Source organism: Puma concolor, chromosome C1, assembly GCF_028749965.1.
Source record: "Puma concolor isolate L17-30 chromosome C1, mPumCon1.1.hap2, whole genome shotgun sequence".
NCBI lineage: Eukaryota > Metazoa > Chordata > Mammalia > Carnivora > Felidae > Puma > Puma concolor.
In genome coordinates, this window is record NC_141674.1 from 29,880,144 (window position 1) to 29,949,643 (window position 69,500).

At 47.3% G+C, this 69,500-nt stretch overlaps 1 long non-coding RNA gene across 1 annotated transcript; it reads right to left on the reverse strand.

The window, feature by feature from the left end:
• Positions 1-34,300: 34,300 nt before the first annotated feature.
• On the reverse strand, positions 34,301-37,179 carry LOC147577932 (uncharacterized). Its single transcript, XR_015254161.1, has 2 exons — positions 37,019-37,179; positions 34,301-34,916 (listed from the first exon to the last, which is right to left on the reverse strand). It is a non-coding gene; the product is annotated as an uncharacterized LOC147577932 (long non-coding RNA).
• Between the last annotated feature and the right edge of the window lie 32,321 nt (positions 37,180-69,500).

Sequence of the window (69,500 nt, forward strand, 5' to 3'; positions counted from 1 at the left end):
ATACGTGTCATGTCTTGTACCTGTATTTCAAACCGAGAGCCTCAGAACAGGAACCGGGGAGAGGAGAGGCGACAGAGGGAGAGCCGCCCCCTTTCATAAAAGAAAAGCTGGGCGTGAGGGGCACTGGCAGGTATGACTGCCATAAAAGCCAAAGTCATCATACGCAGAATTAATAGAGGTATGGTGCCTAGGACAAGAGAAGAATTATCCTGATGAATTCCAAAGAGACTCCAAAGGATGTAGTAGGAGGAATATCTCAAGGAAGTAAGATCAAGACATGAAGAGGAGCTGGTTTTGGATCTCCAAGGGGTTGGCCAAGAAAGGCAAGGGCACAGGGGTTCTGTGGGGTTTGGAGAGGCAAAATGGGGCCAATGGTTAGAAGTTCATAGTAAGGAAGAAATACTGAAAGTGAAGCCTGTCCTGATATGGGCGATGTGGCCTCAGGTGGAAGTGAGTTCCCCCATCCTTGGAGGCATGTAAGCAGAGGCAGGACCCCCCATTTGGGAGGGGCGCTGTAGAGCCTTGCTACCTCCTCAGCCTCCTTTCCTATCATTCTCCTCCCCACTCACTGAGCTCCTGCCCCACCGGCCTCTTTGCTGTTTCCCGGCCACACCAAGCACATCCCCACCTCAGGGACTCTGCACTTGGCTTTCCCCCTTGCCTGGAAGGTTCTTCCCCGAGATACTGGCACATCTTTCTCCCTCACTTCAATCAGACGTCTGCCTAACTGTCATCTCCAGAGTGACACATTGCCCGACCACCCCATTTAAAGTTAAATCTGTCTGTTTATTATATGTATCTCACCCCAGCAATGTAAACTCCTTGCAGGCAGGATCTTGGTCTCACTCACTCGCTGCATCTCCAATGCCTAGAAGGGTCTGGCACATAGTAGATGTGTATTAAATATTTCCCAAATAAAATGGGGCGCCTGGGTGGCTCAGTCGGTTAAGCGTCCGACTTCGGCTCAGGTCATGATCTCACGGTCCGTGGGTTCGAGCCCCGCGTCGGGCTCTGTGCTGACAGCTCAGAGCCTGGAGCCTGCTTCAGATTCTGTGTCTCCCTCTCTCTCTGACCGTCCCCCATTCACGCTCTGTCTGTCTCTGTCTCAAAAATAAATAAACATTAAAAAAAAATTTTAAAAAAATAAATATTTTCCAAATAAAGACACGAATTATCTCATTTATTCTCTGCAACCCCCCTTGCTCAATTTAATTCCCACAAAAGCTTCTCATGGAAGGATAGAGCAGAGAAAGTTCCATCACCGATGATATGTTCACTGGAAAACACATGGAGACACGGGAGGGAAAGACACTTCCCCCTGAGTGGGGCCCTGCCCTGCCAGGCACTGGGCCTGGGGCTTCCTACACATTGCTTCTCTGTAGTGATGTCATGCGGTGGGATTATTCCTCCCAAATTTCAAAGCTCAAAGGTCCCTGTACCACTAGTATTTATCGATTGCAAGCAACAGAAACATTCTTGCTAATGGAGGCACATGGCGGGGGATTCCATGGCAGGAAGGAGAAATGTGATGGATCGAGGGACACAATGAAGAACCAAGCTTCTGAGAAGAGGGGCAGAAGGGACTCCCCTTTGGTCAGGGGATGTGAGGAGGACTTGACGGACAAGTTCACCAGCAGCTTCCGTGACGGGAGATGGAAAAGTGGAGGTGCTGTTACCCAGCCCAACAAATGCAGGATGGGTGCTGGACAGGTGAAAACAAGGTCAGGCCCTCACAGATCGTGGGTCCAATCCCCTGGTTTTGCAGAAGGCTCAGAAGGGCAAGCATGGTCACCCGGGAACAGACACAGACCTCCTGGCTCCGGGTGTGGTATGAACGTCAAGTCTCATCAGGCTTTGGTATCCAGATCCTTCCTCTTCAAACAAACCCTCAAGGTCCAACTCTTGTTCACGTCATACGTGGAGGTCTTAGCATCGCGGTGGACTTTCTGAACAGCCTTCGGATTCCAGGCCCTAAAAAACACCCACACAAAGGCTTTCCTGAACTCTTTTACTGCAACTCCGATGGCCATCGGACCTCAAGTGAGTACTAGCATTGCTGACTCCAGGAAGTGACTGTCATAACTAATTTATTTTCATGTCTATTAGGGAGCCCTCCCGGGGTGGTATAATCCACAGATACAAGCCCGCTTCACCTCTACTAGAAGGGTTTAAAAAATGAAATTAGACATGTTTTTGAGGCAAAATCTCCCACAGTTAACTCCCTGGTACGGCACGAATTCTCTTAGCATTCGTGACCAAAGGAGACTTCTCCAAACCATTCCCTGTCATCCCCTCTGAGCTGTCAACTTTGATTACTCCTTTCCTGGTCCTGTGCCTTGTCTTATACTAAAGGAATAATAAGTACCTCCTTCCCCCTTTCTGAATCTAGGACTCCAGCACTTTTTGTCTCCCGCTTTACGCAAAACTTTGCAGAAAAAGCACAAAGGCTGTAACAGCAACTTCAGTCAATCACCTGGGAAGGAAGGAGATGGAGACTATTTCCAGGCAGTGACCCAGAAACAGGGCTGTTTGTCCCAGGCTTGGTGAGGCCTACTATGTGCCAGGCCTTCCCCAGGCCCTTTGCAGGCAGGTTTTATCCCTACCCCCTCTCTCCCCTGCACACCACCGCCTGCCCCCCCTCCCCCCCCCCCGACGCCCGCCAGAACTGGATGGGATTTCATTCTCTCCCCCCTCCCTTTCGCCCCTCACTAAATGTTTGCATTCCTTGGGGCTCTCTCCTTGTTCCTCTCCTCTTCCCACTCTGCAGAGAGAACGCTCCATGAGTGATCTCATCCACTCCCACACTTAAAACTTCCATCCCCACACTGATGCATGAAGCCGAAAGTAGGGGAAAAAAAAAAAAAAAGGAAGAAAAGTAAAATTGTCAAGCTGGAAGCCCTTAGACACCTCAAAGCTTGGCAGGTTGAAGGTGTGGCAGAATAATGGATTGAAAATTTAATTTACATTTTGTTTTCCCTGATGTAGGAGAATCAGAGAATGGTGTGTATTTTAGTCTCTGTAATGTTTTCCTCACCAATTCTAAGAAAATCCCCAGGATGTCTTGCCTCGGGGACGGTGGCGTAGGCCAGGCTGAAAGTGAAAGTAGCCCGAAGCTTGGTACTTGACTTTGAAAACATAAACTCAGCGAGATTCTTCTGGATCCGGGTTTCTCACCCTCAGCGCTGTTGACACTCGGGAATGGAATTCTTCGCTTCGAGGCTCTCCTGTGCATTCACGATCTTTAGTAGCATCCTTGGCCTGTGGATGCCAGCTAGCACTACCCACCTCTCACCCCAACAAGGAGGCTCGACCAAATGTCTCCCGACATTGTCCCCAGGAGGCAACATTGACTAGAATCACTCTTCTAGATTATGCACCCAAAAAGATAGAGGAGGGGCCCTATGGAAATTGCCACAAACTTGGAGACTGGGTAAGCTTCCCCTAGACCGGGAAGGGGGATGTTTCAAGGTTCCAGGAGCCACAGGGAACACTTGTCTCCTCCTTCCTGCTGCAGGACAGGTCACATCCAGTAAAAAACCACAGGTCTATTTTCCCAGCATTCCACTAGGGAGCACAGCCCCCGAGTCTTCCAAGGGAGCCTTGGAGTCTCCAGAGGCATCGGGGGTGTTGTCTCCTCAGTCCCTCCCCGCTTTCCCCGGGGTTAACTGCTTATATGCTTCCCCACACTAACCTGCCTGGGTTCACAGGCCAGTGAACTTGTCCTTCTGCGCTCGAAACTGCTCTTGGCTGCCTCTTGCTGTCAGGAGGCCCCACTGGAGCCACACACCCTAAGATCTTGTCTGTGGGAAGTTTGGCAATTCACATTAGGTACTTTGTGGTTTTTTTTTTTAAGTTTATTTCTTTAATTTTGAGAGAAAGAAAGAGAGTGTGCAGGAGAGGGGCAGAGAGAGAGAGAGAGAGAGAGAGAGAGAGAGAATCCCAAGCAGGCTCTGCACCGTCAGTGTGGAGACTGACACGGGGCTCAAACTCATGAACTGTGAGATCATGACCTGAGACGAAATCAAGAGTCAAGATGCTCAACTGACTGAGCCACCCAGGCGCCCCACATTAGGGTAGTTTTTGACAAACTGCCTAAAGTATCCCCCGAATCCTCTAAATGTCTTTAATCCTCCAAGTCTGAATCTTCTGGAAATGACTGACATGTCTGCTGGATCTCTGCTCCCTCCTTGTCAGAAAGAAGTCCTCTACTGAGTGTAAGAGAATGACTACTGTTCAATGAGTGATATTTCAATCCCTCCTCCTCAACATGATCTGGCACTTTATGGAATCTCCTGCTCCATTGAGGTCCTTGTGAACAAGTGACTTGATTTAAGCACACCAGCACTTTTCTAAAAAAAAAAATTAAAAAAAAAATTTTTTTTTAACGTTTTTTATTCTTTTTGGGACAGAGAGAGACAGAGCATGAACGGGGGAGGGGCAGAGAGAGAGGGAGACACAGAATCGGAAACAGGCTCCAGACTCCGAGCCATCAGCCCAGAGCCTGATGCGGGGCTCGAACTCACGGAGCGCGAGATCGTGACCTGGCTGAAGTCGGACGCTTAACCGACTGTGCCACCCAGGCACCCCACACCAGCACTTTTCAACAGCTGCTGGCAGGTGGCTTTCCAGAGGCGTCCTTTCCACCTGGTAAATCTTACTGGACAAATAGAGGGTACTTTATCCTTTTCTACTAGGAGTGTCTGGTAATTCCAGTTGTTACAAATAACCTGAATGTCCCTGGATTCCTGCTAATCTATCTAAGGCATCCCAAACTCAGGGCATGTTGCCTCCATCGCTCCTGGTTTGTTCAGCGTCCTGCAATGGACATACATTCTTATGTCCCCAAATTTCTATGTACAACCATAGACGAACTCACAGGTGCACTCTGGGGCTTGCAAATAATGCTCTGAACTAACAGTTCCTTAATATGGTCCCTTAAACCACTTTTTGTTTGTGGAGGGATCCTTCTAGAATGCTTTCAGAAGGGTCCTGTAACTCCCTTCTGAGGGTTCCTTCCTTCACAGGCCACAGCCCAGAGAAAATACCTTCTTCCTGGCTTGAGGTGTCCACATTGGCTTCTCTGTCCATTCCTCAAGTAGTGAGATCACCAAAGTCAAAATGGGTTCAACCCTTAGGACACTTTGGCTAAAGCAGGTCAGAGATTGCCTCTGTCTCCCAGTCTCTACAGTGGTAAATATCAGCAAAAAGGTCACATTGTCCACTGAGTGATGACCTACCCATCATCTGCCCATTGCTAAATATGGTGGGTGGGGGATGTGTGGGGAAGCTGTCCATTACCAACAAAGGTAGGCTGACACCAGAATGAGGGGACACTGGTCCTACCGGGTGGCCCTCTCTGTCCAGAGGTGCTGAGACATGCTTCACTACAGCTGTGTCACAGTACCTCAACCCCCACCGCCCCCTTGCGAAACCCCAGGCTCCCACAGATACCCTCTGCACATGGGCCTCCAAGATCACATCCCAACCAAATTTGTAAAGGAATATGGCCAAGTAATGGCCACAGAATGACTGAAAATATAAATGATCTCTATGTTTGACATAGTTCTTTCTTCATTTGCCTGAACCCCTTGTCCTGAGGCTCCACTGGCCTTGATAGAAAGGTCTGGAATTGCAGCATGATAGCTTCAGTGGGAAGGCCTGGGTCATGAGCAGATTTGAGCCCATGATTTCTTGGGCCTGATGTGCCCTGGCCTCCATCGCACAATTTGCCCTGATCCTGCCCAGCTCCTGCCCTGGGGAGCTGCCTGGATGGGTACCAGGGGTCCCACTCACCCCTCCTGCCAGTGGACGTACGATGCAAGTGGCAGTGCCATTCTCAGGGTGGCCCATGCCAGGCCCCCAGGGGCTCACCGAGCTGCACTGTCCTCCCAGGTCACTGGGAGTGGGGGCCCTTTGTTGAGTCTCTGCCTTATAGATGGGTTCGTCTCCGCTGGTTCTTCTGGACTTACGTAGATCACCCTGAACCTGGTTCTGCAAAACCTTTTATGATAAGAAGGACCTTGGCCCAGGGACCTTGCTGGCTATGGGTCAAACCTCAAAGCAGAACCCTTAAAAGTCTTTGTGGGGCACATGAAACCTGTTTTTCCTCTGGTTTGTGAGTTAGGACTCGTGCAGAGCAAACCCATCAGGAACTTAATTTTCTCAGCCTTAGACAGGCCTTGTTCTTTTGCCAGACCTGTAGGCCAGGTCTTCTACCCTGTTCCTACACCCTGCATCCTCCCCAGCACCCCACACAGAGGTTCTGGATGCCCAGGGCAGATACCACACGGATGGAATGGTTGGTAATATAATCCTGTGGGTTCAGAAACAGTCGACTATCTATACCGATCAATTGGTGTCCACCTGGAGAACAGTTTAAAGACCTCTCTTAATGTCTGTTTTTAATGTCCTAAATCAGCATCCACTTTTTTGGGGCAGTGTTTGTGCCGGTTGCTGTGCACAGCATTTTCACAAATCCCATCCCTGATGACCCAGATAAAGGCATCGGGGGCTGACAGAGTAGGAGGCCAGGAGCCAGAATCGCAACGCAAAAAGGACTTACCGGCTGGAGAGAAGAGACAGGATGGAAGGTACTGGGCACTTGTTGGGGGCCCTGGACTTGTAGCAGTGCAGTGAACGGAGCCGACACAAAAGGCCTTCCCACTGCCCACAGCTACATGGAAATGCTAAGTAACATACAAGGTAAAGATGACAAGTGTGTGGTCAGGATTAGAAGAAAATAACTGAAAGTCCCAGGAGTCAGATAAAAGGGACCTCAGGGCCAAAGCAGTGAGCAGAAATAGGTACTATGGTGGCCCACAGGTCTTGCTTGGACCCAGGGACTTGGGGGCTGGGCTTTTAATACTTGTAGGGCAGCACTGTGGCCTCCAGCCCATGCGAGGTGAAAACATAAAACTCTCATAAAGAGTCAAGAAAACCTTTTTCCATCAACCCCAGGAAGCATCAGGCAAATTGCTGGGGCCATGGATGGAAACAAATTTTAAGTCGTCTGCAAGAATTCAAAATCCCAGGTGACTCTCATGTGTAGGCCTGAATTTATATTCCTTAGATGGTGCAGGAGCCCCAAGCTGCCTGCCTCTCTCTCCCTCCCTCTCTCTCTCTCTCTCTCCCTCTCTCCCTTGCACACACACACAGGGACACTGATCTAAAGGAGATTCCACAACCACAACCCAGGAAACAATCTGTCAACAGGCGAACTAATAAATTATAGTGTCTTCACACAATGGTAAAGTATTATGTAGCATGTAGGATGAACAACGTATAATTCTATGCATCAACATGGATAATTTTTTAAACATAATTTGAATAAAAAGAACAAACTGCAGGATTATACTTGTTTATTTTTCCATATGAATTTTATAATCACCTTGTCTGTCTAGTGCCCCATTCCCCCTGTCTCCCCCCAAAAAAGCTGTTGGAATTCTTATTAGGATTGTGCGAAGCTTAAGTATTAGCTTAGAAAAAAATTAACTTAGGAGCGATGAAATAGTTATGAGGTCAAATTTCCCCATCCAAGCATGCATACAGACTTGTAATTTGTCCAAGATTCTTTCTGTAGCCTTCAGAGATGGTTTTTTTCCCAGGACTTTGCTTTTTTCATATATGCCTTGGACATTTAAAAAATATTATTACTAGGTATTTTATCTTTTTGTGGATATTGTAAATAAGTGCATCCCTCCCATTTTATTCTCTAACTGGTTATTTATATATATAAAAGTTAATGATTTCTATATATTTACCTTATACACTGCTACTTTATTGAATTTTCTTATTGTTTGCAGTAATTCCAAAATGTGTCTTTCTAGGTTTTCCAGATATACAATACTATCATCTGAGAATTATAATTTTCTTTCCCCTTTTACAATGTTCACACATTTAATTTCTTCTTCTTACCTAATTGCATTGCTGCCTCCAGTACAATATAAGAGTACTGAAAGTAGAAAGTCTTCTCTTGTTCCTGACTTTATTTTAATTAAAATTTTTAATTAACATACGATGTCATATTAGCTTCAGGTATACAACATACTGATTCTATACATTACACAACAATTATATACATCATTCAATATTCACCATAAGTGTGGTCACCATCTGTCACCATACAATGTCATTACAATGTTTTTGACTCTATTCCTTATGCTGTACTTTTCATCTCCATGATTTATTATTTTATAACTGAAAGAAAGTTTGTGCCTTTTAATCTCCTTTCCCTATTTTTTTCAATATTTATTTATTTTTGAGAGAAAGAGACAGAGCGTGAGCAGGTGAGGGGCAGAGAGAGAGGGAGACACAGAATCCAAAGCAGGCTCCAGGCTCTGAGCTGTCAGCACAGAGCCCGACGTGGGGCCTGAACCCACGAGCTGTGAGATCAAGACCTGAGCTGAAGTGGACATTTAACCAACTGAGCCACCCAGGCGCCCCACCCCTTTCTCTATTTTGCCCATCCCTGACTCTTGTTCCTGACCTTCGTAAGAAATCTTCTAGCGTTTTCCCACTATGAACAATGCTGGTGTTTGAGCTGAGATAAATTCTTTTCATCTTAAGGAAATGTCCATCTATTCCTATTTTATTGTGTACTTTTTTAAAAATCAAGAGCTGATCATTCCTTTTCATCAGTTCAGTATCATGGAGCATTTTGATTGGTTTCTTAATGTTAAACCATCCTTGTATTCCCAGAGTAAAGGCCACTTGGATACAACTTATTATACGTTAAGGGCTGCTAATTCTGCTTGCTAAAGTTTTCTTTAGGATTTTTAAATTACCACGAATGAAATTAGCCTGGCATTTCCTTTGTGTGCGGTCTTCAGTGGGATTTGGTACCAATGAATTTCTTAATTAATTTACATGATTTGGCTTTTTCCTTTCTTTTAAATTTCTGGAACAGAATAATTAGCATTAGAATATCGGGATTATTTGTTTTTATTTAAAAAAAAATTTTTTTTTTCAACGTTTATTTATTTTTGGGACAGAGAGAGACAGAGCATGAACGGGGGAGGGGCAGAGAGAGAGGGAGACACAGAATCGGAAACAGGCTCCAGGCTCTGAGCCATCAACCCAGAGCCTGACGCGGGGCTCGAACTCACGGACCACGAGATCGTGACCTGGCTGAAGTCGGACGCTTAACCGACTGCGCCACCCAGGCGCCCCAGGGATTATTTGTTTTTAAAGCAGAAACTATTTGACCTAATGCTCTTTGACAGCTTTCTCTCTTTTTCCATGGATATGGTACATCTAGAATGTTTTATGTCTTCTGGAATCATTTTGGTAAATTACGTGTTCTTAGAAAATTCCATAGTCATCCTGGTTTTCAAATTTGTTTTCAAAGAGTTAGGCCAATGGTGTATGGGATTAATTCTGTCTCTGTGTTAATTCCTCTTCATTATTTCATATTCTGTATATATTTGCCTTCTAAATGTTTTCTTTATTAGAGCTATAAATTCATCTATCTTCCTGATGGCTATTAATCCTTTTTTGGGATTTTACTTATATTACTGTTACTCTATTTTCCAGCTAATTAAACTATTCTTTAAAGGTACTTTATTAAGGAATCCTTCTGTTTTCCTTAGGTCTCTTTTGTTATTCTTTTTCTAACTTCCTGGGTTAGATGCTTTGTTCTCATTCTTGTTTATAGAATTTAAGGTGGATCACTTAAGGTGTACATTTGCCCTCTGGCCTTGCCAGTCTGTTCCCACTGCGCCTCTACCCCTATAAATCAGGGCCTTTTTGTTTTCTGATTTTTGTTATTTTCTACCTTATTGAATTGTGATCTGAAAATGATGTCTGTACTATGTTTAGTTGAGGGAGAGATTTGTTGAGGTTTAATTTATGGCCTTATATGTGGGAAGGTTTGGGATATGTCCCATGGGCACTTAAAGGAAAACCGTAGCCAAGGAGTTCTCTCTGTCTCCCACTGTCATGTGCATGTTGTACCTTGTTAAGTATATTATTTAGGTCTTGTTTGTTTATATATGTGTATTTTTTAATAAAATTGGTTTAAATTTTTTTAATGTTTATTTATTTTTGAGAGACAGAGAGAAACAGAACATGAGCAGGGGAGGGGCAGAGAGAGAGGGAGACACAAAATCCGAAGCAGGTTCCAGGCTCCGAGCTGTCAGCACAGAGCCTGACGTGGGGCTTGAACCCACGAGCTGTAAGATCATGACCTGAACTGAAGTCGGACGCTTAACTGACTGAGCCACCAGGCACCCCAAAACAGGTTTTTAAAAAATGTTTATTTATTTTGAGAAGAGAGAGAGAATATGCATGCAAACAGGGGAAGGGCAAGGACAGAGAGAGAGGAGAGAGAGAATCCCAAGGAGGCTCCACCCTGAGAATGTGGCTTGACCCCACGAATTGTGAGATCATGACCTGAGCCAAAATCAAGAGTCGGAAGATGAACTGACTGAGCCACCCAGGCGCCCCATTGTTCATTTACACTTTTTTATCCACTTAATCTGTCACACAGAAAAAAAGCAAACTCTTCTATTAGCATGTTCTCATTACTTGTGGCTTTGCATGGCTGTGACTTTAGTTGGCACATAGGTGGTTCATAACCATTACATTTTTATTGCAATTAAGTATATAATATTACTAATATACATATAAACATGATTGTATTATTAGAATTGGAAAGTTATCTTCTTTGCCTCATTTAATTACTTCATTCTGAATTCTACTTTATCTGATGGCAATCCGACCACCTGGGCCTTAGCACCTGCATTAGTTTTCTAGGGCAACAACAATAGAGTACCACAAACTGGGGGGGCTTAAAACAACAGAAATGTGTTGGCTCACAGTTCTGGAGGTCAGATGTCTGAGCGAAGATGTGGGCAGGACCACGTCCCTCTAATGGCTCTAGGGGAGAATCCCTCTTTGCCTCTTCTGGCCTCTGCTGTTGGCCTACAATCCTCAGGGTTCCTTGGCTTATAGACGCATCACAAATCCTATGGCCTCCCTCTCCCTTGTGTCTTCATGCCATCTCCCCGTGTGTGTGTCTGCCTCTATATCCAAATTCCCCCTTTTTATAAGGACACCAGACATACTGGATTGCACCCACTTGTATGACCTTTTTCAGAAGACTTTTTGTTTTGAGATCTCCAAGCGATGAGCCCTCTTCCTACTGCTAAGATTTCTCTGTCAGTTTTTGTATCCTTTTCCTTCATTGATACCCTGCTTGGTCTCAGCTGGCTTTGGCCGCCCTAATTTCACATAAATTAGAGTCTGGGGATTAGGCCTGCCTTCTAGTTTCACTAGAAAATGAAGTTTGCAGACTTTTTGTCTTGTTGCTTTGCGATGCTTTCTAGGAGAAGAAGAGGAAAATGCTGTTTTCCGCCATAGATCAGAAGTCTTTACCAGTTTCTAAATAATAGTGATCAATTCAAATTGCTCTTAAAAGATTGTTAGATTAGGGGTGCCTGGCTGGCTCAGTCGATCAAGCATCTGATTCTTGATTTCAACTCAGTTCATGATCTCATGGTTTGTGAGATCAAGCCCCACATTGGGCTCTGTGCTGACAGCTCAGAGCCTGCTTGGGATTCTCCCTCTCTCTCTGAGCCTCCTCTGTTTGCACTTTCTCTCTCTCTCTCAAAATAAACAAATGGGCTTGATTAAAAAAAAAAAAAGATTGTTAGATCAAATCTATCTGTGGGTCACATTCAGCCCATGGTATGGCAGCACAGGATTTCTTCATTAGGGCATCACGGTCAAGCACAAACTTTGGAAAGAGCCTAGATCAGTGTCATGGGTTGCATGATGTCCCTTGCCAAAAACAAAAAAAAAAGTAAAAATAAGAAAGACATGTCCACTAGAAACCTGTAAATGTGATGTAAGTGAGCAAAAGGATCATTGCTGATGTAATTAAGTTAGGGATCTAGAGATTAGATCATCCTGGATCATATGGGTGGGGCTAAACCAGTAATAAGCATCCTTAAAGGAAGAGAAGACACACAGAGGAGAAGGGCCATGTGAAGGCAGAGGCAGAGATTGGAGTCATGTGTCTATAAACCAAGGAATGTTGTCAGTCACCAGAAGCTAGAAGAGGCCAGGAACAATCTCTCTTAGAAGGAACCAACACTTCCAACACCCCAATCTCAGATTTCTAGTTTCCAGGACTGTGAAAGAATATATTTCTGTGGTTTAAAAATAACTTATGGTAATTTATTATAGCAGCCACAGGAGACTAATACATCCAGTTTGAATCCTGCCGCCACCAGTTCCAAGGCATGTGACCTTGAGCTAGTCTCCAGGATGCAATGGAAGGAAATGAGCCAGGAGAAAGCAAGATAGAGTTCAAACATTTGCATAGTTGCTGAAGGGCATCAGTAGTACCTATGTGCTGTATAGCCAGAGAGGACGGGGCTAAGATTGGGAAGTAAGTCTGGGCCTCAGGTAAGGGAAAGCCTTTCCAAGATTTAGGACAATCCAGACATGGAAAGGCACCCAGCTTCAGTGATTGCAGGGGCCCTGTCACTGCAGGTACAGAAGGAGAGACGAGGACCACCTGCAACAAGAATATTAATAGTGCAAGGGGTGTCTGGGTGGCTCAGTCAGTTGAGCATCCGACTCTTGATTTCGGCTCAGGTCATGATCTCACAGTTGGTTAGATTGAGCCCCATGTGGGGCTCTGTGCTGACAGTACGGAACCTGCTTAGGATTCTCTCTCTCCCTCTCTCTGCCTCTCTCTCTCTCTCTCTCAAAATAAATAAATAAACTGTTTTTAAAAAATGTGTGTCCAGGACAAACTGAGCTGTTCTGTCTGATACAGAGACCCTGCTGCCTCCCACCAGATTCTGCCCTTGGCTGGCTCCCGTCTGTTAGCTATAGGCAGATTTGGGTTGGGGGAGCAACAAGAGAGGAAAAAAAAATTTACAATTTTGCTGCATGCGGGGCAATTTCTACAGACAATTCCTGGGGTCCGGAAACGCCCACCACCTCCGGCGCTTCCACCTGAAGCCCAAGGAGCATCATTTTCCATTCTCGTCTCTGAGATAATAAGTTGGAGAGAAGCTTCATATTTCAAATCAAAACTATTTTCCAACGAGAGGAAAGTGGAAACTTTTCAGGCAAATTTCATATGCAGTAACACAATTTCCTCCTGTTCCACTTCTTTTTTCACCTAATACATGATAAATATTCAAGATCTCCTTGAGGAAACACGAGCAGAGCTGGGGCGGGATCTGCACGGCTGCTGGGTGGAGGCAGTCAGTGGGGCTGACACGGGTCCTTCTCCTTCGAGTCCCCTCTGGATCGCAGCCTCCGCTGCCGGCTACCCCACCTGTCCCTGAGAGAGCACTCACTCCTGTAAGAATCAGCAGAATTAGATCACTGAAAATTTTTTATTACCTTAATAGCGGTCTTCAAATTCTTCTCAGGCAAAAACCACGTTCCTCGGGAAAATGCCCTGAAGAGGTACTTGGTAGAGAAGGTGAGACCCACCACGGACATCATTAGGGTGTATAGTCACCTGGAGGCTTCCTCTTTCAAGGCTTAGAGGTCAGGGGACAGGGATAGGGGACACGAGAAAGACAACCATCATCGAGGGGGATCAGTGGGCTCCAGCAACGTGGTAGAAGGTTCATGACAAACAAGAGGAGGTTGTGTTTGGGGGCCACAGATGACATAACCTGCTCTTCTCTATTGAGCACTGGCCATGTGCCCAGTACTGGGCTAATGCTTTACCTCCACCATGCCGCTGAATCCTCACAGCATCACCGTGAGGTGGGAACGATTATTATTCCCATTTTACCGACAAGAAACCAGTTTAAGGGAACCCAAAAGTTGCCTCAGGCCATGCTACTAGCCAAGTAAACCCTGAGATACCACTGCATACCCACTGATTGGTGCGATTAAAAAGACTCACCACACCAGGTGTTGGTGAGGATGTGAAGCAGTTGCAGTCTCATACACTGCTGGCGAAAGTGTGAAATGGCACAACCACTTTGAAAGGCTGGCGGTTGCTAATACATTTAAACATACACTTACCCCATGGCCCACAATGCTACTCTTTGGTTTACCCAAGAGAAATGAGTGTGCTGGGTGCACAACAAGTGCTCAAGAATGCTCAGAGCAGTTTTATTCATTAGAGCTCCAAACTGGAAAACTCCGGAAGTCATCAACAGGTGACTGGATAAATACAAAGGAAAACTACTCAGCAATAAAAAGGAGCAAAATACTGATACGCGCAATGTGGTTGAATCTCAAAACTGATATGCTGAGCAAAAGGAGCCAGACACAAGAGTGCATACTGAGTGATGACAGTGACAGAAAGCAGAGTCATGGCTGCCCAGGGCTGAGGTGGGCAAGGATTGATGGCAAAGAGGAACAAGGGTGATGGAAATACTCTGTAACTTGATTTGAATGGTAGTTACATGGGTGCAGACATTTGTCAAAACCCATTGAATGAACACTTAAGATGGGTGAGTTTTAGGGGCACCTGGGTGGCTCAGTTGGTTGGGTGACCGACTTCGGCTCAGGTCATGATCTCACAGTTTGTGAGTTCGAGCCCCGCGTCAGGCTCTGTGCTGACAGCTCAGAGCCTGGAGCCTGCTTCAGATTCTGTGTCTCCCCCTCTCTCTACCCCTCCCCTGCTCACACTCTGTGTCTCTCTGTCTCTCAATAATAAATAAACGTTAAAAAAATTTTTTTGAAAAAGATGGGTGAGTTTTATTGCATATAAATGATATCTCAGTAAGGTTGCTTTAAACACAATTCAAAGTACTTGCCGTGTCTATATGATCCAACTGTTGCCCTTCCCCACCTCTCCTCCTAGCCACCCCCCTTGCCCCCTTCATTCTGGTTACACCAGCCTCCCTGCTATCCTTCCCATCATCCAAACACATTCCCATCTCTAGGGCTGTGCCCTTGCTGTCTCCACTGCCTGCAAAACCCTCCCTGCGTATGTCCACCTCACTCACTCCCTCACCTCCTCCAGATCTCTGTTCAAAAGCTACCTAACAGTGTGGCCTTCTCTGGCCCCAGCCCCCCCTCCACATAAAGTAACACCCACCCCATAATTCTCTAGCCCTTTACCCTCTTTATTTTCCGTAGCACTCACCACATCCTAATATATTATTATACTTACATTGGTTTACTGTCTGTCTCTCCTACTAGAGTGAGCCCCATGGGAACAGACACTTGACCTGCACTGACAGTGCTCTGGGGTCTAGAACAGTGCCTTACATGAAGCAGGCAATCACCCCTTATTTAATGAATGAATTAGAACCTTCTTATCAAGATTTCCCTACAGTTCTTCCCCTAAGAAAAAAGTAGAACTCCGTTATTATCAAAAAGACCTCTTTCAGAGATGTACACACCCTCCCATGAAACAGTCTTTTTCCCTGAAAATTAATAATACTAATAGACTGTTTTACTTCTCAGTTTCATTACTCCCCCATGCTCAGTATTACCCTCAAGAACATTCAATGGATATTTATCCTACATTTATGTAACTAAAGAATCTCCAAAACAAAGAATCATTTTTCCAAGGTGACTTCTGTCTCTAACACCAGAAACTGGTAGGAACTTTAATCTGCTAGCAACTTTTAAAAACTGCAGAATCTCCCTACAATATTTTTGTTCTGCCTCACTGATCACCCTTCTACATGTATATTTATTTATTTACATAATCAGGATTACACAGCATGACGACATACATAGTTCAGTATCCTGCTTTCTCATTTAACATTACAGAGTATTTTTCTATGTCTTTAATAATTCTTGGAATATATAATTATTAATGGCTATGGAATTAATATCATATAGATGAACCATAGTTTATTTAACTAATCTCTGACTATGTAATATTTAAGTTGTTTCCTTTTTTTAAATTTCAATTATAAATAATGAATGTCATTGTGTATGAATGCGTGAATTTCTGAATATTTCCTAGAGGCAGTATCCTAGCCCCAAAGGATATGGTGTGTAGTTTTTTTTTTTTTTTTTTTAAGGTTTTTATACATAGTCCCTACTTGTTTTCCAGAAAAGAGATGCCAATTCAAATTATCAACAATAGACTATGAGAGCTCTGTGTCGCTTTGTCCTTGCAGGCACTGGGTTTTATATTTCTTAAATCTTTGCTCATTTGGTAGATAAAAATGCTATTCTAATTTATATTTCTCTAATTACTGGTAAGATGGGACATCTTTTCACATGTTCATTGACTATTTGTATTTCATCTCCCATAAATTGTTTATGTTATTTTCCCATTTTGTAATTGAAGTGTTAGAATTATCTTCAGGATTTGTCAAGCTCTTGGTATATAAGACGAATATTAACTCTTTTGGTAATTTTTTATACTTGTTGAAAAAAATATTTTTTGAGCCTGCCTGCCTTTTGTTGTGTTTTTGTTGCTTCTTGAAATATACAGATCTTTAACCCTCTTGCTGTGGTTGCTGTTGCTTTGTTTGGGAAGTCCTTCCCCATCCCCGAGTGGGGTCAGAGCCCTCCTGAGTCCCAGGCACATTGTGTAAATTATCTCCTGTCATCCCCACTTTGTTATTTTTTATTATGTAAAATTTCAAACATACACAAGAGGAGCGAAAAATAAATATATTGATTCTGGGATTTGCTTCAAGACCATGTGCAGAGAGGGTAGGGAAGGTCATAGATCCAATGAGAGTGGCCATAAGTTGGTGACCATTGTAGTTGGAGGTTCTCTCTATTTTTGTAGAAGTGATGTGACCTGGTTGACAGCTTAGGGGGCCAAAGGGCAGTCATTTCAGGACCCCTTTCCTGTGCCAGGCACTACCCTAGAAGACTTGTGTCATCCCACTGAGCCCTACCAGCACCTTTGGAAGAAGGAAATACTAGTCCCACATTACAGATGATGGTATTGAGATCCAAATGGATTACCCAAGGCCACATAACCGGGAAGTACAGAGTAGGATCTGACCCTTCCACTGTGTCATCTATGCCCTTGGAGGCAGGAAGTTAAGTGAAAGGGAAGATGGGCTTCTCTTGTAGATCTTGGCTAACTCCCAGGCTCCTCCCAGGCACAGTCCCAGGGGAGGGGCTCAGATTAGAAATTAATCTGATTGTTTAAAATAAGAAATGTAGAGGTGCCTGGGTGGCTCAGTTCATTAAGCATCTCACTCTTGGTTTTGGCTCAGGTCAAGATCTCATGGTTCATGAGATCAAACCCCGTGTCAGGCTCTATGCTGAGAGCACAAAGCCTGCTTGGGATTCTCCATCTCTCTCTGCCCCTCCCCGCATGCACTCTAAACAAAGGAACAAACATTTTTAATTAATTAATTAATTAATTAATAATAATAAATGTACACAGCATGGTGACTACAGTTAATCATATTGTACTGTATATGTGAAAGTTGCTAACAGCGTAGATTTTAAAAGTTCTCGACACTAGGTAAAATGTGTAACTATGTGTGGTGATGGAAACTAACTTCACTAACTTAACTAGACTTAACTGGAATGATCACATTGTAATATATACAAATGCCGAGTCATTATGTAGTACACCTGAAACGAATATAGTGTTGTATGTCACTTACACCTCAATTAAAAAAATTAAAGAAAGAATGTAATTCTTCTTGAACAGCTGAATTTGTGAACCAAGGTTCAGGCCTGCTACTTATCCATTTCCTTTGTCACTATTTCGGCAATCATTTCTAAGCGCCAACAGTGTGCCAAGCCTTGGACTAGGACGAAATTAATGAAAAATAAAAGGACAGATAAAGTAAGAGTCCAACACCCACCAATACCATCAGGATCACCCCACCTGACATGGTCCCCTGGCCCTCACATCACAGACATTTAACCAAGAGCTTTCTTACTAACACGGTACTTTGATTCTCATGCTTTGACTATTAGCCAACTATTGCTATGATAATGCTGCATAACATACAGCCCCCAAATTTGAGTGGCTTACAACAGCAATCATTTCTTTCTTGCCCATGTCTGCAGATTGGTGTCTCTGGACATGAGCCTACCTCCTACACCAGGGGTCTTATCTTTTTATCTTCTCAAATATATTAAAAAGTTCACCTGTATACTAAAGTCTCACAAGCACACCCAGATTCTGATGAGACCAAAGTGCTTTCAAGACATTGAAGCACCACATGAGTTTGTAACCCTGCTAACGGTATTTCAGTGGCTGTTATTTCTTTCTTTTTTTTTTTTAATGTTTATTTCTGAGAGAGAGAGAGTGAGAGAGAGCAGGGGAGGGGCAGAGAGAGAGGGAGACACAGAATCCGAACCAGGCTCCAGGCTCCAAAATGTCAGCATAGAGCCCGACATGGGGCTCGAACCCACGAACTGTGAGATCATGACTTGAGCCGGAGCTGGATGCTCAACCGACCAAGCTACCCAGGTGCCTCTCAGTGGCTGTTATTTCTGAAAAGCTGAGGTAGAGATGGGGCTGGGGACACCGTTCCTATTTCCCTTGTTGCGACTCCTCCTCTGTCTCTTTCACTCAGAAACCGTGTTGAAGTTTGATAAAGTAAGAGAGCTATCATGATGCCGAGGACCTTGAATCTCCTCTGATTTATCCTTTTCTTACAAAATAAATCACTCCCAGCCGTGGTCCTTTATTATTCACCACAAATCACTCATGGTACATTCTACTGCCGAGAACTGCCGAATTACACAGCAGTGGGTAGGAATGGCCGGCCATTTAGCTATTCGGACAGCATATGTTAATTGAACATCTACTCTGTGCCAGACACTGGGAAGATCTTGCTCTCATAGAGCTACGTTCTAGTGTTGGGGAGGGCAGTGGGGGAGACAGGCAATAAATAAATATATTTTTAAAAGATCATTTCAATAGGTGACACGTGGAATACATGTAAGGGAAATAAAACATGGTAGTGGGATGAGTGGGAGGGACAACAGCAGGGCCAACCTCTTGGAGGAGGTTGATTGGAGTTGAGTTCTGAATGGTGAGGAGTCAGCTCTGCATGTCTGGAAGAAGAACGTTCCAAGCAGAGGGACCTGCAGGGACAAAACATGAAACAGAAGCAGTCTTGGAACAGAAAGAATTCTGCCCGGCCAGAGCAGAATGAACGAGGGGAGATGGTCAACGAGGAGGAGAGGTGGAAAGGGACAGCCCCTGGGAGGCCGTGAAGGCCCAGAGTAGAGGTCGGGAGTTTCCTCTAAGGACACTGGAAGGCCCTGGAGTGCTCCTCAGGGAAGTGTTGTGATCTGATGTCTCTCTGACAGCCCCAGGGACCACCCCGTAGAGCTGGCTCATCTGGCTGATTGGACATGTGCCTCTCCTTCCCATTTTCCACAGCCCTGCTCCCAAATCACACCTGGAAGAAAAAGAAGACCCCCCTCAAAGAAGAGGAGGAGACCCTGTGGTCCAGGACAACTAGTAGTCGGGCTTCCCTGCCTGAATTTCTGGGCCTCCATGTACAACAAAAGCCTCCATACTTTCCCTTCCAAGCGTCACTGGCCTTCCACATACACACGAGCTAAATCTACATGGGAGGCTCAAATGGTGAGATCACCAGGCACTGGGGCACTAGCCCGCGTGTGTCGTCACCTTTAGACCATTACCAGGCCCAGCGGAGTCTCTCGGACACTGTGGTTCTCCACCAGGTGAATCGCGTGGTGAATTGCCACCACCTTCCAGCTCCTGAAGAGCTGTACCTCACCTGAGATGCAGGAAGCAGTCAGGGCAAAGCTGCCAATGCCCATTCCCCAGGGAGGAAACTGAGGCACAGAGAAATGAAGTTTGAGGCTGGAGTCACGGAGGCCTAAATGACAATGCCAGGAATCAAAGCAGACTCTTCTCGCCACAAACTCTGTGCCCTCTGACCTCTTCCTCGGCTCCTGGGGCAGTCCAAAGCAACCCCAGGAGAGCTCGCCACATTTCAGGCACTGTCCTGAGGCTTGACGCATATTAACTTAAAAACCCATGACCATTACTAGCCCCATTTTTATAGATGAAGAAACAGACACATAGGGACATGAAATAATCTGCTCGAGGTCACATGGAGCTAGAAAGCAGCAGGCCCAAGATTTGAAGCAAGCAGTCTTTGCCACTATGCATTACTGCATCTGGCGCTCATTTGTGGGAGGGAGGGGAGGATGGAGAGGTGTGTGAACACAGCACACTGTGTGTATATTTGCGTGTACAGCAGTGTGTCGATGGGTGCACGTGGGTACGGTGGTGTGCGTATGCACCCTTGGGTGTGTGTGCGGGTCTGCTTTTGCTGAATGTCTGTGCACCTGCTTTTTGAGTACCTCTGCATTCATGAGCATCCAGCTGTGGTTGTAGGTGTCTCTTCTGCACACAGGCACTGGTGTGTGTACTTCCACACCAGTGGAACCCGTGTTCAGGGATGGGCTTGTTAGTGTAGCTGCGCCTGCCCACGTGTGTGTGCCAGGGGTGCAAGAATGCTTTCTCAGGGTGTGTGTGACTATGCAGGTGTGTGGGACCTTGAGCATGTGCCCTTGCAGATGAATGTGGTTTTGAAAGCTGGGATGCCAGCTTCTTTCTATGCTGGTGTCTGCGGCTGTGTTGGTGTGCCCGGGGGCGCACATTCCCCTGGGGGTCTGTTCTGCCCCGCCCAACACCAGTCAGGGCTCCACAGTGGGAGACACAGGGAACCCCAGAGCTAGCAGAGCTCCTTTGCAGAGTCCAAGTTCGGCACCAGCATCACCAGAAACTCAGCTGAAAAGCAGTTTTGAAAGTGGAAAAATTGATACGTGTTTGTTCCCTAAACTCTGAATTATTTCCCCCTTTGCTTTAGAGCATTTGGAAATTGCCTGCAGCACCTTGGAGGGTGCCGTGTGCAACCCAGTGCAGCCTGCGTGTGAGCCAGTGCTGGAGGACAGGTGAAGGTCATTTCCAGGTGAGCTAGCTCTTCAGAGGATGCCACCGCCAGCAGGCTCAAGAAGCATCAGCTGCCTCCCTCCCTGCCTCTGCCCTGTCCCTGCACCCACCTCTGCCAGAAATTTACAGGGAAAGGAGAGGAGGGGGCTGCAGAGTGGGAGCCTGGGAAGAGGTGAGGGAGGGCCTGGCTGTACTGTGAGGCCAGGGCAGGGGTGAGAGCACCGAACCCTCCCTCTCTGCTTCAATGAGACTCTGGTTTATAATTTCACCCTCGAATTGAGTGTCTCCAAACATGAAATTCGGGATTGTACTGTCTTCTGAACAGGCCCCTGGTTAAACCCTGTCCCAGTGGTCGTTCTGCCTCAGCTTGCATAAACCCAGGGATGGGCAACCCATTGCCTCCTGAAACCACTGGTTCCCATTGAACAGCTATTAGGAAATGAGAGTATTTGGCATTTCCTGACCTACTGTGTGCCCAGCACATGCCAGGCCCTGGGGTACAGAGGAGAGTCGGGAAAGGCCTTCACCCTCCCTGAGCTCACATCACAGCAGGGAAGAGGCACAGCCACTTTTTCATGTCCCTAGAGGCTGCTCAGGCTAATGGATCCCTCTACCCCCCACTCCACAGAAGTCCCTGCAGAAGTGGGCACACCCCTTTTCCTCTAACCAAACATCCCCCTCCCTTTTACAGCTCCTCAAAAGTTGGAGAGCTCTGTCTCCATTTCCCTTATCACATCCCAGGCCTGCCCCCACCTGCCACCTCTTCTCTATCCCCTGCTTCCCCAGAGTGAGCCCTAAAGACAAGGCCTTCGCCCCCAGGCTTGGCAAGGCTATGGGGTCCAGGCAGTTCTCAGGCTCCAGAGGCTAGGTGCCAACACAAGAGGAAGAAGAGGAATCTCTCAATGCCTTCTCTGCATTAGGCAATACCCCGTGTGCAGGCTAGGACTCTCCTACTCAGGAAATCCCTGATTATTGGCTGAAGACCAGACATGAGGTTCTCTGAGAACACCAGCAAGATGGCCACATTTTATAACAATCCTAGTACTAAGTCTCTGGCTAAAATGGTGATGGCGGGAGATGGAGAGAAAAAGCCAAAGATTCACAGGAGGAGAGAGGGACCAACAGAAGTAAAACCAGAGAAAAATAGGCCCAGAACAGAGAGAGATGGAGAGAGAGAGACAGAAGCAGAGAAACAGTCAGAAACAGCCTCACAGAGATAAAGGTGAGAGGCGCAAAGATAAGAACATAAAAAGACAACCCTAGAGACAGAGGGGTGCTCACAGATTGAGTGGCCAGTCGCAGAAGCAGTAAGAGGTGCCCAAGACCCAGAAAAACAGGCCAACAGACAGGCAGGACCACGAACACTTGTACTTACTGCTCTCCTGCTTAATTCAAAAGAAAGAAGAAAGAAAGAAAGAAAGAAAGAAAGAAAGAAAGAAAGAAAGAAAGAAAGAAAGAAAGAAAGAAGGAAAGAAATAAAGAAAGAAAGAAAGGAGGAAGGAAGAAAGGAAGGAAAGAAAAAGAAAGAAAGAAAGAAAGAAAGAAAGAAAGAAAGAAAGAAAGAAAGAGAAAGAAAGAAGGGAGGAAGGAAAGAAAGAAAGAGAAAGAAAGAAAGAAAGAAAGAGAAAGAAAAAGGAGGGAAAAAAGAAAAAGAAAGAAGAAAGAAGGAAAGAAAGAAAGAAGGAAGGAAGGAAGGAAGGAAGGAAAGAAAGAGAAAGAAAGAAAGGAGGAAAGAAAGAAAGAAAGAAAAAGACGTGATTTGATGGGGTGCTTGGGTGCTGACTTCAGCTCAAGTCATGATCTCATGGTCCGTGGGTTCAAGTCCTGCGTCAGGCTCTGTGCTGACGGGCTCAGAGCCTGGAGCCTGCTTCAGATTCTGTGTCTCCCTCTCTCTCTGCCCCTCCCCCACTCATGCTCTCTCACTCTCTCTCAAAAATAAACATCTAAAAAACTTTTAAAGAGGGGTGCCTGGGTGGCGCAGTCGGTTAAGCGTCCGACTTCAGCCAGGTCACGATCTCGCGGTCCGGGAGTTCGAGCCCCGCGTCAGGCTCTGGGCTGATGGCTTGGAGCCTGGAGCCTGTTTCCGATTCTGTGTCTCCCTCTCTCTCTGCCCCTCCCCCGTTCATGCTCTGTCTCTCTCTGTCCAAAAATAAATAAATGTTGAAAAAACAAATTTAAAAAAAAAAAACTTTTAAAGAAAAACATTTGATCTGAGATCACTTGCAATAAAGATTCTTGTGTAATAAGGGGTAACCACAGAAGTAAAAATTCAAAGCCAAACTATTATGGAAGAAGGAGCAAATAATGATGCTGAAGGTCCAGGTGTGGTAAACTGTTACTTGTATGGTCTGCAGTGAACCACTTAGTTTTCCTGCTTTTTGGTACCCACCTCCTCCTGATTCTGCGCTGGCCCTGGGACATATTTCAACCGGTAGAATGTTGTGGAAGTGATACTATTCCAGTTCCAAGAAGGCCTTAAGAAGTCATGGCGGCTTCCATTCTTTTGTGCTCTGGGGAGAAAGCCAACCACTATGTTGACAGCATGACTATACCGAGGCCATCTTGCTGCTGTGAAGATGCCTGAGTTAACCACCTGGAGAGACCACACGAAGAAAAGAGGAGCTCAGACAAAAATGAGAACCAGGACCTCAGACATCAGGACACAAATCGAGCTATGCCAGCCAGCCCTCAGCTGAAGCCACATGGAGCAGAGATGAGCCCTCCCCACCAAGCCCTGCCCAAATGCAAAACCACAAGCAAATAATGAAATGGTTGCGTTGTAAGTCAGGGTCTTTGGGGTAGTGTGTTATGCAGATAGCTGAAACATTGGGTTAATTTAGTAAATAAACCCAGTGGATTCCATCATTTCCTTTGGCCAATGGATAAAGAACATCTCTTTATCTCTTTCCCCTGAAGAAACACAAATGATACTCAGCTCCTTAATGGGAAAGTCAGCAAAGGTCCGCCATTAGCAAACTCAGAAGAACATGGTCACGCGCACACTTGCCCGGCAAAGATGGTAACTACAATGCTACTGTTGAACACTGATTGAGTGACGGTGGTGAAAACAGTCAGGGGTGGTTGTTTTAGCACTGACCACAGGCCAATCCATTCCCTTAGAGACATGAAAGACTGAGGCTCTTTCCGGGGAGTGAATGACTGTCGGAGATCTCATAGCCAGGACTCATCAGAGCCACGATTGGAGCCCAGACCCCATATTAGGCTGTGAGCAAGCAACTAAAACAAGCAGAATGAATAAATGCCTGCCCAGGAACTCTGAAGTCAGAGCCACATCTGCATCCCAAAGATAGGAGCCTACATGCTCCCCAAGCCCTCTTGTCCAGGGAAAGAGGGAACGGACAGGCTGAGCTCTCACCTCCTCAGGGTGAGCTGACTCTCCTTTATCTGGACCAGACCCCCTCCCCACCAGAGGATGAACATCCTGGCGAGGCTCCACAACAGGGTCCACCCCAGCCCAGCCCCAGCCCTGGCCCCAGTGCATTTGTCAGGCAGCCAGGGCCTCATGCCTGCAGGCTTCATCGCCAGGCCCGCAGGAATCGCTTGACTCTGAAATTGGTTCCAGGAACACTTTTGCTCCCATTATTATACTGCCTTCCCTGACACCCCCTCCCCCAGCACCTTTTTTTTTTTTTTACACTAAACTTTCTCTGAATTCACCTGATTTTTCCCATCTCCTTTACATTCTTTATGGCAATGGAGAAATAATCACCGCTTCTCCGGCAGGGTGATGGGAGTGTGCAATATTAACTGTAAATCAGGCAGAAATTGGTGGAAGGGGAAGGGTTTGATGAGGTGCAGAGACATTATATCATTTTAAAGCACTTTTCTGGTCTCCAGTAATCCCCATGTAAATGAAAAGGAGTTGACGACGTGCCTCTCTCTCTGAGGCTGCCTTTAGGAATGCCGAGAAAATGCTCCTGGAAGGAGGACACAGGGCAGAGGAAGGTTGGCTGGGGTCTGACAGGGGAGGCAGAAATGTCCAGGGCTGTGCCCCCAGCCCCTCCAAACTAGGGCTGGGCACACACCCCAGGCTGGAATAATCCTGACGGGGCTGTAGCTTCTTGGAAGATGAGGAACCCATGGCAGCGGGGAGGCGGGGGCAGCGCTGTGCACCAATAGGCGGCGGGGCTTGGTCAAACCTCCCACATCCTACAGCCCAGTGGACTCATCAGGAGTGGTGCTGCCCCCAAGGGGGCGTCTGAAACATATGGTGACTTTGGGGATTTTGTCCGCGGTCATAATGCCTGGGAGGCACTATAGAACACAGTAGAAGCCAAAGATGTTAAACATCCTGCAACACAGGACTACTCCCACAAAACTATCCCTCCTAAAATGCTCTTGGCTCCCCCTCTGTATAGTCTCCATACAAAGAAATGATCATCCTGCAAAATGACCGTCTATCAAGACCCATTGCCACCGACCGGCAGGGGCCATCTCACCAAGGAAAGGTTCATGACCTCCTGGGCTCCTTTAAATCTAAGTTCATTAGTCAGTTGAACTGAATTCAGCCACCTGTATTTCAGCCAGACTGGGAGGGATGTCACTGATTTTAGTAAAGGGAATCACTGCTTCAGTTACTGCTGAGAAAGGAAATGATGCTGTGACCCAGTGCTTACTCATCACTTTGATTTTTACTTGATACTTATTGACAATGTTCGTTAATACTTATTTAATCATTGTTATATGTCATGGAATGTTGTGAGTGCACATATTTTAAATGCAATGAATTGCTTACAGTATCTCGAGCCTTCCTACTCAGGGTCCACACCTGCCGGCTTCAGGGTCCAGCTTGCTCCGGATCATGTTTCAACTCAGAGCCATCCGTGTCCACGTCTCCCATGCAGTGTCATCCTCTGAGACGCCAGGCATAGAGGATGCTGCACTTTCTCACAGAGCACTCCGCCCGCATCTCCGAGATTTTCTTCCGAGCTACTGATACTTCTTTTGCATTTGCGATGCTGGCTCTTTCTTGATCTTCCCAGAAGGTGTCCACAGAAGGCTTTCAGATCACAAACAAGACTTATGCCTTCCTCAAACGGCCATAGGGTATTTTGTCGACTGACCCATCCAGGGGCTGGCTGTGGGTGCCTGGTCAGGCGTCCCTGCAGCTCCACAAAGATCACACGTGTTGGGTAAGTGCTGGCCACGCCACCATCGCTGCCAGAAAAACAATGATTTTAAGATCACAAGATGGGTCCTGGTTATAGAGATGCTAAAATAGGAAGAAGTGGATTTCGTAGCATCTATATGAGATATGATATTAGAAAATTAGTTGGTCCATGTGGACACACACCCAGAGCTAGTATGTACAGACACGCCCTGGGAAGCTGCCTCAGAGACCCTGTCTGCTGACATGTCCAGACTCCTGTCTCAGGACGGTGCATGTAGATGTGCCTATGCTGTTGAGTTGGGAGATTTAGCAAATAAAAATGCAGGACACCTAGTTAAATCTGAATTTCAGATTAAAAAAAAAAAACTTTTTGTTTCAGTAAGTCCCAAATATTTCATGGAACATTCTTATATACTGAAAAAAAAAGAAATTATCTGAGATCCTAATTTAACTGGGCATCCTGTATTTTATCTGGCAATCTCACTGTGGTGCTTAACGTAAAGCTAATATGTACAGACATGGCCCAGACTTGGGTTCCTGTACGACTCTGGCTATCCTGCCTGCTCTCTCCTCATGAGTATGAGCTCAGGGTGTGGTGGATGCAGGGGTGAGGTGACCTGGTCTAAGCCTCCTGGCGCATTTATAACCAGCCTAGGATCGGCCTCAGTGGCTGGCTTACCACTCGTCTTGCACTAGTCACTGATGAGGTTGGGATAATGAGAAGGAAGCTAGGCCCGGGGCCCTGGGGGTTCACAGCCAAATGCAAGGACAGACCTTCACAAGCTGGGGTCAGGGTCTAACAGAGAGACACCTGAAAGGGAAGCAATGATTGTTTGAGGGGCTCAGGGAGCTTTCCTAGACCAGGGAGTGTTTTGGACAAGCAGAGAGGTGGAAAAAGGTTGCCAGGGAGAGGGAATGATTTGCACATTGCAGCGTGAGTATGAAGGTGCCAGAGAAGTCCTAGGAAAATGTGCCAGAAGTCCAGGGTGCCTGGACAATGAACGCATTGGGAACTGGGTTGGACTTCCAGCTGTGTAACTTCACAGTGACACAGTTAAGTACCCGAACTCAGTTCCTGAACATCACACGGACAAGTGCTCAGTATTGGAACACCTGGGCACCAAGCGAGGCAGTTTGAAAACCACTTCCGAGGGCTAGAGCATGCGTGAGGATTTCAGACACGAGACCCACACAATCAGACGTGTTAATAATCATCATCACAACCATTAGAGCCTACCAGTGATGGAGTACTTGCTATCTGCTTTGCTTTTATTAATAACAACGAGGGGCACCTGGGTGGCTCAGTCAGTTAAGCATCTGACTTTGGTTCAGGACATGATCTCACAGCTCATGAGTTCCAGCCCCGCGTCGGGCTCTGTGCTGACAGCTCAGAGCCTGGAGCCTGCTTCAGATTCTGTGTCTCCCTCTCTCTCTGCCCCTCTTCCGCTCATGCTCTGTCTCTCTCTGTCTCAAAAATAAATAAACATTAAAAAAAACCAAACATGACATTAGGTGCCAGACAGGGTGATAAGCATTTACTTGCATTATCTCATTTGGTCTTCCCAACACCCCTCAGAGGCTGGTTTTTATGCTCCCCACGTGGTAAAGAATGAAACCGACGCTCAGCACGATGACCAGACTTGCCCAAAGTGGCATAGAGGTTGTAGCAGAGCCGGGACCAGAACCCTGACTGCTGACATCGAGGCCGGCTTGTCATGTCTCCCTGTGTAACTGAAACTCCTGGAAAGCCACAGGGGTGCCTCGCATAGCACATTCTGCAGCCTTCCCTGGGAAAAGGCAGAAGCCTTGTCTCTCCAAGCACAAAGAAAGGCTAGATTCAGAATTCCATGAGCATCCTAATTTCTGTGCATATTTTAAACGACAAATCAGGCTGCAATTAGAAAGCCCCTAACCAAAATTCAAGCCACATGCTAACAGGCTGCGGTCAACATCCACAGTGGGGTGGGGGGTGGGGGGGCATGGGTGCGGGGATCGGCTCAGCTCAGGGAACCAAGTCTCAGCGGGAGGGTCTCTGAACCGGGGGTCCCCAGGGTATGCAGCCTAAGGGACTGGAGGCAGGCACCTGATTTCCCTGCCAAGTGCCTGCAATTATAGCAATTCTCTCAGTGCCACAGACTCCCGGGAAAGAGTCATCTGGCATTTGGTTAAACTGATTAGGAATCACTTGCTCTGTTTTAGCGTCATGCCTGAGTCTCAGCAATGAGTAGGGCTCCTGCCCAGGCTTTCAAATCTGCATGGATCCCAACCGTCCCAGGGTCATCTCCAGATGCCCCTCGCAGTCCTGGGGATTTTGTTTCTGCCCCTTCCCCTTGCCGGGTTCGTTCATAACATATTACTTGCTTAACAGCACTAACCACTCACTCCTTTCCACTCTCACCTTGGGGAATTTCCAGAAATATAGTTCAGGAGCTTCTCCCCAGTGCCATTCAGAGTGGAGCTTGGGTTGGCCTGGGTGTGCTATAAGGAGGCCCCTGGGTGACCACGTTTGGCCTGTGGTGACGTGGGCTTCCAGCTCCCTGGCGTTAATGGTGTGATAGCACCATTTTCTATCGCACCCCGTTCCTAGATGCCTGTGAAGTGCTGTTCCTCAGCCCTTTTCTGGCAGTTTCTCTCACCTTTGTTGGTATATTAGTCTGTCATTTGTCACACAACAACCTCCCAATCCCAGTGGTTTCCCAATACGCACGTTTATTTTTGAATTCATGGGTCTACAGGTCAACCTAGGTTTGGCTACTCTAGACTGAGTTCATGTGGCCCCAACTGGACCCAGGCTTTGGGGTGGATTCAAGTCTCCCAGGCATGTGACACTCCAGGGTCCAGGCTGGAGCGGCAGTGGCTGCCTGGAGCATGCTCTTTTCATACCAGATCACAGGCGCACAAGAAGTCTGAGGAACGGGGACAGAGCTCAGGGTCTATGCACCAAACTAGCGCACGGTCCCTACTAGTCATGTTGCAGTGGCCAAAGCAAGTCGACTGGCCCAGGTCATCGCCATGCTACACACCCGCCACCGTGGCTGCAAAAACTGCAAGTAGGGGCGCCTGGCTGGCTCAGTCGGTTGAGTGTCCGGCTCTTGGTTTCAGCTCAGGTCGTGATCTCACAGTTTGTGAGTCTGAGCCCCACGTCGGGCTCCATGCTGTCAGCGCGGAGCCTGCTTGGGAGTCTCTCTCCCTCTCTCTCTGTCCCTCCCTGCCTCCCTCTCTCTTTCTCTTTCTCAGTAAATAAACTTTAAAAAAAACGCCCTGCAAAGTCACATGATAAAGGGTGTGGATGTGTAATTCTAACCCCAGGATGGAGTGAAAAATCAGAGCCACAGAAACACGATCATCTGAGTTCTCACTGAGTCCCTCCACTCCCGTCCTCAGTGAGCACTGAGGCCAGACACTGAGGCTGTTCACGTGCACACACATCTGGAGCTGCCACGGGAACAGGCGTGGGGCCGTGGTTCCTTCCAGAGAGCACATGACCCCACTGTGGCCCCACTGTGACACTGAATCATTGAAACAATAGAACAACTTGAGCATCTGGATTCCCAGGACGAGTGTCTGTCCCCCAAGTACCTGGACTTGTCCTGGAGAACCCAGTCTCCTGGGAGGCAGGCTCGGGCCCTCATCGTCCACAGCCAGGGCTTCATTGGCTCAAAAAGGCCTCATGCGGCTCAAAGTCCCAAGAGGCTCAAGCCCACCTCCCCGCAGGGGTTGTCGGACACCCCAGAGAGCTGGCAGAGACTCTCTACACCAGGACAGGAAGGGTATGTGCAGGGCATCTCCCTGGACCCCCTTGTATGCAGATGGGGAAACTGAGGCCCAAGAAAGGAAAGGTACCAGAGACAGTCAGCAGCAAGGCTCCCTGTCTCCCACCTCAGGGCTTTTCCAATGCCCCAGAGAACCCGATGACCACAGGCCTCCCAGTCCCACGCCCTCCCAGTATCCCCCGCTGACCTTGCCTCTGGCCTGTCGTGGGCTCTTCAGGAATCCCGGCAGAAGCTGCAGGCCAGCTCCTTTGTTTCTACTTGAAAGGAACGGCCTTTTCCCAGGGACGATGAGTTGGTGATAGGACCAGGGACAGGAGCTCGTTCCGGAAAGCCAGGGCCTGGACAAGGCCGGGCTGGGCTGATGGAGAGGTGTCGTCGGGGTCTCAGCATCCAATTAGCACCCTCTGTCTCAGAGCTGCTGTTGAGAGGGCTTCTGAGCAGCTGGAAGGGAGCAGGCTGGCCGGTCAGCTGGGGGATGAGCACTAATTGGGTGTCAAGCACACCAGGGCCCACAGGCTCCCCTCACTTCCCCACTAAACGCCCCGAGACCACCGCAGAGAGCCGAGGGGCGGAAGGCAGCTAATTGGTGCGGCCTGCCCGGTGAGCCCTCTCTCCGCATTCTGATGCCCTGTCACTCAGCTTCCTTTGTCTTCCATTTCAAGGGCTGGGGGAAAATTGCCCGCATCTGCTGAGAAGTTTCCTGTAAACCTCGGGGTGGGAGGGGAGCTTATTTTAAAAGAGGCTCTAGGCAGGGACATTTTGGCACATTTCCCACAACTGGTCCCAGTTGTCCTAACTGTGGGGAACTGTGGGGACAGCCCTCCCACACACTCCTTCACACTCCTGCTTGTCCGTATTTTTAGACAAGAGTTTCCAAGTCACCCAAAAGCTAATGAAATGCTTTTTGTTGCCTTTTGCCTGGCAGTATCACTCTTCATTGTGGGGAGGGGGGGGGGTGACTATTAATACCACTGCATGTTTCCCACACTTGAGCTAGAAGAAACCATACTTTACCTTAGAGGAAGCAAGTGTGGCTTTGAACAAGTGCGTGGGCACAAACACACAGAGGTCTGGCGACCCTGGGTTTAAGCCCACCGGACACACAGAATGTTGAACTTAGAGGAGTAGTGAAGTGAGGCTGGAATTTCTCCAACAGGTGTGGCTGCGAGGATATTTTGAGATCTGAAGCTCTCCCATCTGGGCTTTTGCTCCCCTGTGTTTTCCCCACTCACTCCCACCCCCAAGCCGGTCGTCAGCACTGTGCTTACTGCCTTGGGAGAGAGGCGGGCAACAGGGCAAAAACCAGAAATAGCCTGCAAATCTCTCCGGCTTTTGTGTTCCATGGGGGAAGGGGATTTCTCAGGCCTGAAGAAGTGTCCAGAAGCAGGGGGGGAGAGCTGGGGTTCGCTTTCCATCCCATCCTTGGGTAGAAATCCCACCCACCCCATCCCACCCCACCCCGCCCCCAGGGCACAGAAGAGAGAGACAGGAGAGAGGATGGGTGGACCCCATTCTCATTGGCCTCTGGGAGGGTCACTTAGGCAGGTGGAACTGTGAGTGACTCTTAAATCATTCCCCCACTTCAAGCATGACCCAGAAGCACCAACATACCACTAGGCCCTATAGGCAGCTGTAGAAGAGGCTGCCATGGGGACCAATGACCAGGGGCAAGAGGCCTATTCCCTCACTCTCCTTCCCAATGCTTTGGCTCTGCCTAAGAGCCCAGAATCGCAACTCTTCCCCTGTGAGTGGGGATCTCTAAGGAAAATGGAGAGTGATCTCTATCCCTCAAGCTCTATGAAACAAGGATTCAGAGGCCAAAAGTCAATTTAGTAGTAGAAACCCATTTAAGGTAATAGACGTCACACACATGAATGGGGAAACACGCAAGGTGGCCTTAAGATGGTTTTGTATCACCTTCCTTCACTTTATCGGAAATAGCCTTCCCTCTCCATGCAGCCTCCCTCTTCTTCACCTGCCCTTTCTCCATAGCATTCATCATTATCTGACAATAACTAAATAAATGCTCAGATACCAAATGTTTAGTTATTGTCCTTACTCCTGAGGGCAGGGACGTTGTTTGTTCTGATGCTTAGAAGAGGGCATAGCCTCAACACACAGGAGCAGGAGAGCAGTTTGTGTGCTCAGTGGTGACACCTACTGGCAAAGGGGATATTGCAGCCCAACTCTACTAAACATTACCGCTGCTGAGCCAAAAGGAGGGAGCCCCTTCCTAGGTACTGTAAGTGATAGGACTGGGGAAACTCCAGGCAAGGGAGAAATTTGTCTGGACCTAAGATACAGACTTAAGAGGGAGCCTGGGTATGGGGGGCGGGGGGGAAGGGGTGGGAGTGAAGCATGCATCTTACAAAGAAAAGGGATGATAACGTAAGATCTTTGACTCTCACCTTGTAGCCCCCAAGCCTCACATTCTGCACAGCTGTCGCCTTCCTTCACTTTGGTTCTCCTCCCCTACCTCTTTTATTTCAATTGACTTCTCTCAAATTTTTATTGAATTTAAGCATCAAGTGGGGAGAGAGAAGGTGAGGAGAGGAGACAGTTGCAAGGGAAGTAGAAGGCCCACCCCAGAGAAGCTTAACACCAAGCTAAGGAGATAGCACAGGGGCACCTGGGTGGCTCAGTTGGCTGAGCATCCAACTCTTGATTTCGACTCAGGTCACGTCTCACAGTTCGTGAGACTGAGCCCCATGTCGGGCTCTGTGTTGACAGCGCTGAGCCTGCTTGAGATTCTCTCTCTCCTTCTCTCTCTTCCCTTACCTCACCATTTCTCTCTCTCTCTCTCTCTCTCTCTCTCTCTCTCAAGAAAAATAAATGAACTTAAAAAAAAAAAAGGAGATAGCACAGACTGAGTTTGTCCTGACGTCTAGCATCTTCAGAGCTCTTTGAAGCTTGCAGAGCACTTTCCCATCTATTTCTTTATTGGATCTTCCTATGACCTATCCTGGTGGGCAGGGCAGGGCAGTCATTCACAAGCTCTGTTTTATTGATAAGAAAACTTGAACCTGATGAAGAAAGTGACTTGTCCAAAATCCCTTGACTGGCCAGGACTCACACCTAAGTCATCTCTGATTTTGTACTGTCAGATATTTTTGTTTTGGGGTCTCAGCCATTAGGGAGTAAACAGTCCCACTGGGGATATGAGGCATGCTGCTAAGAAGCAAATAGTAGACCACAGCAGAGCACTGGAATACACAGGACTCAGGGAGCCTGGGGGTGGAAGGGCGAACCCCACCCTCTGTAACAGTTTTTACTACAGTTATCTTTCCCAGGAATGCTATCACGTTAGGACTAGAATTTTAGTAAAGTGGGAACTATGAGGTTCTCCAGCAGGGGTCAGAAAGCCAGGGCCTCCCCATCAGGACATCCACATTCTGGTCTTTGCAAGAGGAAACCTCTCACTGCACCCCTGGGAATCTTTGCCCTAATTCATTATCAAACCGCTTGCAATTATCAAACTGTGCTCCCTCAAGTTGACCTTTAGCTGGGGAACAGCTATATTTAGAGAAAACCAGCCCTTTGTAATTACCCCCACTCAGATTACTTAAAGGTCGGCAGCAGATGTGACAGTTTGATCCGTGGGAAGGGCTGTTTCCAGGATCCCAGGATAATTATTCAAACCAGACAATAATTAGCAAATGTTTTCTACAAATGAATCCATCCCTGTTGTTCAGCCCCAGAAGGGAGCCCAGAAGGCTCACCAGGCCAAAGTTGCCCCCCGTAGATATGGTACCAACAATCCCCTCACGCACATCCACCCCCTTATGGTTTACAAAGAACTTCATACGACTGAAGTTCAGCGACGCAACTTCATATGACTGACTCCTCACACCAGCCTTATATGAGACACACTTCTGTACTTTACAGGTGAGGAAACTGAACCTCAGAGAGGTTGAGTGGACTGACCCAGTCACATGGTTGAACCAAGACTTAACTACAGGTCTTCTGGCTCCAAATTTCTTGCTCTTTCCTAAGAAAATGTCTCGTTCAGCGAATGTTTATTGTCTACTTTGATCCTGGCCTTTCGGCGGGCTGCAGAAAGGATAGGAAGACCTCAGCACTAGCCCCTGTGTTTGGAAACTCAGATTGCCGGGTGGGGTAGAGAGATGTGAAATGTTGACAGGCTAGAAATAGCAGCATCTCTAATGAGTGTCCATAAACTCCCTGCAAGAACAACTTTGGATATCAGAAGTTAAGAGTCCCTCTATCTAAAGAGATTAAGGAAGGGTTTTGTGGCAAATCAGCCAAAGACAATGGAGGAAGGCTCCAGATGGGGAGGAAGAAAAAGCATTAAAAATGAAGTCAACTGACATCTTCACTTAGGACATTTAAAGTAACTAAGTAGGGGCACCTGGGTGGCTCAGTTGGTGAAGCTCCCTACTTAGGCTCAGGTCATGATCTCACAGCTCATGAGTTCGAGCCCCACGTTGGGCTCTGTGCTGACATCTCAGAGCCTGGAGCCTGCTTCGGATTCTGTGTCTCCCTCTCTCTGCCCCTCCCCTGCTCATTCTCATTCTCTCTCTCCCTCTCTCACAAAATAAATAAACATTAAAATAATAATAAGGCTAATATTGGTAATTAACATCTATTTAGAGCTTACTACATTAGTGGCTCTTCTAAGTACTTTCCACGCATTCATTTATGTGCTTGTCCCTACAACCCCATGATGCAGGTACCATGGGTCCTAACATCATCCGCATTTTATAGGTGCAGTAACTGAGGCACAGAGGGCTCATGGGAGGTGATGCACACGGAATCATGCACTTCAGGTGAGCAACACCAGCAACGCAGCTGCAGAGACACAGCGGTCCAGGTGAGAGAGGCAGAGGGCGTCTGGAAGACTTCATGTTCTTTTTCAGTGGGCAGAGATGCTGGAGTCGGGAGGTCCTTAATCCAACATGACTGGGGTCCCTGTAGAAGGCTGCCAAATCAGTAGGAACCGGCGCACCTCCTACATGCAACTGTGACCTGGTGAGATGAGCTTGGAGTGGACGACTTCTAGGAATAGACGGAGTCGCTGCTGAGCACCCTTGTAATTCAGAGATTCTGTCGTTCCCATGATGTGCATGCAGAGGGAGCGTCTTGTCAACGACCCAGGCTTCGAGATAGCGAGCTCACAAGGACACATAAAGGTGGGTGTGGGGGTGACATTAGCTTCATTCCATCACCAACGGAGCGTCCCCTGGGGAGAAATTAATACCTCATGCAAATGTGAGTCTGAGGTTTGCTCATGCTAAGCTTGAGGGAGAGAGAGAGAGAGAAAGAGGCAGAGAGAAATGGCAAAGTCTTAATAAACCCTGAGGATAAGCTCCACCACGAAAACATCGTATACCTCTTTAGGGAAGAAGATATTTATCCGAGACTTCAGAAGCACTCATTTACCTACAAACATCATTTATTTTTCCATTTATTATACCAAATTTCCTCTATCCTCTTCATTCATGCAAATCCCCAAAGGTCTGCCCTGACTGCGGGTTCTTCAGCCAGCTGGCATTTACTGGGCCCCCTCCCAGTGTCAGGCCTAGGCTAGGCTCTAGGGACACAGTGTGGAAAGAAAAGCCTGGAACACAGGCCGTCGGTCTGCACTGTCCAATACTGCAGCCACTAGCCACATGTGGCTATTTGTATTTAAATGTATATTAATTAAAAGGACTTAAAACTCGGGGCGCCTGGGTGGCTCAGTCACTTAAGCGTCCGACTTCAGCTCAGATCATGATCTCATAGTCCGTGAGTTTGAGCCCTGCATCGGGCTCTGTGCTGACAGCTCAGAGCCTGGAGTCTGCTTCATATTCTGTGTCTCCCTCTCTCTCTGCCGCTCCCCCACTCACTCTCTCTCTCTCTCTCTCTCAAAAATGAATAAACATTAAAAAAAATTGTAAAAGAAAAAGGACTTAAAATTAAAAACTCAGTTCCTCAGCCACAGCGGCTGCATTTCAAATGCCTAACATGTGGACGGCATCGTGTCCTGCAAAACACCGTGCAGACATGGAACAATTTCATCATCACAGAATTTTCTGTCAGAAGCACCAGTAGATGAAACAATGCTCATACTGGGCAAAAGGTGAGCCTGTTTTAATTACTAGCTGTTCTGTACAGTAAGTGTTTGACAATTCTGGTTTTTAATCAATTCACACGGCCCTCAGCTCAGCTTGGGCCGAATGAGTGAGGTAGGGCAGTTCTCAGATACATTTCGGCACCACGAGCACGGTAACAAGAGACTTTTCAGGGGGACATAATGTATGGACACAACCAGACGGCAATCGGCAGTGCACCTGCTCATTGGAGCCCATATTGCGGTGCGTGTGCACGTGGGGACTCACATACACTCACACACATGCGCTCCTGCACGGATCTGCTCAGATACACACAACCGCACAAATAGGCGCACACAGTTGTTAACCCACACACTCTTCCACGCCTGTGATTGCATATGCAATCACACCCCACTCTTGCAGATACACACACACACGCACACATGCACACACACACAGAGTGTTTTACACAAAGGCGTCCTGCATTACTGCCAGGTTGTCACACATGATTGAGTTGGCTACAGTTAAGTTCTGTGGCTTTTTGCTATCCTGATATAATACAGAAACAGATGGCCCAATTTTTCTTGCATTTTCCAGATTCAAGATAAATGCCTGGGAGCCCCACGGTAACCCTGTCCTTGGGATCCGTCCATTCATTCACCGTTCAGCAAACATTGATTGAGGGCCTAGAAATCGACAGAATCACAGAGGAGGTTGGTAACTAAACCACAGAAATTCCACTGCGGGTATCAGGCTCGGGGGAGGGAGGAGGTATCATCCTACAGCACACGGGGTCTCCAGGCCCCACCCTGGGACCAAAACTGCAAGGGAGACCCCACCACTGCCCCCCAGGTGCCCCTGCCAAGGATGACGGGCTGTAATTGAATGGGGGCAAGCTGAGGGGGGCGTTAAATCTCTAGGTGGGAGCAGATGGTGTAGATTAGAGACATTCAGGGGTAGACAAACCTGCCAGCCTCAGCCAAACGTCCTCTATTCTCTTACCTGCGCCTTCAAGCCCTCTCTCCTACCCTGCACTTGCCGTCAGCATGCAACCGTGCTCAAGTCTTCCCATTTCAAAAAAACCCTCACTTTATTTCACGGTCCCCTTCCTAACATCCAACTATTGTCTAAATTCCCTCAGTCACAGCAAACTCCCCCAAACTACTGTCGAACCCTCATCCCAATTCTTGAGCCCATCGCAGCATGACTGGTGACTGTCCCCAGCTCCACAAAGCTGCTATCCCCGACTCACCAGCGGCCACCACCCTGCCAAGTCTGCTGGTCGCCGTTCACTCCTGTCCTGCCAGACCACTGTGCTGCACTTTATGTGGCAGGCCAGTTCCTCCAGAGTCCCTTCCTGTTCTCAAACTCTGCCATGCACCAGGCACCACGGGGGACAGTAGTAAGTGTGAGTCTCCAATCCCGCTGTCTGGGGATCCAGGGTTTAGTTTGCTGTTGTGGTGAGACCCTGCTAGGATGCTCTATGATACAATAAACACCCTTGGTTTAGGGAAAAATTACGTCCTCCAGCAAGGAGGATGCCACCTTCCCTGCAGGTGAACCCCAGCATTCAGCTTTATTTTCCTGGCACATTGAACCAATGGCAGTGGAAGAATTTATTGATGGGTTCAGGAGGGTAGACAGAATCTAGAGTCTTAGAAGTCTGTTCTGGGTTAAATTGTGTCCCCAAAAAGATGTATTAGAGTCCCAGAATACCAATACCTCAGAATGTAACCTTATTCGCCAAAAAAGGTGATTGCAGATGTAATTAGTTAAGATGAGGTCATACAAAAGTAGGGCAGGTCCTTCATCCAATATGACTGGTGTCCCTATAGGAAGGTGGCCATGTGACAGAGGATTAAAGTGCTGCATCTATAAGCCTAGGGGCACCTGGGGCTACCTGAGCCAGGAGGGTTGTAGAGCCTATTCTGATTCAGAAGTCTAAGAAGGATCCAACCCTCCTGCACCTTGACTCTGGACCTCCAGCCTCCAGAACTGAGACAGTACATTTCTGTTGTTTCAAGACACCCAGTTTGTAGTGCTTTATTATGGCAGCCCCGGCAGACTCATGGGGTCCTGCCCTCCATTCTTTGAAATGGAGCTAATCACAATGAGGATCCACCAGGGGCAACTTTGCCCAAGGCCCCAGCTCCCCACACCAATGATGAGAGGCAGCAGACCACAGGGAAAGATATGAGATAGACCTGAGTTCAAGTCCTGGCTCCATGGTGAACTGAACACCCAAGCTACCTCACCCTCAAGGAATTCTGTCTTCCCATCTCTTAAGTGGGGATATTGGGGGGTGGGGGGAGGATTAACCGAACACATATGTGTAATCTCACCAGCCCTTGACCAGAAAATAAGGTCACATTTGACTTCTCATGACCAAATTATGGTGGCTCCAGGCCACTTGACTGATGAAAATTAGTCTCTCCAAAGCGTGCTGCAATTTCTCTAGGAGTTGTCCAAGGGAATCTCACACATCTTCACAAAACCAGACAGCCGGCCTCCCCATTTGTTCCTTTTCTCCCCCTCATTTCTGGCCCCCACATCACCCCCACCCTCCACCATGAAGCTACTTGGAGAATTCCAGCTACAACGGGTGAGCCTGCAGCCACCACAGCCCCCAGCTCCTTCAGGGTCTGCCCCAGAAGCTCTACCCTCGGCTTCCTTCCTGGACAACCCGTGTCTGGTGACAGCGAGGTGGGCGTATGAGGGCTGTGCATTTCTGCCAACTTCTGCCAACTTCTGCTCTGATGGACAAGCTCATTTCAAAGCTCCCCATCAAGTTGGCCAAGACCTTGTCGGGCTTGTGTGGTATTGGAGTGTCTTCCTCTGCCCGTTCTTGCACATGCTCCCTCTCCTTCGTAGGTGCTGACCCCCAAAACATCTCGCTATCAGCATCTGCCTCTGGAGAACACAATCTGCAATGAGAAGCCTCACCCTGCCCTGTCCATTGTAAGGTGGCCACCAACAGCTGGCTGCTTCCAAAGCCACCGACCTTTGGGGTCCAGGCAGAAGTGGGGAGAGGGGTCACCCTCCGAAGCAGCTTTGCTTTGCCTAGAGCCTCACAAAGTCTCCCTGGATTTCTGTGTCCATTTCTGTCCCAGATTTCTTGTCCAGAATCTTAGCAGGTGTCTCATGGGGAAAAAAAAAAAAAAAGCATTCTGCCCATTCCTGGCCTTCTGCTGACCAAACAGCTCAAACCCAGACCACATGAAAGGCCAGATGGGAAACAATACATATCATCCACTCCAACCTCGTCCTCAGAACACCCTCTCCTCCCCTGCTCTAAAATAAAAGCTGCCATGCAAATCATTGGTTATGAACCAGACCCAGGGTGGGGGGTGGAGGGTGGAGAGAATCGGAGGAGGAACAGGAGTAGGCTCTGTTCCGCATGTAAAACACCTAGCCCTGAGCCAGGTCCACAGTGAGTGTCCAATAAATGATAGCTATTATCATCATTATTATTATTACGAACCACGAAGCTATCACCAGTAGTTGGTCTGCTGGCAGCAGGAGGCAACGCGGGCTGGGCTGCTCCCTGCTCCAGATCACTAACCCAGGCTAAGTGGTGGTAATTACGACTTTGAGGAATACTAGTAACTGTGCCAAGTTCCAGAACAGCTACAGCAATGAGTCAAGAGGCCTCTGGCTCAGCTCCGGGCTGCAAGGCTGAGCAGAGATTTGCACAGTTGGCCGTGTGGGTACAGTCCAAGGACATTGTGGGAAGACTGTCTCTTGTGGCACCTGGGAGAGGAGAGCCCTTCGGGGACGCGCAGTGGAAAGGGGGCTTGGCGGCAGCCTCAGGAGGACTGCAGGGTTCCCAGCCTGTTGCAAGGACCCTGTCCCAGCAGCCTGGGCCCTGTGGAAGCCCTTCTGTGGCTCATTAAGGATCTCTGCATGGGCCTGGCTTCATAAGGAGCCACAGACCCCTATGCAGCCTGACTGGGCCCATGCCAGGGCTGCACTGAGCAGCCAATGATTTCACCAGGAAAGCGCCAGTGCTAGGCAAGGCCTCACGGGAATTGTCTGGGTCTGAAAGAAGCCCCGGTGCACGTGAAGCTTGTGACACAAGGAGTCGACATCTTCCTTTTCAGAAAGGTGATCTCTTCCCCCTGCCCCCTTGGAAATTTGCCCCTGCCTTACCCTGAATAACCAATGGGCAAGCAGACAGGCCCAGTGAAGTCTCAGCTGAGACGCAGCTAAAATGCTTTCTTCCCCGCAATTTCCTCTGCCTCCCTTACTCCCCATAGCTCACAGTCCCAAAGGCAGCAGGACAGGACAAGGTGGGCAGGGGCCCAGCAAGGAGCTCCCCCTGGCCCAGTACCTGGCCCCTATTTCCTGCATGTTCATAGCTCATCAGCTCCCTCCAGCTTGGAGGGGAAGGTGGAGCCCTCCCCCCACTTCCTTCTGGCCAGGAGACTGAACCTCTGCAGAATGCTTTTGCTCGGAGTGTGGAATGAGCTTCTATGATCAGTTACTTCCCACCAAGTCCACACCCCCCGAGATTCAGGCTCATGGACTCACCATCCTCTCCCCGTCTCCAAGCTTCTGTCACATGCTGTTCCTTTTCCCTGGAAGGCCTGCGTCCCACTGTGAACTCCCAAGCATTGGTCAGTGCCCATCTCAAGCATCCATTCCTCTTTGTAACTCTCCCTGACCTCCTTCTCTCCCCTGCCTCCCCCTTTCCCAATACCTACTGATTTAATCCTTGATCCCTCCCCCACGCTCCCACTTCACCTGAAGCTTCCTCCTAACTTTGCAAAGTATTTTTCTGTCTCCCCTGCAAGCTCCTCCACATTTAGGGGACCCTGACCCACATTAGGGGACCTCTGGCATCTGGCAACTGGGAGGCATTGCTATGTATTTATCGCAATGATGGGAAAGGAACATTTTCAGGTCAGAGGACAGGACAGATCAATGGGGAGAGATAAGAAACGACTCAGAAGAAACTGGGGGACAAAAAGAGAAAGAAGGGAGTAGAGAAGGAGGGAAGAAGAAGGGAGAGGCGTGAGATGGAGGGAGAGTGAGCTTAGAGATGGGGAAGTGGGGATAGGCTGGTGGCTCATGGACCCGGGCCCCATTATACCTTCTGTGGGCGGCTCCTTGCTCCGGGTGCTGCTCTTGAAGGCTGGGGATGGCGGTCCTGGGAGACACCCAGATGCAGTACGGGGCGAAAGAAGCAGCTCCATAAAAGATGTGCCTGAAGAAGGCGCTGTTGGTACCAAGTGGCCCCTAAGCCAAACCCGAGATCAACCCTGGTCACACGCCAGGTTCTAGCAAAAACCCCGGGTCTGAATTCCACTTACTCTTCAGGCTTTGTGGTCCATCTGCCAGTCTGTCCAGTGGCCCTGACCCCAACCCTTGACCAAGCACTCCCCTGGCCTACAAGGGGCATCCTGCCTTTCCTTCATCCTCACAACTATGTTAAAACCAAGTCGATTGTTCTCTTGGTTCCGGTCTCTCCCCACCTCCCCCTCGTGTCTGGCTTCAGATACTGACACTGTGAGTTTGGTTAGAGTGTCAATGGTTTCAAACTGATTGCTACATAATGGTTCCCTATACTGTCCACGTGCACTAACGCAAGGCCCATACCTTGCTTTCAGACAGCGGCGTAGGACCATGAGGTCTGGGCCTGGATCTTCAATGATAAAATGGGAGCTAACTGGAAAACTCACGTGCTGTTTTATTTACTCATAAGTCCTTGGGGCCATGTGCCTCCAGTGAATTGCCTATCTGGGCCTGGACAGCACATACAATTGCCCCTCAGCTCCCAGTTCCGGTCCTCTGATTGGATGCTGGGAGCAGTCCCCACTCTCACAGACCCCACACGCTCTGGGAATCTGCAGGCTTTTTCATAGTTAGTAACTTGAGTCTTAGCGTATACTTTGCAGAACCTCCCAGGGATGGATCCTGTTCCCCTGGCCTGCGCATAGGCCAGCAGGGGCCTAGCAAATGCCTACTGAATCAATGAATGAATGAAACAAGTAAATGGAGGAGCGAATGAATGGATGTGTGTACAAAAAAAATCCATGAATGATAGTATGAATGAATAAATGAGTGAATCAGGAAGTCGGGAGACCCACTGAGCACTAGAGGCTACTCCAGACATCCAGGAGGCAAGACTGCGAGATCAGCCCCTGAGAACCTGCATCGCAGCCTTTATAAACACTTCCTTTTTCCATTACACGCGTGACCTGCCTTTTGGAAAGACAATTTAAAGCACATTGTCCCATTCTCTTTAATGTTAACTAGCCAGGACTTCATGATCATTTTCTATCTCAAACCCTCAAGAACAACCTCGGATTTGAAGTCTGGGACTGTTTGGGCTCCAGGTGTCCAATGAAGGCGTAGGGTGCTGCAAGAGGTAGTGAGCTCCTCATTGATGGGGTTTATCAGCAGACAGTGGATATGGTGAAGACAATCTTCTCCTCTGATAGGGTTCCTCCCAAGTCTGAGTTTCTCTGTGCTGCATGTAAGTGGAAAATCATCACCCAGATCCTTCCCCTAGTTTTTCCCTTTGGGTGACACTCAGTACCTGATAGAAAGAAAGCATTCAATAAACAGTCGCTACATGCCATTCATCTGGGAAATGACAGGCTGGATTCCCAAGCATAAAAATTCTATAGCACCCCCTACTGGCACTTATCATAGTTGCAGCTTAACATCTATCTGTTAAAGTCTGGTTCACCTACTAGGAGATTAATATTTCTCAACACTTTTTAGGAAGCAATGTAGTATGGTGGTTAGGAGCATGAGCTGAGTTTATACTGCGTCTCTTCTGCCTCTCCTGTGTGACTTTGGGCAAGTTACTTACCCTCTCTGTGCCTCAAATTCCTCATCTATAAAAAGGATGAGAGTGCCTACCTTGTGTGGTTACTGAGGGTGTTAAGTGAAATTATTCAACCTATATGATTTGAACAGTGCCTGTCACATAGTAAGTAACCAAAGCTATTATTTTAATAGTTTTATTTCAGTAAGTAACCAAAGCAGTTACGATTTTAATAGTTTATTTATAGGAAAAACTATAGAGTCACAATTACTTAGCCTCCAAACTTCATAAATATTTTCCATCATATGTCAGCATAATTTGAAGGCAAAGCAGTCAACAATTTGATTCCCTAAAATTTTTTTTAAATTTATTTATTTATTTTTGAGAGACAGAGCACAAGTGGGGGATGGGCAGAGAGAGAGGGAGACACAGAATCCGAAGCAGGCTCCAGGCTCCGAGCTGTCAGCACAGAGCCCAACGTGGGGCTCAAACTCATGGACCGTGAGATCATGACCTGAGCCAAAGTTGGCCGCTCAACCGACTGAGCCACCCAGGCGCCCCTCTCTAAAGTTTTGAACTTCCTTCAATGTTCCTTCCCCAAGCCTACTTGAAGATGTATTTTGTTTTTCAACTCAAGGACACTCTCTTCTTCAATTATAGAGTCACCTCTGTAAAGCAGTCTGCTTCTGGGATTTCCACCAAATGGACAGTGAATTTCCTGGGGCTCTGGCCCTCCCTGTCTACTTTTACTTATATTCCACATTCATTCTGAAGTTCTTTTCCTTTTTGCTTATCATTTGTGTACTACCTCTTCAAAATCTTCATCTGAGTTTTGGGAGAATTTCTTAAGCTAGTTTTCTAATTAATCAGCTGCTCTTCAAAGTTTTCATTTGGCTAGGTACAGCCTTGATGGAGTAGAAGCGAATGAAAAGCATACCTTTTCTTCCTAAGACCTCTTTATTGTTTTCAGGTTATTTTATTTATTTTTATTTTACAGAGAGAGAGCACAAGCAGGGAAGAGGGGCAGAGGAAGAGAGAGAGAGAGAGAGAGAGAGAGAGAGAGAGAGAGAATCTTAAGTAGGCTCCACACTCAGCACAAAGCCTGATGTGGGGCTCAATCCCATGACCCTGGGATCATGACCTGAGCTGAAATCAAGAATCAGGCACTCAACCGACTGAGCCACCCAGGTGCCCCTTCGGATTGAGCTTTTAAAATCAACATAATGGCATCTCATACAATAAGGAGGGCTTTTTAAAGTTCTTCTATACTTTCTGCAATATTTTTCCCATCACATACAATGTTTGTGCTGAATGGGCAGCCCCTCTCTTTGAACTGCTAAGTCTTTTCACCATTTCCTCATACTTGTTGATCTTCACCTTGGGTAATCCGCTAGTAATTAGTAAGTTACTATATCTTCCCCAAAAGTGACCAAGGGCAATGAGTAATTGGGGTTCATAAATTAAAATTAGCTTCAGCTACAATGACAAAATTAAAAATATATATATAACAGTGGTTTAAAGAAGATATAAGTTCATTTCTCTCTCAAGAAACAGAAATTCAGAAGCTGTCAGTGTATCTTTTTTTTAGTGTTTATTTTGAAAGAGAGAGATAGAGAGCAAGCAGGGGAGAGTCAGAGAGAGGGAGACAGAGAATCCCAAGCAGGCTGCACACTATCAGCACAGAGCCCGACGTGGGACTTGAACTCACAAATCGTGAGATAATGACCTGAGTTGAAACCAAGAGTCGAATGTTTAACCAACTGAGCCACCCAGGTGTCCCTGTCAGTGTAGCTTTGATTCAGTGTTCCACAGTGTCAAGGGTCACTGAATGTCAAGGCTCATTCAGTCTTGCTGCTGTAGCTCCCTCAGCATGGGGTCTGACTTCATAGCTCAAAGTGGATGCTTCAACTCCAGCCCTCAAGTCCATAATCCAGCCAGAAGTAGGAAGCTAGGGGGGAAACTCATACACCTCCCTTTAAGAGCACTTCCTGGGGATGGCCATCATCATTTCTACTTATCTTCCAGAGGCTAAACCTCAACCATATAAACATACCTAGCTGTAAAGGAGACTAAGAAATGTAATTTTTATTCTGAGTGGCCACTTGACCAACTAAAAATTCTGCTATGAAAAAAAGGGAGAATGGATATTAGGTATGTTTTGTTTAGGGTTTATTTATTTATTTATTTATTTTTGCAGTCTTGGAGATGGCCATAAAAGGCCTGAATCTTACTCCTTCCTCTGCCACCAGAAATTTCTAACATAGAACTTTTCCCTTATTTCCATTTGTACCACTCTGATCCAAGAAGAACTAAGGAGCAGGGCAGAGTAAAATTGTTTCATTCCCTCCACCAACTAATGGATAGCAGAGCAAGCAGCCAGTACCTGCCTCTACCTGAGTTGTCCACTTCCATTTTTATCTTGTTTTGTTTTGCTAAAACTCTCGGAGGTCTCAGAGAAGTGGCTAAGATCTCTTTGTGGTTTTCAGAAATTATGTAGAATTTCCCTGTTACTTTGGTTGTAACAACTTCAGCAGGAACAATGAGGAGAAATCAAATTCAAGAACTTATTTGGCATCTTGGTTCAAGAGCCTAAAACACAGACTGGACCCCATGAGTCCACTGTTTAAAATCCTGCCCTCAGTAAATACACAGGTAGATGCCAATATCCCCTGTCCTCAGGAAAACACAAATTACAACAGCATGAGAAGCCACTAGAAACCCATCAGAATGGCTCAGGTTTCAAAGATGTAGAGCCTCTGGAATTATCATACATTGCTGGTAGGAATGCAAAATGTTACTACCTTGGAAAACAGTATGGGAGAAGTTAAACATATGCTCCTCATTTGACCCAACAATTCCGCCGCTGGATATTTACCCAAAATATCTAGGTATTTATCTAGATGTTTACTCTAAAAATAATTGGCAAAGTTTTCCATGATCTGGCTCCCGTCTCCTTCTCCAGGCTTCAGATATCCATATAATGGATAGCCGTGACTGCTACTGCTCAAAACTCCAACCAACCAGCTATGTCTTCGATGCAGGAAGTACAGAGGGCGGGGCAGTCCATTATTGCTTAATACATGCAGGATTCCTGGCAAATACTGTCTTTCAGGTCCCAGGATGTAGGGAAATAATAAAAGAAGACCTAAGTGGCCAGGGGGCTGGGAACTGTTGAAAAGATGCTCTCTTAGTCATTCAGCACCTGGACATCAGTCCATCGATGCCCACCAGAGCTTGCCAGTTGCAGCAACAAACTCCTAAGTATTTTTGCTAGGACAGCCCTCTTATTTTCCTGCTGGAGAACACATTTCAAATTTTAAAGAGAAAAAAAAAAAAAAACCTCAGATACTTTTAGTCACTCATTTCATACCACCCATAATTTGTCACTCTGTCTTGAAACCCTCCCCTGCATGGTTTGGCTTTAATGGGTTCAGCATTTAGTGAGCTAGGCAGTGGATTATGTGTGAAATGCATTAACCTCTCATAAGATTGTAGAAATTGCCTTAATAAAATAGAGCTAAATCCTACTTAATAGCAATAAAACAGAAGCCACTGTGTTCCAGGGATGCTAATGACCTGTGAGTCATCCCTTTTGATTTTTAGAAGGTTGAACATTCAGAGTTTGTCCCTTTTTATGAAACTTTTCAGCTTGAATAACTTCTGGAAAACACACAAGTTAAGGTAAGTTTCCTGCTCACAGACAGCCAGAGAGCCAAGTAACTTCCATCAGCTTCTTAAAGCTCATCATCCTGAGACAGCCTGAGCCTCTGAGGGCACAAATGCAGAAGACAAAGAGGAAAGAACTGATTATGGAATATTTGCCTAGTGTTTTCCTGCTCACAAAGCTCTTCTTCACCCATCACAATTGAGTCACCTCACATCACAGGCTTGGGAAGTATGTACTATTATCTCCATTTAATGGGTAAATGGGTAAAGAAACTGAGATTCAGGGAGGTACCATAATTTGTCCAAATTCTCACAGCCAATAAGATGCAGAACCAGTTCTTGGATCCAGGTCCTCTGAATTCAAGTCCCACGCTGCCCCTAATAGGTGCAGTAATAGGTGCTCAGTAACCTGAAAAACGGGCCATGCTTTGGCCTCTTCCCTGTCCTCACCAACTGAGATACATCACGCCAGTATCTGTTACCTCTTATCAGGACCATGGTTTTCTGCCAGTCCTTGTAGTAACTGTAATCATAGGAATGATTATTATATAATAACAGTAACAAAAACAGTAATAATAGTAATTGCTGGTCTTATTATTGTCATGGGGTCAAGGCATGAGCTAGATTAACTATACAGTTGTCCTTAATTTTCCACCCCTCCCTGTATCAATGAGACTTCACTGATCCTTCCATAAAGAAGTGGAGACATTTCCATACCCTTTGAATCTAGTCTCCGATTTGCTTTGGTCAAGAGGATACAGCAAAAATGATGATGCACCAGTTGTGAGCTGGTGGCCCTTCCTCTCTCTCTCTCTCTCTCAGAACCTGCCACAGCCATGACTACATGCCTTGGCTTACCCACTGGAGGATAAGAGACTGCATGGAACAAAGCTGGTTTGTCCCAGCTCAGGACATCCCAGACCAGCCAGCCCCCAGCTGACCTAGTAGATGACCACAGACACAAGCAGACCTAGCAAAGGTTAATTGAGTCAGGCCTAGATTAGCAGGACCCCCACCAACCCATAAACTAATGAGAAATTATAAATTATTGTTGTTTAAGTCACTAGATTATGGGATGATTTGTTACACAGCAATAGCTAGCTGCTATAAAGTGGAAGCAGAATTAGACAGAGGTCTTAGAGGCTCCATAGCCTGGATTCTTTCTTATGGAAGAAATCCATAGGAGGAGGATTCTTACTCTGTATGGTAAGAAGCCACACAGAGGCTCCATTCTGTATGGACAGGTAACGTCCTTCTAAACGACCCCAGGCAGCAGAGTTGGGAGGGATGTCAATGTCATCCTAAGGGAGAAGGATAGGCTGTCTTGTACACTGAGACTTTGGACCATTGTCTATTTGAACAGGAAAGTGGAAAGACTCAGATGACCTGGGTTCTGAACCCAGCTAGATCGGTATAACCTTAAACAAGCCACACATCTGTCTAGGCTTCAGTGATCTTATGCATAAGGTGAAGAGTCAGGATGTACTTGTTAAAGAACTAGTATTTGCTGTGTTAAGTAATGTCATACATGCCAAGGATATGAACTTTATACAATTCTCATCCTTGAGAATCTCATAGTCTGACAGAGACATAGACATTGTGAACAAACAAACCAAAAAAAGGCAAAACATATAGGTGCCATGGTAGACAGAATAATGGCCCCCAAAGAAGTACACATTTTAGTCCTATGTCTGGGAATTTGTGACTAGGTTATCTTATGTGGCAGAGAGCAGTTTGCAGATGTGACTTAGTTAAGGATCTTGAGATGGAGAGACAATCCTGGATTATCCAGGTTGTTACAATTACAACTAATCACAAGGATCCTTATAAGAGAGAGGCAGGAAGGTCAGCATCAAAGAGAAAGCTGTGAAAATACTACTTGTACGTAGCCGACTTGGAAGAGGAGGGAAGGGGCACCAGCCAAAGAATACAGACGGCTTCTAGAAGCCAGGAATACAAGGAAATGGATGCTCCTGAAGAGCCTCCAGAAGGAACGCAGGCCTGCCAACACTTTGATTTTAAACAAATAAAACCCATTTTGGACTTTTGACTTCCGGAACAAGAAGAGAATAAATTTGTGTTGTTTTAAGCCACAAAATCTGTGGTCCTTCCTTAGCTCAGTACCTGGCTCTTAAGACATCCTCTGGCACACGAGAGGTGCCTCCCAATGATTCCCTGGTGACACTGCCAGTGTCAGGCCCGAGGGAGCTTTCAAGAAGGTCTCTTGGGATGCTCAGTCCTCAGGCCCATGGCTTCTCAGATAGACCTGGGGGAAGAGTGTCCCGAGATGTCTTTGGCTGGCAACCAAACTCCACCTCCTCTTGGCTTGTGCTGCTCCTATCCAGCCACATGTTTGTTGCAGACTGAGGCAGAGAGACAGAGAAAGAACCAACCTCAACCTCAGGACCCCTGCAAACAGGGCTGCTAGGCACAGAAACTGGTACACAGTTTCCACAAAGGCATTTGGGCCACCAGAGCAGGGAGACAAGAGAAACCAGCGTCTCATTGTTGGCCAAGCGGGCACTCTCAAGGCTGCTTCCTTCCAGAAGGGGCTCCCTTTTGTAGTTCTTACTCAGATGCTGTATAGACTAGCCCTGCATAAGAACCACTGCCCATTAATGCCTCCTATGACATCTGCTAATCTCATTTCCTCATTGCCCTGTGAAGAGAGGATGCATTCTGAGGTGTGTCCCCTCACAGACATCAGAGGCTGTCATGGATAGGTCAAACCAAGCAAGACTCACGGCTTCAAGCATGGGGATCAATCCCACCCCTCCCCTTTAGTTAATTTCATCCCCTTTGTGTTTAACATAGACTCAGCCTATTCCTCAAACTACTTCATTTGTCTCTGCAAGAGAAGATTTTCAGAGATACGCGTTTTAAACAAGTCTTCACTTTCATCAGGGTAACATATGTGATTATAGCTTTCCACCTGAGCTCTGTTGTAATACCAAGTGGTCCTTGTCCCTCAAAACCGGCCTCAGGAATTACAAATGACCCCGCAGCCAAGTTCTAGGAAGCAGATTGACCCTATGCACTGTGAGACCATCTTACCCCTCCTGCCTTATGAACAGGTCACTTACCTACTGCCCTAAGAGCAAGACGAGCTCCACTGACTCAAAGCCCAGAGCTCTTGCTTTTTAAAAGCGATCTCTTGGGGCGCCTGGGTGGCGCAGTCGGTTAAGCCTCCGACTTCAGCCAGGTCACGATCTCGTGGTCCGTGAGTTCGAGCCCCGCGTCGGGCTCTGGGCTGATGGCTCAGAGCCTGGAGCCTGTTTCCGATTCTGTGTCTCCCTCTCTCTCTGCCCCTCCCCCGTTCATGCTCTGTCTCTCTCTGTCCCAAAAATAAATAAACGTTGAAAAAAAAAAAAAAAGAGTAAAAGCGATCTCTTAGCTCTGCCCCAAGAATGTCATTCTTACGAAAGATATACATATAGTATCACAACCATGGACAACCTCAGAGAAACTGTGGGTATTTCATGGGGATCCAAAAGTGGCACCAAAACGATTGTCTGTGTTGCTTCAGATCAATGACAGTCTTTAACCCTTGACCGCAGGAATCCCTAAAGTCACCAAGTTATGCCCTCTGTGCCCCAGGCAATCACAGCATAGCGCTTCCCCAGTCAGAGCCAGAGAGTCCCACAGTCTAGCCTGGGAGCTCCAAGGCCACTGACCCCCCACGCAGAGTTTCCGCTCACCCTGACACTGGTCCAGAGCCCTGACTGCCCTTCCTGTATTCATCTGGCTTTAGGGGGGCTGAGTGGTGGTGCTGGAAAGTCAGTCCAACCAGGAACGGATGGGCACCAAGGGAATGGAAATGTGTTTTAGAAATCATGAAGCACTACATAAACAGTCTATAAATGTGAGGTCCCATTTCGAGCACTATCCTTGTCACACACATCCCCCACCCTGTTGCCCGCCCTTCCCCACCCCCTCCCACCCTCCTTACCTAGATCTTGCTCTGGGGTTGGGTGAAGCTTGGTTTTCCATCTCAACCTCTCTACTCACCAGCCGTGGGACTTTAGCCACATTGTCTGACTTCCCTATGCCTCGGTTTCCTAATTTGTAAACTAGAGGTAAAAATAGTTCTTACCCTGTGGGATTAGGAAGAGTTCATGAACGTGAAGTGCTCAACGCGGTGTCTGACACAGAGGGATAAATGCACAACCCAGCCTCACACTTCCTGGCTTTTGCACATGCTGTTCCCTCCGCCCGGAGAATTCCTACTCTCTTTCCAAGGTGCACCGTTGATGCTATTAGATCTTCTAGGAAATGCTCTCCGTCCCCTCCAAGCTGAGTCCTCCACTGCCTCCTCTGTGCTCCTGCACAGTGGTGCCCCTCCTCCATGACAGCATTGGCCACACCAGAGTTACCATTTTCATTGCATGTTTCTCTCTCCCCACTTACGAAGTCCTGAGGGCAGGAACTACGCCATCCATCTTTGGACCTCCAAATTATGGTTTCATGCCTGGTATAAAGCAGACACTCAATAAAGGTTGGCTGACTTAATGGAAGTAATGAACTCGTTACGCTCGTTAATGAGGGAGAAGCAAGGAAAACACACAGAAGAGTGTGACAGCCATGTAAGATATAGTGGGATCAAGCGTTCCTTCAAGCAGTGTAAGTAATAAACTCTACAGCTGTGACCCTCCACCCTACTGACTTAATTGATCTGAGGTGGGACCTGGGAATTCAAAAAAAATTTTTTAAGCTTCCCAGGTGATTCTAATGTGCAGCCAGGTTTGAGAACTACTACTCTACCCTCCTGCCCTAAAGTCTTGTCCTATGAGTTCAGAGGGGCAATTTGTTGGGCTTCCCAGGTCCCACACAGCCCAGCCCCATCCCCCAATAGGTGATGCCTTCCAAGGGGGGTTGGCCCTGGGGATCTAATCTGGCAGCTGAGCACCTGAAAGGTAGGGCAAATAAGAAAGGGGGGCTGGACAGACAGGTGAAGTGCACAAGACAGGTAAGAGGGGTGTGAGCTGAGCAATGGGTCCCAGATCAAGTCAGACCCATCACTCTTCAAGATCCAAGCAGAGGGTCCCTTCTGAGAACGCTTTGCTCACGCACCTCCACGCCCAGAGCTCTCTGTAGCTCTCCATCAGCCCCTGCCCACCTCTCTCCAAGGCAATGCTCTCCTGTGAGCAACCCTACCTCAATCCTGGGGATCCTCCATGGTTAGTAAATAGTGAGGTGAAGAGAAGAGTCCAAATTACAGAGTATTTTTAAAGAAAAGCAGGATAACTAACTGTCTTCAAATGTAAAAAATGCTCCCACCAAAAGCTAACAGAATAGACCCAAGGCGGCATAAAGAGAGGAGTCATCTGCAATTAGCACACAGTTGATATGTAAACAGCAGCCTCAAAGTAGTTGAAAATAGTTTGTTTGCTTGTGTGAATTAACATTCCCTTGCAATATTATGATAACAATGGCCTACCTTAGTTTCCCTGCGCGCCTCCCCCCCAATCTTGTTTACACTCTTATTAATAGTGAAAAGGAAGCCCGGTTTTACTGGCTTCAAATCACCCTAGACTGCAGACCACCAAAGTCTGAATTAATGAGCTTGAACTGTATGCATCTGTATCCTGAAGCTGTCTCAGCTCCCCTGCACAGGTTTTCCTTCCAGGACCATGTCTCAGATGACAGAGCCTCTGTCCTCTTGGAAAATTCTATTACTGATCCTGTTTACAGATGAGGGAGTGGAGGCACAGAAAGCTGAGGCAAATGGCCTGAGTTGCACAGCATCTCAGCCCAGGGAATCTGCACCAGCACCTGTGTTCTTAATCATAAGCATCCCAGTCCTGGGGAGAAGATCCAATTCCCAGATCGGCCATCAACTGTGATCTCTTCTACCTGACCAGCCCTGGGGCTTCCTCCCCTGGCCCTGCGTGGCTCCCTCCTCTTGGTAACTGTGAGTACCAACCTGTCTTTCCAGTGGCAACTGTTTCCTGATCTATTGGCCTCACAATACCTGAACCTGTTTCCTCATCTGTGTTGATTGAGAATAGCACTGCCCTCTCAGGTTTGTTGTGGGGACGAAATGAGATGATGCATGTAGAGAGCACCTAATGTAGCACCTACTACACAGTAAGAACTTCATAAAGGCAGTATTATCACTGGCCTTGCTGCTGATGGTATATTCTCTTTGCTCCTAAGACCCACGCTTCACAGGTAAGGAATCCAAGACCCAGGGATGTGTGACTTAGAGCATCCTGCCCAGTGCCACTTGGCAAGCTGACAATGGGGCAGGGATTGGAACTCAAGTCTCCTGCCCCCCAACAGCCACTCTCGAGCAGCTAAATCCCCATGCTGGTGCTGGGGTCCGTTCCCTCTGCAGATGCCATGAATCATCAGGACCAGTCTTAACATACACACACACACACACACACACACACACACACACACACACCACTTCTGTTTTCTTCCCACTAAGGAGGTCTTGCTTTTGAATTGCACATGCAGGTGAAATCACTGAGCCTCTCCTTTTGCTTTGCGCCCCAGTGTACACAACAGGGTTGTCAACATGTGACACAGTGACAGAAGACGGTGTAAGTGCACGTAGCAGACCCTTTACTTTCCACCATCAACACCACTAAGGAGAACAGAGAGTGGGCTCCAGCTAAGCCGGCTTTTCTTTAGCTTCTTTACTTCTTTTCTGATTCTTCGAGGGTGGTGAGCAGGGGTGGGGGTTGCCTCCACTTTTCCCACCTCCCCAAAATATCCTCGGCAGCAGCTGCCAGGGACCCTCCTCCAGCACAGAGCACAGATGGAGTGGAGGCCTCCATAACCAATAGCCCCATCCCTCCTCCTGCACCAAACTCTGTCTCCCCACCGACAGGCTCCTTCTGGGGGCAGGACCAGCCGGTGCCCAAGTCCTTCTGAAATCAAAACCCTCTGGATATGATTTAACCAACAAAAAAATAGTATTGGACTACAACCAAAGTATAAAATAAATATATATGAGTCCATACAAAGATAAATGAGTGAACCAATAAATAAAGGGGGAGAAGAGACAAATGTCTGATGCAAAGAATTCCAAATAATTTATGTAGATCCTCAACGAGGTGGACCATAACTCTCCACCTTCAGGTCCTAGGGCGTCCTTCCAAAGAGTACGGAGTATGGAAAGAGTATGGAAAGTAGGGATAAAGAGTAACTTTTCAGTGGGGAAACCAACCAACATGCTTCACCCAGCTGATCAAGCAGTGATGAGTCACGTGGATCGGATACATCCTTGATATGGTGTGATGTGATGAGGATGGCATTCACCTCCGGGATCTTTCTCCAAAAATCCATAACCCCAGGCTAATCATGAGAAAAATACCAGACTAATCCCAGCCAAGGGACATTCTACCCAAAACTGTCAAGATCATCAAGAAAAGGGAAGTCTAAGAAACTATCCCAGCCATGAGGAGCCTGAGAAGCCATGATGAGTTGGTGTCCTCATCATCCACATGATGGAATGTGGTGTCCTGCATGGGGTCCAGGAACAGAGGAAAGACATTAGGGGAAAACTAAGGAAGTGTTCATGAAGTATGGACTTTAGTTAATAACAACACATCAGTATTGGTTGGGATTGTGATAGATGTACCAGACTGACATAAGTAGTTAATAATAGGGGGAATTTGGTGTGGGTTATATGGCAGCTCTCTGTACTCTCTTCACACTTTTTCTCTCAATCTAAAACTAATTTAGGGCAACTGGGTGGCTCAGTCAGTTGAACGTCCAACTTAGGCTCAGGTCATGATCTCTTGGTTAGTGAGTTCGAGCCCTGTGTTAGGCTCTCTCCTGTCAGCGCAGAGCCCGCCTCACCTCCAAACCTCAGTCTCCCTCTTTCTGCTCATCCCCCACTTGCTCACATGGGTACATATGCCTGTGCGCTCTCTCTCTCTCTCTCTCTCTCTCTCTCTCAAAAATAAACATTTAAGGGGCGTCTGGGTGGCTCAGTAGGTTAAGCGTCCGACTTCAGCTCAGGTCACGATCTCGCGGTCTGTGAGTTCGAGCCCCGCGTTGGGCTCTGGGCTGATGGCTCAGAGCCTGGAGCCTGCTTCCGATTCTGTGTCTCCCTCTCTCTCTGCCCCTCCCCCGTTCATGCTCTTGTCTCTCTCTGTTTCAAAAATAAATAAACATTAAAAAAAATTTTTTTTAAAGAAAATAAAATAAACATTTAAATAATATAAAAACAGGGAGGGGGACAAAACAAAAGAGACTCATAAATATGGAGAACAGACTGAGGGTTACTGGAGGGGTGGTGGGAAGGGGATGGGCTGAATGGGTAAGGGGCACTAAGGAATCTACTCCTGAAATCATTGTTTCACTATATGCTAACTAATTTGGATGTAAATTTTTAAAAAACAAAAAATAAAATTTAAAAAAATAAAAGTAAACATTTAAAAAAATAAATAAAACTAATTTAAAATAAAAATCTATTTAGGGATGCCTGGGTGGCTCAATCAGTTAAGCATTTGACTTCTGCTCAGGTTATGATCTCTGGGTTGGTGAGTTTGAGGCCCTTCCCCCCTCCCCCTGCCACCTCTGTCCAGCTCTGGGATGACAGCTCAGAGCCTGGAGCCTGCTTCAGATTCTTTGTTTCTCTCTTTCTCTCTCTGCCTTTCTCCAGCTTGTGCTCTCTGTCTCCATCAATAATAAATAAATAAACTTTAAAACAATTATAAAAAATTAAATAAATAAGTAATAAATAAATAAAAATTGATTTAGAAAACAAAAAATAACAAAACCTCCTCGGGCAGTCCAGAACACCCTGCTTACGTTGCATTACCTCACGAAATCATGAATACTGCTGGAGGGCCCTTGTCCCCACCCTTGGCGTGCCTGAGGTGGGGGAGTAGGAGAAGGGAGGGCAGGGACCCAGCAAATGGACGGAGCCCACGTCTCCTTTCCGCATCAGCTCCCTTTCATCTGCTTTTATCCTCACTTTCCACATAGGATTTTCACTAGAACAAAGGATTCCTCTGCTCACAGGAAGGAACGCTACTGACCCAGTCCAGCCCCACCATAAAAGTTCCAGAGAGAGGAAGGGGAATCTTCAGGGGATTCACCTAGAAAGGGACAGAGCTGGAGATGAAGTCACAGATCATGGGGGGTACCTCACAGAGTCCCCCAGGTGCTGCCCACAATCTCACCTGTGAGCCTGGAGCTCCTTGAGGCCCATCTGTGTCTGTCGGACCCAGAAGAGAACTTGAGACAGGGAGGAGGTCAACAGCCCCTGAGGAAAGAATGAAGGACATCATTCCCGTCGCGTGACTGTTCTAAAATGCCAGTGCTGTCCAAAACTAGAGAATTCCGCCCACATTTCAGATAACCGCGAAGTAGAGAGGTTTCCCCGGTCTATGCCCATGTAGTGTGTGATTTTATTAAAACAGACTCTTTTATATCTTTCAGTGAGCCTGTGTACCGGAGGCTGGCTTTGGAGAGACGTTCATGTATCCATTCACTCATCTTAAAAGCTTTATAGAGTGCCTCCCACACATTATTAACAACGGGAACACTAATATTCATACAATTGGCATTCACTGAGCACTTGCTATGTGTGGGGCTCGGTTCCAGGAGCGACAGATGCAGCCCCGAACAAGCCTGGCACATGCGTGCCCTCAGAAAGCTTATACTCCGGCACCCTACCAGCGCCCCGCCTTGCCACTGGATGCTTCCTGGGTGCCCCTCCTTGCCACTCGGTGCTTCCTGGGTGCCCCTCCTTGCCACTTGGTGCTTCCTGGGTGCCCCTCTTTGCCACTCGGTGCTTCCTGGGTGCCCTCCTTGCCACTCGGTGCTTCCTGAGTGTCCCTCTTTGCCACTCGGTGCTTCCTGGGTGCCCTCCTTGCCACTCGGTGCTTCCTGGGTGCCCCTCCTTGCCACTCGGTGCTTTCTGGGTGCCCTCCTTGCCACTCGGTGCTTCCTGGGTGCCCCTCCTTGCCACTCGGTGCTTCCTGGGTGCCCCTCTTTGCCACTCGGTGCTTCCTGGGTGCCCCTCCTTGCCACTCGGTGCTTCCTGGGTGCCCTCCTTGCCACTCGGTGCTTCCTGGGTGCCCCTCCTTGCCACTCGGTGCTTCCTGAGTGCCCCTCTTTGCCACTCGGTGCTTCCTGGGTGCCCTCTTTGCCACTCGGTGCTTCCTGGGTGCCCTCCTTGCCACTCGGTGCTTCCTGAGTGTCCCTCTTTGCCACTCGGTGCTTTCTGGGTGCCCTCCTTGCCACTCGGTGCTTCCTGGGTGCCCCTCCTTGCCACTCGGTGCTTTCTGGGTGCCCTCCTTGCCACTCGGTGCTTCCTGGGTGCCAGGCATCATGATCAGAATCTCTCACCTGATCTTCACAACAGCCCTCACAGGTGAACACCATGGATGTCCCCATTCTTTAGATGAAGAAATGCAGGCCTGGTCCCTGGCCCAAAGTCATTCAGTCCGCAAGTAGCCAAGCCAGGATTTGAACCCAGGCACTCTGAATTGGGGACGTGCATTTCAGTGACCACATGAGGGTGTCAGCGTGGGCCACGGAGGCCTGGCTGGTGAAGCACACACATCAGGCACCGTAGTCACATAGGAAACAAAGCAGCCTTTGTTCCTGGCAACTGGTAATGGGTCCAGTGTCTATCCCTCACCTCCTTATATGCAGGGTTCTGCGGAAAAAGCTGAGACCAGGAGGAAAGCTTTGCCGGGGGGGCCCTGAACCTCCAAACCTAGGATGGTGAGACCCTCGGAGCAGGCCCCATGTGACACCTCTCTCATCAGAGAGGAAGGAAGCAGGACTGCATGCCTGGCTGGTTTCGCAGGTGGAAGAGGGGCAGAGCCTCCATCCCTGCTTTTAAGATCCAGACATGCCACCCACGAGTGCAATTTGTTCCAGAGAATGTCCTTACTCTGACCCATCAGATTATCAACATCTCCCGTGGGAGGGCACAGTTAAGAAGGGGTTGGAGAGGGGACACTTCCAGGCACGAAGGGAGGCAGGAGCAGAGAGAAAGCATGGGAAGAGGAGAAACGATGTCCCCTTGTCACACTGTGGGCCTGGTCACAGGTGCCACAGGAGAATAAGATGGGCTTCCTGTCCTAAAGCAACTCAACTCGCAAGAGGGTTACACAGGCTCTAAGCTTCTACATGAGTAATACAACCCAGCAGAGCTGAACCAGCTGGTTGGGGGTGGAAGAGGCTTCTCAGAGGAGGGGAAGGCCTTGGTTCCTTCATCCAAGCTGGGTTTGAAGGGTATGTTGAAGTTCTCCACAGAGAAGGGAAAAGAAGAATACAGCAGTAAGCACCAAGACCAGAGCATGGCAGCCACGTGTGGGTCACAAGATTCTGAAGGGGCAGGTGTACCTGGAGGGTGCAGGGTCCAGCAGGCTTGTGAGGCAATGAGGCTGGGAAGATGGGCTGGGAGTCCGACTCCAGTGGCTCATGTGTGTGATGCCGGGGAATTTTGCCTTTTTTTTTTTTTTTTTTTCAACGAGCCCTGGGATAAGTTTGAGTTACTTGGTTTTGTTGTGGGTTGGGGGCTTATGGGGTCAGATTTGTGATTTAGAAATTTATTCTGACAACCAGTCCAAAGAACTCATTTTCATTCAAGTAATGTCCCTGACACTCCACAGGGGGCTGGAGATATAATGGCGAACTGCGCCAACCTGATCCCAGCCATCACTGAGCTTAGGGATTGGCAGACAAGTTAGACACGAGATCGGTATTTAATTCCAACTGTGACAAGTCCATAGACAAAAAGTCCAGGGGATGCCTGAACATTTATCTAAGGACTCTATAACCTATCGGGCATATCAGAGAAGACTTCCCTGAACGAGAGACATCTAAAGTAAAACCTGAAAACTGAGAAGTGTCCTCTTGGGGGCAAGACGAAAGAGCTCCACATGAGGGGACAGCCTGTGCAAAGGCCATGAGGGATTTGGAGCATGACACACAAAGACAGCCAGTGTGCCTGGAATGCAGCGAGATGAGATTGAAAAGAGAGATAAGGAGCCAGAGAGGGCAGTGTCTCAAAAGCCATGGCAGGGATTTTGGACTTTTTCCTAACATCAGGGTCAAACCACTAAAGGGTTTTAAGAAAAATTATACCAAGATCCCGTTAGCATTTTAGAAAGACTTTTCTCCCTGGCACATGGAAAACAAGGCTCAGTGAGAGCAGGGAGAATGACTGGGGGTAGAATTAGAATCAGGAGATTTGGCGACTGTCTTTGTTGAGGTGAAGAGGCAAGGGAGAATGTGAGTCTGAGGATTTGAGCTTAGAGGGAGGGCAGTTGGTGACCTAGGACCAAGAGGGAACACAAGAAAGGAACATTGTTGGCAGGGACCAGGAATATCTGTGCAAGAATTCCTACAACCCTCACTATTCAAGAACAAGTTGCAAAGGTGGTCTTCCGAGGAGGCAGGAGGAAGAGAGACCACGAGAGGCAGCAGGTGGAAGGCACCCTGGCCTCTCTAGAATCCACTGCTAGTATCTCCCAGAGAAGCTGGCAGGGAGAGGGGCCAGGAGTCTTCTGAGCCACCGTCCTGACCCCGTGGGGATACAAACTTACTTCCCACTGGCTCAGTGAAGCAGAACTAGAGGCACAAAAGTTCCCCACTGGCTGACATTTTGGGGAGCTCACAGAAGGGTGAGTTTCTCATATCCGATCCCAGCACCAATGAGGAGCTGAAACATATTGTACCCATTAAAACAGAAATGCAAATCAGAAAGTCAGGCATTTGTGTCCATGACAACAGGGGGAACGTATTTTGGCAAATCTGAGTTCATTTATATTCAAATAAATATTTCAGTCTATGACTCTGGCACTTTTTTGCATGAGATATTTCAGAACCATATTGAATGTTGCTCTCACGCTAAGAACTTGAGAATTAAAATGAGGGCCAATTTCAAAGTCTATCAGGCTCCAAGATTTAGGGTTGGTTTTACCTCAAAGAATGATAAAGTAGAGGGTGATTCAGCACATTTGTATACAGACTTTTTGAACCAGAAAGGCCAGCTCACTATTATCCCATGCGGCCCCTTCTTTGTACAAATAGGAAAATAGGCCCAAGCGAGGCTAAGGCTCACCTAGCAACTCAATCCGAAAGTCAGGGTTCCTGCTTCTCAAGGCCCATGGTGTCCCCGGCTCATCAAGCCAAATGCTGCAATCAGAGGGAAAGCAGCCAGGGGCGCCTGGGTGGCTCAGTTGGTTGAGTGTCCGCCTTTGGCTCAGGTCATGGTCTCACGGTTCTGTGAGTTTGAGCCCTGCATCAGGCTCTGTGCTGATGGCTCGGAGCCTGGAGCCTGGAGCCTGCTTCGTATTCTGTGTCTCCCTCTCTCTCTGCCCCTCCCCCACTCGCGCTCTGTCTCTCTCTCTCTCTCTCTTTCTCTCAAAAATAAATAAACACTAAAAAATTTTTAAAAAAAGAAGAGCAGCAGGAATAAGAAGGCTTTAATAGCATCATCAATTCTTTCTCTTTCAAGGGAGATTCTTTTCCCTAATTATAAAAGCCATCCACACCCTTTGTGGCAAATCTGTATATTAATGAAAACTCTACAACATTGTCTCTATAAACCCTACAATTCCCTATAAAATCACCACAAACATATTAACAGATTCCTTTTCCAGTTTTTTTCTGTGTGCATTTCTTTCCTGAGCTGCAATCTTTATTTATGTATAATTTTGCACGATAAGCTTTTCTCAAGTCATGAAAAACTTTTCATATACAAAAAAGGTTAATGGATGAGTAATATTCTATGCTATAAAATATCCGATACATTTACTAAATCATTTATTTAATGCACTGTTGGATATTTATGTAGTCTCCACATTTTTTACTATTTAAATAACACTGCGTTGGATATCTTTATGCTTAAATCTTGATACATCTTAACACATCGGACTGTTTCCTTGGAACAGATTGCTACACGTAGAATTACTGGGCTAAAGACCACAGGCACTTGAAAGCCGCCTGGTTGGTGCCGTGTTCCAGGAAAGGTTATACTGTTTGCTCATGGAATGGGCAACGCCAATCTCACCAACACTTTCCGCACCACCCCAGCATCGAACGGCACACAGCCCACCAAGAGGGGAGGTGGGAAAGGCCCAGATAAACGCTCCGCCACCAGACTTTAGAGGAGCAAGTAGAGGTGTGTCCACCCTCAAGATGGGGAAATGTCCTAAACCAGGTGCTGGCTCTGTCCTCTGGGAGGATCGTCCACATTCATTATTTTTTTGTGGCTCCTGTCTCCGGGCTCTCAGAGACCCTTCCTGGCCCACCATCTTCCGTGGCCACATCTGAAGCAGGTGGCAGAGACCATTCCCTCCTTCAAGGCTGTGCACCTTCTGGAGCAGCCTTCTCGTGCACGTTCGGGGACTCAGGAGTTGTTTCAAGGCTACTCAGCCAAATCTGTCTCAAGTCTATCTCTTTCTTGTAGCACGTTGCCAAAAGCAGAGAGTAAAATCCAGCATGTTATCGCTTTGACTCTTGCCAGCTGAGTCCCCTAGAGCCTCAGGCCCATTAGGCACATAGTCTGCCTTCCAATTTCTCACAAGGTAACGGTTGTACCAAAGGTTTTGCACCTGCACATCCTGGGTCTCCATATTTCCAGCCTCCGAGATTCGTTTCCTTGCTGCATGCCACCTGACCACCAAGGCAACGTCTGATATTTTAGGTTTTTGTCACAGCACCATCCCACTCTGGTACTGGATTATATATCAGTTGAGGCAATGCTAGCTGCTGGAGAATAACCCTCCCCACCCCCCCCTCCCCCCCCAGTTCTTAGTGCATTAATACAATATAAGTTTTTTCTAATTCTCTTCAGGTCCAGCAAGGGTCTTGATCTGACCATTGGGCTGTTTTCCTAGTGACCAGTGACCCCACTTTCTGGGTTATTTTTATCTGGTGACTCTGTCACATTCAACCTTTGGCTTCTGAGGTCCCCATGTTCGTGGGTATTGAGCTGGAAGAGGCTACGGAGAATCAAATGTGGGAGTTTTCCGTGGCCAGGTCTGGAGTGACTCACTCACATCAATTCCACTGACTTTCCACTAGAATTTGGTCACATGGCCACACCTAACTGCAAAGGAGAATGAAACATGTTGTCATCTATAAGCCAAGGAGGAAGACAAATGGCTCCTGGTGAACCCAAAGCAGAGTCTTCTGTCCTTGGACCTTCCCTCCAAGGTCTAACCCCACACTCACCTGGTCTGTCCCATCCACCACACCCTGGTCCTGGCCCCATCAACAGAGCCCATCTTTAACTAAAATCTCATTCATCACAGATTTCTTTTCATCAATTTTAACTTTTTAAAATACTGTATTGAAATATTGTGTACCTCAATGGCGAGTTTTTCAGCATCCCCTTACAGTTTACATCTAGGTGAATGTCCAGTCCTCTCACCCAAGTCCCAGCCCTGCTTGTGTTGCAGAATCAAGAAGAGGAACCCCACTGGGGACTAACTTTTCCCCAATTTGAGGGAATCATTTTCCACTCTCTTCTTTTAGAAAGAACAGCTCACCCATGAGGCTCGTCCATTGTCTATTATCCCACATGTTATGACAGAAAACAGAACCGAACATGGAGTCAAGTTCTAGCTCAGCCACTGACCAGCTAGGTGTGCGATGCAACATGAGTTTCTTGACCTCTCTGCGTCTTCTTGCTTATTTGTAAAATGGGGATCCCAAGTCCTGGGTCATGGGATTTCTGGGCGAAATGAGAGAGCATGTGAGAAAGCCCTCAGTCCCGGCTCATGGAGGCTTGTAACAAATATTAGCAGAACCTGAATTCCTAATGTTTACCAAAAAGGCCAGCCTGTTCTAGGTTGTGCATGAAATACGAAAATTTCTGCCCTCCTGGGTTTTTCACCTTAATCAGGAGTCAAATGGAATAATGTGTGCAAAGAGCCTTGAAAACAAATCCAACCCTCTGTGCATCTACAACCACAGACGGGCAGGTTGAGGCCTTGGTGCCCTCCTCATGCCTGCGTTTTTAAAACAGGCTGCCTGGTGGAACAGGGAAGGAAAGAGGAGCAGTGGAGCTGAGGGTGGGGCGGGTAGCGACATCGCTTCATCTCAGGCACAGTGATTCTCCTAGCAACCCCCATCAACTTAAAACTCTACCATGCCTCTTACAAAATACCTGCCAGGAGCTCTTCTCCAAAAGGGTCCACAGTCCCTGCCGCCGAACATTTTTAGCACATATAAACCAGAATTTTGAGCATAGATTTAAAGTGGTCCTGTGACATCATGCACAGAATATATAGAAACCTTCCATGAGCACAATATTTGATTTAGCCTTCTTGTCAACTGCACATCTGTCTGGAGCAGCTGCAGGGGCCAGGCACTATTCCGGGCACGGGGGGCAGAGGCAGAGTGAGGGGAATGGTCTCTGCTCCCTGAGAGGCCCACAGTCAAGGCGGGAAGGCAGGATAGACACATGGAACAAAATAGCACTTTGATTACTCAGAACCCTAGTTCTGTGAGTGACAGATGCCCCACTCCAACTAGCTTATGCAAGGAGGGTACTGGTTAGGAGAATGTTGGAGTGTCTCTCAGAACCTGTAGAACAATCAGAACCAGGGACTTCAACGCTGCCAGACCTCTCTCCATCCCAATCTCTCCCCCTCGTGTGTGGCAGTGCCTTGTGGCCTGGCTTTCTCCTTCCATGCAATGGAGCGCATGGCTGGGCTGCCAATATCTTCACAGCTTGAGATGTGATGGCCTTAGCTGCCCCCAGAGAGACAAATAGGACACTCCTGAGTCTAAAATTCCTAGGGAAGGCACCGATGGCTCATTTCAGAACCCAGGGAACAACAAACTGTAACCAGGGGATAGAATTACAAAGCACCAGCATGGCTCCCATAATAATTACATGGATGGAGGAAGAGTGGCTTCTAGAAAAGGGGAGTGAGAAAGATCCCCTGCAAACCATATAGGGCCCAGCACAATCAGAACCACAAGAGGGACACTGACAGGAGGTCAGAAGATGAGGCAAAAGATCTCAACCCTGGAGCTGTTGTAGTCAGGGCTTCTTGGAGAAGTAGGGCCTCCATGAAGCCCTATTAAAAGGTGGTACATCGGGGCGCCTGGGTGGCGCAGTCGGTTAAGCGTCCGACTTCAGCCAGGTCACGATCTCGCAGTCCGTGAGTTCGAGCCCCGCGTCGGGCTCTGGGCTGATGGCTCGGAGCCTGGAGCCTGTTTCCGATTCTGTGTCTCCCTCTCTCTCTGCCCCTCCCCCGTTCGTGCTCTGTCTCTCTCTGTCCCAAAAATGAAAAATGTTAAAAAAAAAGAAATTAAAAAAAAAAAAAAGGTGGTACACCAAGGAGCCATAAACGAAAGAGGACCAATGCCCTCAGGGGCGAGGATGAAGGAGAGAGGGGATGAAGCCCTTAGCAGCCAGCCCAACTATGTGCCAGTTACCGTGGTAAGACTTTGCGTGCGTTTCCTCAATTATTCCCACCAAGTTAAAGCCTGTGAGGAAGAAATGAGTATCCCATTTCACAGACGAGGAAATGGAGAGTAGCAGAGATTAAGTAACTTGCCCCAGGTCCCACAGCCCTAAGTGGAAGAGCCGAGCTTTGAACCAGGATGTGTGTGAGGCCATGCCACATGGCCTGGCCTGGTGCCCCTCCCCTGCCGAGCCCACCATCACAGCACTGATGGTTTAAGAAACATCTATTCATTTCCTCAGGAACATTCTTGGGAAGGTGTGTTAGTCTGTGTCCTCTGAGATTAGAAGTGCAAAAACTCATTAGGGGGAGAAGAAAGTGAAAGAAAGTGGGAAGTTGGGGCACCTGGGTGGCTCAGTCAGTTAAGCGTCTGACTCTTGGTTTCAGCTCAGGTCATGATCTTGCAGTTCGTGAGATCAAGCCCTTCACTGGGCTCTGTGCTGACAGGGAGGAGCCTGATTCTCTGGATTCTCTGTCTCCCTCTCTCTGACCCTCCCCTCTCCTGCTCTCTCTCTCTCTCTCTCTCTCCCTTTCTCTTCCTCTCTCTCAAAAAAGAAATAAATAAACTTAAAAAAAAAAAGGAAGTGGGAAGTCACCCATCAGAAGGGCCCTAGATCTCCTCAGAACAAGCCCGCCTTCGTAGCCCTGCCATGCTCTGTCAGCAGCTGGGGACTGACACAGGAAGCATGACCTTCAGGCACATGCACCAAGGATTTCAGAGCTCAGCAATGGAGATGCTGGTCAGTTACACTCCCAAGCTTTGGAAATGTGAGAGGCTCCTCATCACTGCCACCACAGAAGGACTGCATCACACTAACACCCACTGTTAACCATTATCTGGAAGATGTGAGTGCTTTATTTCCATTGCAAGGAATCAGTAAATGATCTCAAAAGCCAATGATAATTCTTCGGTGCCTTTTTCTTCCCATGAAGGATGAGTGTCATCCTGTTTCCCCATCTATCTGCGGACATGTCAGATCTTTTCTTGCCTTTTGCCTCCTAAGTCTATTCCTACTCACTAATGCTATTTCCTTCTACTTCTCTTGGGGTCTGGGGCCCTTCAACATGTGTCTCCTTTCCACATCTGTGTATGCTTATAGATTTGATCCCCTAATGATGGAAACCCAAGCTGGTAAGGCTTTAGACACTGTCTCTGCCATGGGCATCCAAAGCACCTGGGCCTTTCTACATCATAACAATCCTCACACATCACTATAATTTCTTGCAAACATCCCATGTAATAAATTGCAAACTGCATGAGAGCAGGGGCTGTGACTACCATATTGTTGTATGCCCAGCTCCTTAGCATGGTGCTTGGCTCAGCAAACAATTCTTGAATGGATAAATCACCCAATCTAGTCTCTTACATTTTCTATGAAACACGCTTGATGACTGATTGGTTTATTTCACTCAATGACAATCTAATGATACGTCAACATTTCCAGTTGATCAATTTCACTTAACAGTGCGCTTGATTTTCCTTACTGCAAGTAAACTAAACTATATGTGTACTTTGTGGCCAGGGCCCCAGGAGCACCTGACACGAGTGTGCTCTCTGCCACCATGACCACCAGTAAGACCCTCACCATGACCACCACCATGATGCTTGTGGATTGAATGGAGGGTGCATCATCTTCTACCCCATGGAAAGGCTTGAGAGGTTTGCACATGACAGGTTTGTGAGAAAAGGTGTGACGTGATCAGAGTTGAAATTCAGTAGGCTACATCCAAGTCAGTGGGCAGGAGGGATAGCAGAGCGAGCAGAAGGGAGTCTAGAGGCAGGAGACTAGTCATGAGACCATGACATCAGACAGATGAGAAGCATAAACAGTCTTACAGTCACTTAAGTCACAGAATAATTTAAGTAATTTACATGTTCTGTCTCATATAACAATCAAACCCTTAAACCTGATTGAAAATTGAGGCTTTAGACTCCTTACTCCAGACTACTTTCAGGTGGGAAGCCTGCAGTCAGACAAGAGAGACATGGTAGACCTCTTCTTTTTCCTCGCCTACGCTTCTCCTCCTCCTCTCCCATTTGCCATCCACCTTTCTGACATCTCCAGAGATGGGAGGCGAAGAGGAGGAAGAGGTTAGGGGAGCCTGAAAGTTCTGTTTTGACGGGTACATGGAGATCTAGCAGTGCCATTCTCTGAACTCAGCAGACGCTTACAGCCGACCTTTTTTTCTCTCATGGGTCCTTGGGAGACTCCATGCTCTCTCTCGGCTACAGTCCTCATGACAGGGGCACATGTATCTCTGCCTCAGCCAGTCACTTGCCATGCCTCAGTCCCAGGGTGGCACCTGGAGCTTCTCTCTGCTGAGGTCTGATGACCAAAGTCCCACCTAGGACTTTACACTGGCTTTCTCTCCCTCACACATTCTCAGCTACACTCTTGTATTCTTTATCCCAACAGATGGGAGTGCAGTGCCCCCAAGTGCAGCTACTTCTCCCAGGACTGCCTTGGGCTGCCTCAGTCAGTCTCTTGACCTTTAGGTTTCTTAGGTATGAATCGTATGCCAGTTAACGGTGTCCCTCTAACTGGAGGGGATGTACAATAAGCTCTCCAAGTAAAGCCCTTTCTCAAGATGTGAAGCAAGAGGCAGGCATTCCGCAGCCCTTCCATTGACAAAGTACATCTCCATCCCCTTTCGGAAGCTCCAATTCCCACATCCTCCTCTTCTTGGCTGTCCCTGTCACCTGGTTGAGGATTAAGAAGTAGCAGCTCCCATGGCTCCCCAGGGAAGGAGGCCAGAACTCACAGCACAGCTTTCCCTGAAGAAATCTTCCCCATCAACTGGCTCCAAATGTCGGATTCCTCTCCTTTTTGTACCCTTGGTGGGCATGGGGGGTTCAAGAGTTGTCAACCGTCAGCTTTGAAAACCTGTCACCTGGTCTGGCTCTATGCTCTCCAACACAGTAGCCATTAACCCACGTGGCTATTGAGCACTTGAAATGTGGATGGGTTGAGATGGCTTCTAAGCATGAAATGCACAACGGATTTTGAAAACTAAGTACAAAAAATAAGTGAAATATATCTCCTTAATTTTTAAAATGATTAGGGCACCTGGATGGCTCGCTCAGTCGGCTGAGCTTCTCACTTTGGCTCAGGGCATGATCTCCTGGTTCGTGGGTTCGAGCCTCAAGTCAGGCTTTGTACTGACACTGCAGAGCCTGCTTGGAAATCTCTCTCTCCTCTCTTTCTGCCCTTCCCCAACTTGTGTCTTCTCTCTCTCAAAATAAATAAATAAAACTTTAAAAAAAATAATAGAATGATTATGTGTTGAAATTACAGTGTTTTGGAAATACTGGGTTAAATAAAATATATTATTAGAATTAATTGTACCCATTCCCTTTGACTTTTCTTTAAACGGCTACTTAGAAAGTTTAACATACATAGAGCTCTTGGAGTGATACCAAAGCATGATACATAAAAGAAAAAACTGGGGGCGCCTGAGTGGCGCAGTTGGTTGAGCGTCCGACTTCGGCCAGGTCACGATCTCGCGGTCCGTGAGTTCGAGCCCCGCGTCAGGCTCTGGGCTGATGGCTCAGAGCCTGGAGCCTGTTTCCGATTCTGTGTCTCCCTCTCTCTCTGCCCCTCCCCCGTTCATGCTCTGTCTCTCTCTGTCCCAAAAATAAAAATAAAAAACGTTGAAAAAAAAATTAAAAAAAAAAAGAAAAAACTGATAAGCTGGAACCTCATAAAAATTTTAAACTTTTGCTCTACCAAAGACACTAACAGGAGAATGAAGAGGCAAGCTACAGGCTAGGAAGAAATGTTTTCCAACCATGTATCTGACATAGGATTTGTATCCAGAATACATAAAGAATTCTCAAAATGCAATAATAAGGAACAGCCAAAGGACTTGAGCAGACACTTCACCAAAGAGGGTATGAGGAGGTCAAATAAGGACATGGAAAGACGTTCAGCATCACTAGTCATTGGGAAATGCAAATTAAAACCACAAGAGATACTGCTTAACACCCATTAGAATAGCTGGAATTAAAGATATTGGCAATACCAAGATCTGGTAAAGATGAGGAATAACTGAAGCTCTCATTGCTGCTGGGAATGCAAAATGGTACGGACACTCTGGAAAAGGTTGGGCAGTGTCTTACCAAGTTAGCCATACACTTACCATATATACTCCAGAAATCCCATCCTTAGGTGTTTGCCCTAGAGCACTGAAAATGTATGTTTACACAGAAACCTATACAAGTGTTAGAACAGCTGTTAGGAGCTGAATTTTTGTTCCCCCATCCCTAAACATTCCATACCGAAATCTAATCCCCAATGTGATGGTATTAGGAGGTGAGACCTTGGAGAGATGAGTGGCTTATGTGAGTGGAGACCTCAAGAATGGGATTGGTGCCTTTACAAAGGAACCCCAGAGAGCTCTCTCTCTCTTTCTGCCATGTGAGGACACAAAGAGAACTTAGCAGTCTGTAGCTCAAAAGAGGACCCTCAGCAAAACCTGATGGTACGGGGGTGCCTGGGTGGCTCGGTCAATTGAGCATCCAACTTCAGCTCATGGGTTCATGCGTTCTAGCCCCATATCGGGCTCACTGCCCCATCCTCTGTCTCCCTCTTTCTGCCCCTCCCTGGCTTGCTCTCTCTCTCTCTTTCTCTCAAAAATGAACAAACAAAAACCCTGATGGTACCAACACCCTGATCTTGAACCTCCAGCCTCCAGAACTGTGAGAAGTCACTTTCAGCTGGTTATAAGCCCCTCAGTCTATGGTACTTTGTTATGGCAGCTGGAACAGATGAAGACAGCAGTTTGTCTTGCTAAGAAACAGCCCAAATCTCCTTCAACAGGGGAAAGGATAAACAACCTGTGGTATATCCATGCCATGGAAAACTACTCACAGCAACAAGGAATGAAATCTTAACAAACAACTGGGCTGACTCTTAAAGACATTATGCTGAGTGAAAAAAGTCAATCACAAGAGCTCACGTACTGTATGATTCCACTGATCTGGGTGTTCCTATAAAGACCAGACCGTAGTGGTGGAAAACAGATGAATGGTTGCAGGAGACTATGGGTGGGAAAGGGTGTTGTGACAAAGGGTGATGTGACAGGGAAGTTTCTTGTAGTGACCAGACTATTCTACATTCTGTGGTGGTGGGGACTTGAATCTATTCCCTGTGTTAAAATTCTTAGAACTGAACACTGCTAGAGAAAACAAAATTAATTTTACCATATAATTTTTAAAAATTTTTATTATTTATTTATTTGACAGAGAGAGAGAGAGAGAGAGAGAGAGAGAGAAAATGTGTGCACAAGTGAGGAAGGGGCAGAGGGAGAGAGAGAGAATCTCAAGCAGGCTCCATGCACAGCACATAGCCCCATGCAGGGCTCGAGCCCATGAACCGTGAGATCATGACCTGAGCCAAAATCAAGAGTCGAGTGCTCAAGGAACTGAGCCACTACCATATCATTTTTAAAATAAAAGTTTTTTAATTACATTGGTGGATCAAATTATATCCCTCTTGGACAGTGCTTGTCTAGCCCCTCCTTTACCACATTGTGTCTGTTCCCCTGAGTCTGGGCAGAAACTTTCACCAGACACCTTCCTCCCCCAGTGCCTCTGAGCTTCCCACAATGGCGACATAATTGCTTGTACCATCGCCTATTTCCACCTCTGGACCAAAAGCATTGTGTGGGCAAGAATGTAATCTCTGTACCCAGTTCCTGGAACAGAGTAGATGCGCAGTGATATCTGTCGAATGAATGAGTTGAATGAATCAACAGAATACATGCTTGAGCTTTTGGAGAACGAAGATGAAATATGAAATGTTTTTAAAACTCCTCCCTTCTTCTATCACAGGCTCCCAGCTCAGGGACAGGACCTCTAGGAGCTGAGATGGAGCGAGGGTGGT